At 34.0% G+C, this 72,089-nt stretch overlaps 2 protein-coding genes and 1 long non-coding RNA gene across 21 annotated transcripts; 2 read left to right on the top strand and 1 right to left on the bottom strand.

Moving 5' to 3' along the window:
* The first annotated feature begins 12,015 nt into the window (after positions 1-12,015).
* LOC147391739 (uncharacterized) lies at positions 12,016-23,972 on the top strand. 12 transcript variants are annotated; one of them, XR_015183111.1, is made up of 10 exons: positions 12,016-12,378; positions 15,506-15,577; positions 16,229-16,313; positions 19,520-19,649; positions 19,830-20,897; positions 20,987-21,187; positions 21,302-21,438; positions 21,554-21,658; positions 22,678-22,739; positions 22,929-23,003. It is a non-coding gene; the product is annotated as an uncharacterized LOC147391739 (long non-coding RNA). The 12 variants fall into 12 exon arrangements; XR_015183113.1 differs by lacking the exon at positions 22,929-23,003 and adding an exon at positions 23,682-23,972 and having other exon boundaries at positions 12,019-12,378; XR_015183112.1 differs by lacking the exon at positions 22,929-23,003 and adding an exon at positions 16,081-16,119 and having other exon boundaries at positions 12,019-12,378; positions 22,678-22,922.
* Positions 23,973-25,572: 1,600 nt separating this feature from the next.
* Positions 25,573-31,161, top strand: LOC147391740 (benzyl alcohol O-benzoyltransferase-like). Its single transcript, XM_086459488.1, has 3 exons — positions 25,573-26,118; positions 28,054-28,779; positions 30,928-31,161. Exons 1-3 carry the CDS (start codon positions 25,675-25,677, stop codon positions 31,159-31,161), a joined length of 1,404 nt encoding a protein of 467 aa, XP_086315614.1. The 5' UTR covers positions 25,573-25,674.
* Positions 31,162-57,374: 26,213 nt separating this feature from the next.
* Positions 57,375-64,596, bottom strand: LOC147391741 (uncharacterized). 8 transcript variants are annotated; one of them, XM_086460047.1, is made up of 5 exons: positions 64,271-64,596; positions 63,086-63,126; positions 61,452-61,760; positions 59,792-59,971; positions 57,376-58,338 (listed from the first exon to the last, which is right to left on the bottom strand). In XM_086460047.1, exons 3-5 carry the CDS (start codon positions 61,704-61,706, stop codon positions 57,724-57,726), a joined length of 1,050 nt encoding a protein of 349 aa, XP_086316173.1. In that variant the 5' UTR covers positions 61,707-61,760; positions 63,086-63,126; positions 64,271-64,596; the 3' UTR covers positions 57,376-57,723. The 8 variants fall into 8 exon arrangements, with proteins under 8 accessions (XP_086316175.1, XP_086316173.1, XP_086316168.1 ...); XM_086460042.1 differs by having other exon boundaries at positions 61,452-61,858; XM_086460043.1 differs by lacking the exon at positions 64,271-64,596 and adding an exon at positions 64,060-64,235 and having other exon boundaries at positions 61,452-61,858.
* Between the last annotated feature and the right edge of the window lie 7,493 nt (positions 64,597-72,089).

Consider the following 72,089-nt stretch of genomic DNA (forward strand, 5'->3'; position numbering starts at 1 on the left):
AAAATGGTTGAGTCAAAAGTACTGTAAATCTACCTAGATTTATACTAAATACTCTGAATCAACAAAAATAGTCCTTAGAGAAAATATTTTCATGCATAAGGTGAAAGTTCCGCAAAAGATGTGTCCAACCCATGAGCTTAACCAACAAAAATAAACTCCCATGTGAGCATGTGTGTGTATCTGTGTGTGTGTGCTAGAAGCTAGAGATTCCAAAAATTGAAATCTACTTTGATTTACATTAAATCCTCAAGCTCTTAAAAAATTTCAACAAGTTTGAAATTTCATTTTTAGCTTGTTTATTTCACCCACATATAAGTTAAGAAACATATCCTATTTCTTTGTGTTTGTACATACCTACTATCCTCCTAAACTTCAAAAAAATTTAAAAATTTGTTTATACTTCACACTTGGACAATTTTTGGTAATCACCAACTTCGTGGGTGAGACAAGGTGTCTAACACCTTCCTTGTCTCACAATCGATCCTCCTTATCCTTTGCCTTAAGTTGAAAATCAGATTTGAGCCACTATTTCATTAAAAATTCATATTTCAAAGCATATTTAATGGTATCCATTCAGATGTAAACTCTATGAATAGTGGTGACTCTTAAACCCAAGTATATGAAGTAGAAATTCATTGAACTAGCATATCTAAAAGATCCAAAGGTTGGAATAAAATATGTAATTCAAAAATATATTACGGATCTCAAAGATTCATCTCAACTATTGGATCTCACAAATAAATAGTCGAGATTGTGTGTGAACATATGAATTCACTTTCATGAGTCTACGGATCCCAACCTTATATATATATATATATGGGAAATGTTCAGCACCCTAAGTTTTACCACACACTTTAACAAACGTTTTTTGTCCTACATGGGTTAGAAGTTTTGGAATGGGCTGATTTTTGGTGAGGATGATTTCTATGATTAGAAGATCATCCTCCCCAAAAATCAGCCCATTCCAAAATGTTTAACCCCAAGTTGAAAAATGGTGGACCGTCCATTTTTTGTAAATCATTTTTGATGGGGTTAGAAGTTTTGGAATGAGCTGATTTTTTGTGAGGATGATCTCCTCACCATAAAGATCATCCTCACCAAAAATCAGCCCATGCCGAAACTTCTAACCCATGTAGGACAAAACGCGTTTGTTAAAGTGTGTGGTAAAACTTAGGGTGCCGAACGGGACCCTATATATATATATATATATATATATATATATATACCTTTAAGAAATTTCATTGGGAGTCTCCACTATGTTAAATGATGAACAATACTCCTTGACCATTACTATCAAGCTCTCCAAACCATAACAGAAAGAACAAATTATTTTTCTGAACAAAGTTGGTGGTCCTATGTTTTATCCAATATCTTTTCTCATAAAATTTTAAATTTAAATAATTTAAAAAGAAATTCAAATAGAAGCTTCAATGGATATGTGAATCATACGCATCATGACATCATAAATTTCTTGCGACTTTTGAACTCTAAAGAGAGAAGCTCTTTGTTTCTAGGGAGAGAAAATTTGTAAGGTCATTTGGGGTGGTTCATTTCTCTAAACCAAGATCAAAGAACTACACAGCCCTTAGGGGATTGGCCCCAGGAAAGGGTTTTGGGAAAGTTTAGGAAGATCATCCACTTCCTTGCTTTTTTTTTTTCGTTTAGACTCTCTAGAGTTCTTTAACGGCGGCTTCTTCCTCAAGCCTTTCTTGGAAGAATCTTTTCAAGAAAGACTATGATTCTTCTTCTTATCGAAGCTGTTTCCCAGATTTGAGAAATGAAACTGTTGTTTCAATCTCAAAAACAATTGTGGAACAAGAAAGTATTTGTTGTAATTTTTCTCTGGTAGTGTAGACACCCCATTTTTGCATCTGCCTAATTCGACAATTCGTCACTCGGTTACCGTGAATTCCTAATGATGATCGTAAAGAACTCGAAGGCTTATGAGTACTATCCCCGATTCCCTCTATTTTCAATCTTTTCATCTCCCCTACTCGTTACGACTCGACATAGAAATTTACGCACGCCTAGGATCGCTACACCTTACATTCGATTTAGCAAGCACGTACGCATAGGTTCGCTACACAGTTCGATAACCTAAAGACTTAGCTATGCTAAGAAAACATGACTTTGAAACTTAGAAATAATCACGTCGAAATTGAAAGAAACCTAACGCTAAAATTCATAAAAATTCGCAAAAAAATTGACAAAATGACTAAAATACCCCTCATAAATTTCGGACCTCTGAAAGACCTCGAAAGTACCTCCATTGCACTCAGAACATGATTTCGAGTCTAACGGGACCCAAATCAACGAAAACAGAGAAATTTAAGAAAAATCATAAAAATGACCGAAATGCCCCTCAACCTCCAAATTCAACTTAGAAATCCCGATCCTAAGGAAAATGTAATAAAAACCAAAACCCAATTAAAAATCCAATCTATTAAAAAATAAAACTCAAATTAAAAATTAAACAATTCAAATTAAAATCAAATGGGAATCAAACTGAAAATTTAATAAAAAGTAAATCCAAGATTAAAAACTTAAACTCAAGTTAAAAATCAAAATTCAATGAAAATTAAAAATTAAAAATGACTCAACCGATTAAAATTTCATCGAAATTAAATTAAAAATCAAAAGTCAAAATTAACTAATCAAAATCAAATTAAAAATTCAAAAACCAACCAACTAATAAATCGAAACCTAACTAAATTAACAAATACCAAATCCAACTCAATCGAGCGATGAAACGAAATCAAAAATCAAATGGTCAATTAACAATTAAACTCAAATTAAAAATTAAAATCAAATTAAATTTTTAGCCAAACTCAAAATAAAAACTAATCAATTAATAAAACTTAAAATTAAAAATTAATCAACAAACAAAAAAATCAAAACAAAAATTAATCAAATCGATAAAATAAAAATTAAACAACCAACCGTAACTCGACAACTCAAGACTATAGTCGTACGAGTAACGTGGGATCACCCCACCATCATTCTCTAAAAAGGAAATAAATAAATAAATAAAAGAGGAAACACGTTAAAAAAATAAATAAATAAATAATTAGAAGATTATATATATATATATATATATATGGGTCCCGTTCAGCACCCTAAGCTTTACCAAACATTTTAACAAACGTGTTTTGTCTTACATGGGTTAGAAGTTTTGGAATGGGCTGATTTTTGGTGAGGATGATCTCTATGGTGAGGAGATCATCCTCACCAAAAATCAGCTCATTCCAAAACTTTAACCCCATCAAAAATGAATTACAAAAAATGGACGGTCCACGATTTTTCAACGTGTAAACATGGGGCTAAACATTTCAGAATGGGCTGATTTTTGGGGAGGATGATCTTCTAATCATAGAGATCATCCTCACCAAAAATCAGCCTATTCCAAAACTTCTAACCCATGTAGGACAAAAAATGTTTGTTAAAGTGTGTGGTAAAACTTAGGGTGCTGAACATTTCCCTATATATATATAGGGAAATGTTCAGCACCCTAAGTTTTACCACACACTTTAACAAACATTTTTTGTCCTACATGGGTTAGAAGTTTTGGAATGGCTGATTTTTGGTGAGGATGATCTCTATGATTAGAAGATCATCTTCCCCAAAAATCAGCCCATTCCGAAATGTTTAGCCCCATGTTTACAAGTTGAAAAATCGTGGACCGTCCATTTTTTGTAATTCATTTTTGATGGGGTTAGAAGTTTTGGAATGAGCTGATTTTTGGTGAGGATGATCTCCTCACCATAGAGATCATCCTCACCAAAAATCAGCCCATTCCAAAACTTCTAACCCATGCAGGACAAAACGCGTTTGTTAAAGTGTGTGGTAAAACTTAGGGTGCCGAACGGGACCCTATATATATATAGAGAAGGACGTCTTCTCTATGGGGGTCTTCTTCTTCGGTCCTCTTCTCTTTGGCGATCATCTTCTCCGTGGGCTGAACGGCGGGACACCTGTAACTCATCTTCGTCACCTCTCTCTCACGTTCTACAAACCTCCCTACTCTCTTCTTCTTCACCTATCCACTGCAACCCAGCCTTTACTGCAAAAAACGTGGCTGCTGCAGCCACTTCTTTCAGCCCTCTTCTCTCAGACCATCTTCTTCTCCAATGTTCTTTGGTCTCCCTCTCTGCCTGCAACTGCTCTCCCCAGCCCTCATTCACGTTCTACCCTTCAACAGCCCATTCGTCTTCATTTTCTTTGGCTAAACCTACCACATAACCCACTGCTACAGTACTCATAACGCCCAGCCCCTGTTCTACTCGTGGCTGCCATACCAGCGCCCCTGGCCATTCATCCTGTGCTCTACAGCCCTCATAACTCTCAGCCCTCCTCTCTTTCTATTGGTAGCTGTACCAACACCCAGCCATTAATCTTAGACTCCATAGCAGCCCCCATATCACCTCTTTCTCACGTCCTACTTGCTCCAACACCGCCCCATCAACACCCTTTGCTGCCTCCTTTTTTATTCACCATCAAACCTGCAACATAACATTGCAATTGCGATCCCAAAACGCTCCAGACTTGCTGCCCAACCATTAATTCTGCACCCACATTTTGCCCAGCCTTACGTGCTATTGCTTCAACGTCGCTCTTCGGCTCACTGCTACAGCACTTACGAGAACACATCTCTCTCTGCCTGCGCTCTTTCTCAGCATCCATCCCAACAACTCTCTCGCTGCCCTCGTCTCTCCTCACGGCAGCGAATACTCGAAAGTCTTTGGATCGGACTTGAAGGAATCGACTCGGCATTATTTTATTCTATAGGTAAGTCGTTTTTTTTTTTTAGTTTGTTTTTATGTATTTATTTTTATTTACTTTTACACGTCGATAGGATTAGAAGGATTTTGTTACGAATTTTTTTATATATTTTTCTTATTTTTGCATAGCAATAGGATTAATAGAATATTTTTTCTTATGCATTTTTTTTATTTTTTATTTTCATTTTTATTTCTTTTTACATATTGATAGGATTAATAGGATATATTTTTTATGCATTTTATTCTATGTTTTTATTTGTTTTTGTATCTCAATAGAGTTAGGAGGATTTTTTTGTTTATTATATAATTTTTTTTATTAATTTTTTACTTTATGTCTATAGGATTAGGAGAAATTCGATCGCTTTGTGTGTTGTTTCTTTTTTGTTTTATCTTCGCATATTGATAGGATTAGAAGAATTTTTTTTAGGTATTTTCTATTTTTTTGTCTTTGCACATTGTTAGGGTTAGGAGAATATTTTACTTTTTTAGTTTTGTGCGACGTAGGTTTTTAGGTTTATTTATTTATTTATTATTTATTTGTATATTGATAAGATTAGGATTTTTTATTCTTTTTTAGGTCTTATTTTGTCTTTGCGCAGTGATAGGGTTAGGAGAGCATTTGTTCTTATCTTTGTCTTTTTTTTATTCTTTATTTATTTTTATTTTTTATTTTTTATTTTTTATTTATTTCTATTTTATGCATCTTTTTCATGAGTTTGTGACAATACGATCTTTGTGTTTAAGCATGACGGTTCCATATGATTTGTGCAATAGATTTGTGATGAATTGGTGACGAGTTTAGAATTTTTCCATGTGATCAATGTACTCCTTGAATTGATAGCTATGCATGTTATTGAATGATAGCTATTTTGACAAAATCGAAAATCATGTGTGTATGCTCGTTTGGTTATTCTAGGGATTCATGAATATGAGAATTTTCTTGTGGATTTTTCTTTCTAACTTGAAAATTTTTGTTGCGAGAATATTTGTCAGTTTCCAATTTGGTGATTTTTGGCAAATTCATAATCTTCTAATTTGGGACTCCATTGTTTATATGATTTTCCTCTTTTAGAGATTATCTGTGTGTCATTAGAATATTCATATTTGAAAATTTTCTAATATAGGATTGCATAATTTCCTATTTTGAGAGAATATATTTATAGATTTCTGATTCAGAAATTTCATATTTTAGCAATTTTCAATTTAGAAGATTTTGCACATTTTTATAATTATGAGGTTCATGTTCATGGAAATTTAGGAGTTTCAAATTTAGAAACTTACATTTTTTGAATGTTTTATTTTAGAAAATGTATCTTTTTAAATTTTTAATTTAGGAATTCAGCATATATCTCTTGAATTCTGATTTCGAAAATTTTATGTTCCTAATTTGAAAATATTATAAGTCCCCATTTGTAGGTTTCTATTTGTAATCTTCCTATTTAGAATATTCTCATGATTTTCTATGTTGGACAGTTTGAGGAATAATTGCAGGTGGAGTTTCTTAATTGATTTCAAGTCATGGAGCTAATCAGGGTTTTTTCAAATCCTTCCATATTTTGTGGAATTCAAAGAAGGACCATGTGATAATTGGGATAATTTTTAGCCATAGGATTTGGTTGAAAAGCCCAACATAAATTGATGATGATGATTGGACTGTGACCTTGACTGTATGTTGACCATAGGATGATTTTGGATCGTAGTAGAGACCGATCATATTGATTGGGCGGATTCGGTGCCTAACACCTTCCGAAACCCGTAATCTGACCCCTTACCTATATCTTTGATCCGTGGACTGATCCATATCCGTTTGGAGTTATTTATGGTTCCTAGACCTAAATTAGGTGGCGATTCCCATTTTCAAAAGCCCCCATTTATAAATCGGACCCCCCATCCACTATTTAGTGAAAATGGGTCGAGGCGATTTCAGGTAAGCTATTTACTAGGGAAACATCCTTACTTTCATGATTTAAAAATTGTGGACAAGAGGATTTGGAAAATTAAGGGAGAAGTAGATGTTTTATCCTTAGAAGATGGTTTTTTCTTGTTCAATTTTAATAATGAGAAGGATTGCAATTTCATTCTAAACTCAGCAATTTCAATTATTGGAGGATGTCCATTAATTCTTTGTAAGTGGAATGCAGATTCCAAAACAATTCGTGAAATGCTTTCTACCATTCCAGTCTAGATTAGATTACCTCAATTCTCATTATAATTCTAGTCTACCGAGATCTTTTGGCATATTGGAAGCATAGTAGGATCCCTTTGCACATGGATGAAGCTACTATAAAATGTTATTGACTGGGTTTTGCAAGGAATTGTGTTGAGATTGATCCTCAATGTAAGTTTCCTGATTCTGTTATGCTGGAAAGGGAGGATGGGAGGAAAATCAATCAGAGAATAATATATGAGTGGAAACCAAAATCGTGTTCCCATTGCTTAGCTTGATCATCTGACTGAGCAATGTAAAAACGAAAATATTAAGTCAAGGAACAAGGTTAGTACAACATGGACCAAGAAGAATGCTACAAATGATATGATCAGAAAAGAACAAATAACGGGAAGTAAATGGAAATAAGGCGATTGTTATTTCTCAAAAACTATGAGGGAAATGCTGAGGTGGCTAACTCTGACGTCACCAAGTCGTTAGAGAATATTTGGACAGTTTATTATATCAACGCCATTGACAAGTTGTTAGAACGTATTTCGTCAATTTCAAATTCCATAGTTGTTGAGAAGAGAGCGAAAACTAGTGAAGATAAGGAAACCGAAACTAGTGGAGATTTGGGAGAATCCTCAAAGACCTTAGTTGTTGTTGAATCGGCACGTCGCTTCAGAATGCTAAGGAGACCAAGATATCCAAAGATTGGGAAATAGTAGATGTGCGGTAAAGGGGGAGACTGAAGTAGTGGGTTGGAGATTGTTTTACATATTGAGCCAATGCACGTGAACAATCCATTTGATACATTGGAATCAGATCATGAAGATTCTTCATCAGATTCTCTTTCCAAAGTAGAGGAGGTTACTTGCAATAAATATTTTTTGTGTGAAGTTTTGAGTCCTATTCCCTTGACATTAGAGAAGAAGGGGAAAAAAGAAGAATGTTAATCCTCAAAAACCTACCTGTGCAACTTGTGACTCGTTCGAGAAATAACTTGATGTTGAAAAAGCCAATTAATTATGTCGGATGTTGAGTGGGATGTTAGAGGCACGAAAGATTTGACGAAATTGAGAGCAATTCATGATTTCATGGGTGATGAGAGGGTTGATTTAATGGGCTTCTGTGAAACTAAAATTGAAGAGGAAAAATCAGCGAGAATTCATTGTTTTTAAATAAGAACTAGAAATTTGTAGATAATTACAGCTCACATGATTTTGGGCGTATTTGGATTTGGTGGAATCCATTAATTACAGAGTGGATAAGATTTTTGAATCTAATCAAATAATCCATTGTAATGTGGTGCATGTCAAAGATGGGTTTGATTTCCTTTGCTCAGCAATTCATGTTAACAACTTTGAAAGTGAAAGGAAATGTCTTTGGCGGAAATTAGAAAATGTTTCTTCACAATTGGGGGGTTGGCCTTCTTTTGTTCGTTCTATGCGGTACTTCAATGATTGTATTGATAAGGTGAGGTTTTTAGATTTGAGAACCACAGATAATTGGTTTTCTTGGTGTAATAACTCCTCAGGATAGAGATGCATTCATAGTAGATTGGATGGAGCTTTGATAATTTAACTTGGCTGAATTTATTTCCGTCTATGGTGATAAATTATTTTCCTGAAGGGGTCTCTGATCATTCTCCTCTGAAGTTTTCTTTTCCAAATAATAATTTGGGAGGGCCCCATATTTGCAAAAATTTCTCCTTTTGGGGAGAGCAGGAAGGTGTAAAAGAGATAGTAAGAAATGCTTGGAATATTCAAGTTTTTGGTAACCCTATGTATAGAGTTACTTCTAAACTTAAAGCAGTGAAATATGCTCTAAGGGCTTGAAACATGGATAATTTGGGTAACTTTAGTGAGAGGAAGGTGAAAGCTAAAGATGAACTTTTCGAGATTCAAAAAGTTCTTTTCCCCTCTAATGTCAACCTGGTGGTTGAAGAGTCTAAAACCTGGTTCATCTATCAAAAAAGTTGGAGTTGTAAGAAAAATTTTATAGACAAAAATCTCGAATCCAATGGCTCAAGGAGGGAGATAGAAATACCAGATTCTCTTATAGCTTGGTGGCGTCGAATATTGCTCATAATGGAATATCAAGGGGACATTATTTCTGATGAAGTAGGTATGGGTGATTGGGCAGTTCGATTCTTCTAGGATATTTTCAAGAAACCCAGGAATACAATAAGTCAATTTAATTATCCAATTCCATTTATTAATTGACTTTCAGCACTTTGTGAAACTAAAAATTTTGACAAGAAAATTGACGGGCCAAAACCCACAAATTTTAGAAACTGAATTTCAATGGCCCAAGGCTGTTGAAATTTTTTATGTACCCCAATAGAACCATCAAATTTCTCTCATCCTCCATTAATTTGACGGTTTCAAATCATCGAAAAAAATATATTTGACAATGAAAATTTTGACGCCTTGGTCCGTCGAATTTTATGAAATTTAACAGCCTTGGGACATCAAATATAGGATTTTTCACGCTGTGCTGTAGATTAAAAAAATGTAATTTTTGATGCTCCACGTAATGAAGCTTCAGGACCTGGCGGATTTGGTGCCGAATTCTTTATTGGGTTCTAGGATATTGTGGGGGATGAGGTGTGTGAAGCAGTTTTGGACTTTTTTCATCACGAAAGAATGCTAAAACAAGTTAATGCCACCTTTCTTTTTCTTATCCCATTGGAAGAGAATTCCAAGAGATTGGAGAAATTTAGACCAAATGCTTTATCTAATTTTCTCAATAAAATCATCTCCAAAATTCTAGCAAACAAGTTATCTCAATGTCTTCCCTTCATTGTTAATATTCATCAATCGGCCTTTATTAAGGGTAGGAAGATTCAGGATAATATTATCCTAGCCCATGAAATGGTCCATAACTTCCATCTTGAGAATTCCGCACAATCTATTTGTGTCACCGTATCTGTTTTTTACTTTGGTAATGGAAGCTTTTTTTGTATTCTTTTAGAAAAAGTGGAGTCTGAAGATATTCATGTTTCAAACATCCATGGGGTTAGTGTGATTTCTCATCTCATTTTTGCTGATGATGTGTTGCTATTTTCAAATAATGTTGTCTTCTATCATCTCCATAAAAAGGGTCCTAGATGTCTTTTATAATTTATCGGGTCTTCAAGTCAATGATGAGAAGAATTTGTTGTTTTTTAGTCAAACTTATCTTAATAGGGATTATTCTTTGAGTTTATTTGGATTTAGCCAGGTTAACCTTCCAATTAGATAGTTGGGTCTTCCCCTTTTTTTCTTTCTGGTTAAATCATTCTCTTTGTCAACTCCTTATTGACCGTATCTATAAGAGGATAGAAAGTTGTAATCTCTTCTATGCAGCTAGACTAGAACTGTTAAAGTTTATTCTTTCAAATTTCAATATCTATTGGTCCGCTTCCTTTAATATCCCGGTCAATGTTTTAAAGAAAGTGGAGACTATTCTTAATAAATTTCTCTGGGATGGAATTTCTAGTACTGGTTGTAGTCATCTTGTCAATTGAAAATCTGTTCATGATCTGATAATTAATGGAGGTCTTGGCGGTCTCATTGGATGCGACAGAGATACGTGGGTGATGAGAATTTGTGGCAATGTCAAGCCCCTCAAAATAATTCTTGGGCTGAAAAGGGATGCTTAAGGCTAGAGAATATGTTCTTCAATATGCTCTGTTTTTTATTGGTAAAGGGGCCCATACATTGATGTGAACTAATCCATTAATTGAAGGCAAGATTTTAGTGTCTATTTTTGAAAATAGAATAATTTCTAATTTCAAGTCATAAGGACGCTAAAATTAGTGATTTCGTTGTTAATAATGACTAGAGTTTTTTTGGTCCTCAGACCGTGAGAACGAATGAAACTATTGAGTTAATTAGTTATCAAAAGATCCCGAAAAATCTTATGGAGGACAAATTTGGTTGCGCTTTATCATCCAATGGGAATTTTACTTCTAAATAGGCTTATGATGGTTGTTTTGGTGATCGCATATCTTATGGTTTGGCTGATATTGTATGGAGTAAGCCAACTATTCCAAGGTCCTCATTCGTTTCATGGATGATGGCTAAGAGGAAAATATCCACGATTGACAATTTACACCGAAGAGAATTTTATTTTGTTTCTCTATGCGTTCTATGCCAGAATTCTGAAGAAACTGTAGATCATGTTTTTTTCACTACAACATTTTTGGTCTACAGCGGCGGTTTATAACAGCGGATACTTTTTTCCGCCGCTGTATGTGCAACTTGTTGCAGCGGATACTATTATCCGCCTCCATAGATATATCTTGTGCAGCAGATTATTTTATCCGCTTTTATAGGAACCCGTGCTTACCGCCAACTTGTTGAGTGCATATAGCAGCGGATAACTATATCCGCCCCTACAAAATGAAAAAAAAATTAATATAAAAGTTGTATTTGAGTTCATATAGCAGCGGATAACTATATCCGCCCCTACAAAATGAAAAAAAAATTAATATGAAAGTTCTATTCAGGTTGTTCTTTTATTTACCTTTGTATAAATTGAATCTAGCAGCGGATTAATATATCCGCCACTAAAAAAGCAACCTTTTAATATATAAAATTCTATTTAATGATGAATTCTCTTTATTAAAATTTTTTTAATTGAATATAACAGCGGATTAGTAATTCCGCCACTAAAAATAAAATTTTTTAATTAAGTTTTTTTAAATTGAATATAGCATTTAAATTGAATATAGCAGCGGATTTGTATATCCGCCACTATAAAACTATTTTTTTTCCGTTTTTTTGTTTATAAAAAACTCTTTTCAGTGAATTCTTCTCTTTTTTGCAAATTGTCTTTTAATTGAATATAACAGCGGACTAATATATCCGCCACAAAAAAAATTTATTTTAAATTTTTTTAAATTTAATATAGCAGCGGATACTTATATCCGCCACTAAAAAAAAAATTTATATAAAAAATTATGTTTAGAAAGTTCTTGTCTTTATTTTTTTTTTTTTTAAATTTAAAAATAGCAGCTGATTAATAAATCTGCCAGTAAAAAGTAATTTATTTCTTTTAAAATTAATATAGCAGCGGAGTTTTTTATCCGCAGCTGTGGGTACAACATTTCCGCTCTCTCGCATCTAGTTATAGCAGCGATTTTTATATGTGCTGTAGTAGGGTGTTTAGTTGTAGCGGATAAATGTGGCCGCTGCTATAGGAGGCATATAACCAGGCTTTTTTTGTAGCGGATAGATGAGGCCGCTGCTATAGGAGCCATATACAACCATTGATCCAGATGTGTTGCAGCGGAAAATAGAGTCCGTCTGTAAAACTTTCTAAACGCGCGAAATTATTTCCCCTCTTCCCTGTTCCCTCTCATTTTCCCTCTCTTTCCTTCGTCTGTCACTCTCTCTCTCGTTCTCTCATCTGTTGGTGCTTGTGCTAGTGAGCTCTCTTCGACACGTTGGATTGCAAAATCTGGTAAGCTTTCACTCTCTCTCACATCTCCTTCTCACTCTTTGCAACCCATCGATTTCTATCCGACCCTTCAACATCCATGGAATCAACCACCCAATACGACAGAAATTTCAAACCCTAGAGTTCTATTGATTTTTTATTTCGGTTTCTTTTGGTAATTATGATTTCGATTGGTTTCAAGGTTTGATAGAATAGATCATGTTGTTCTTGATTCAAAGTTTAAGTTTAATCGAATAAATCATGTGAAATGTGTTGTATTTGAGGTTGATATAGATTTAGTTGGCCATTGTGACATTATATCTTGAAAATGTGAGGCATCCTGAAACACTGCAAATGGAAATTCTTACATACTTTGGAAGTAACCATTTGAATGAAGTTTTGTATTACCATCGCCATTATTTTCTTTTTCTTATGAAATTTCCTTGATTTATTAGTTTTTGTTACATCTTATGACATTTCCCTGATTTATTAGTTTTTGTTACCCTATTAAACTGAAAAAGATGTAGTTTATGATTTGTTCTGGAATACTTCTCAAAAAAAGTGAACTTGTTCCTTCCTTCTCATATGCTTTTCTAATATGATTTTTTTTTTTTTTTTGGTACATGTTTTCTGCATGAGTTACCTTTACTATTACATGGAAACTTGTATGGGTTCTATTGTGTTCATATGTTTGTGCTGAATGTATACTGCAATATCTTATTTTGTTCCTCTTGGATCGCAAAAGGTATTTATATAAGGATTCTAAGAAAGAAGCATGTAAATGATAAAGCATCAATCTTCTTTTTTGTTTTGGATGGAGTAAAAGGAGCCTTTATTTCCTTAATTTCCTTAATTTTATATATATACATATCAAATCTATCGCCGGTTGACGAAGATATCATTAGTCATTTTTGGTAATATTTTGAGTATCTTGGTTTTAATGCCTAGCCATATACAACAATCTTCATTTTAGTGTGATACTTAGAGATCAGAGGACATAATTACCATAAGAAAAGCAAAGATGGGTACAACACGTAGCTCCATCGTAGGATTTGGAAACAGTAGCAGATATATCTCTGATACTTAGAAATCAGAGGACAGGAAAATAGAAGTCTGTAAGGAGAAACAGAGAAGTGGGTGTATATATAGGCAATTAAGGATGAGGGAATCATCCTCATCCTTATAATTTACAAGGCTTCGAATTCACAAAGCTACACACTAACAATAAGGACCACTGATTTCAAATCTTGGTACGAGACATTGAGCTCCAATGGATTACCACATTGGCAATCCAACACCACAGTTCTCTATATTTCATGATAAAACTCAGATGAAAAAAAATATATTCAAAACAAATTATTTTTTGGACTTGATCCAAGGTGCTGAAAATGGTTATTTTGTTTTTCAAAGTCCATAGAATTTTATCCACTACATCTCTGTGGCATCGGATAATGGCTTTGGATTCTACAAGGTGAGCTCAATGACCCTTAGTAAGATTTCAAATCTTACTAAATTCGTAAGGCTGGTCTTACTCTTTTATTACTATGTGCCCCAAGGGCACACGTTAAGGTGCATTAAATACACCATGGAAATAAGCATTTGAGGGTTATTTTGTTAAGAGAATTTTTTTTAAGGCATTTTTGGTAGGAAAATAAATTTTCATGGTGTATTTAATGCACCTTAGCATGAGCCCTTAGGGCACATGTTAACGAAACCCGGTTTAAAATCTCTACAATCGTTTCATATTCACAGCTGTTCATGGCTTGTGAAACCTTGGGCATGGGCATTGAACGAGTAGGGCTGCGCTTTGAAATTCATGGCACATGCCTGAAAATCGGTTCAGGCCTCATAGTGTTTTGGGTTAACGGAGCCAATTTGCGTTTTAGTCTTAATCTCTTTTTAGTCTTATCTAGAAAACTAAAAAGAGAATAAGTGGATCAAATAATTTTATTCTCCATGAAAAATAATTTCATCCAATTTTCTCCATTTCAATAATACAACCCATATCCTGGAATTGAGCTAGAAGCCCTCTCATCCCACATTCTTTTAGCTCATGAACTAGCTGATATGCATTGCTCGCCTCTGCTTTCATTCGACGTGGTCATGTGGCCTAAGAGACAAGAACATTGCAGCATATTGAAGAAGTCTACGATTACTATCACCATTTTCGGTTACTTGAATCATTGGACCAATTGTCCTCCTCTTGTTGGGGTGCCAAGCAAATTGGATGTTTCCAGCAGTCCATGTTTGCCAATTAGAAGAGTAGTACCTAGCTGTTCTCTTAAGCCTTTCATTTGCAAATTTGTACCTAAAGTGATCGGTTATATATCGAAGATGGTTTGCATCCAAACCAAATGCTTCAGTTGCTTCAACGCAAACAAATGTGGCTGATGAGGCAGGAAGGCGGTCTATGAATGGGAGACGAAGGCACCGTGAAAGTATTTTGTCCCCTAGAAAGTAACACCTGACCCATTCATTTATCTTCTCTCAACGATATCTTAGTTTTACTCACTTTTTCAGAAGTATCAATATTCATCTTGGGTCACGTTCAATGGCTAACTTTTTGGCTAAACATTTTTCAAAACATGGGTTAGAAGTTTTGGAATGGGCTGGTTTTTGGTGAGGATGATCTCTACGGTGAGGAGATCATCATCACCAAAATCAGCTCATTCCAAAACTTCTATGGAATGTTTACAAGTTGAAAAATCGTGGACCGTCCATTTTTTGTAAACTATTTTTGATGGGGTTAGAAGTTTTGGAATGGGCTGATTTTGGTGATGATGATCTCCTCACCGTAGAGATCATCCTCACCAAAAATCAGCCCATTCCAAAACTTCTAACTCATGTTTTGAAAAATGTTTTGCCAAAAAGTTAGCCATTGAACGGGACCCATTCATCTTATGTGTGAATGAATGGGCACATGGGAATACTAATTGACATGTACTTAATAAATCACGTTGTGATTCTTATATTTATAGGCACCAGTTAGAAATTTTCATGCTTTCTAGTACATAGAAAATTTTGGAATGGTTGGTGTATCTAATATGCACATTTAAATAGTTTTACGTAATGTCAATGATTTAAATTTCTTTTGCATTAATCATGTTTTATCTTTGGATAATCAATTTATTTTTTGCTGTTTCATTTTCAGGGATCTTGATAATCAAGGACTGAAGGGTTTCTTGCCAAATGACATAGCTAAGCTACGTAATCTACAAAGCATGTATGTTCTTGATAATCATCCACTTTGAGTTCATTTGGGGATTCTTCAATAGAAATTTACATCTTTACTTTTAATAAGGATTATATTATAAGAACACTTGACTTCCCAGACTTATCAAAAAGAAAAATGAATAGCGTGTCACTTCCTCATGCATGATGCATAGTTTCATACATGCCAGGGCATTAATTCAATGTTTTAGGGTCAATGTTTTGTAACAATTTCCACTGATATTGATGACCGTGGTGTTACATTAATTCCACTGATAACAATCCCATGTCCCATGTTCATAAGTTCAGTATGTTATTTTGCATGTTAAGACAATTTAACTTTTTTTTTTTTACTTGTTAGCACACATATGTGTAAATGACTAGCAATTAAAAAAAAAGCACTAAGAATTTTTTTTACTTTCTACTAAATTTATTAGTTGGTTATCTGTTTCTAGAGAGCTCTGTTACCAGATCAGTGTTTTTTTACTTTTTCCCCCTTCTCCCTTATTTTGATAGTTGTGACTTGTGAGTGTAAAGGTGGAGTTTTGATCCGAGGTATGTACTATTATCACACATAGACTATCACCTGAATAAGGTGTCACCTTCCCCAGATCAGTGTTTTTAAAAGTGGTTACATTTAAAATTGATTTTGTTAACATGGCAGGGACACTAGGCGCAAAGTTGAGGATCTTGATATGTTAGAGAGAATCAGGCTTACCATCATCAACAACCTTCTGAAGTATCATCCAGTATGTCAAACCAATTTGGTGCTCTTATTTCTACACTTAGCTTGCTTTGCTTCATCTAATTTTCCATACGAGGGAGATTGCATATAATAGAAAATTTTCTTTTATGTCATTTAATAGTCTTTCACACTCTTGCTTTGCTTCATCTAATTTTCCATACGAGGGAGATTGCATATAACTTACTGTATTCCTTGATGGTTGTTTCTACTACAGCTGTTAAAGTTCTTATCACTAGTGCCATTAGTAGATTTTCGTTTATTGCAAAAATGTTCTATAAGTAGAAATTGGTAGAATATAACCAACGACATATTCATGAAAATAAGGTTGGCTAATGAACCTTTGGCTACCTATTTTCTTATGGCAGAATATGTTAGGATTCTTTATTTCGTATGGTCTTTCGTTAAATATGTCCCTTGTGTCCTCTATTCAAAACCAATGCACGTTAGCCAACTACATCATTTCTGTCGAAAGGCTAAACCAATACATGCACATTACTCCTGAAGCCCTAGAAGTCATAGTAAAAAAACGTCCAGCAGCCAATTGGCCTGCTGTTGGCAGAGTGGAGATTCATGATTTGAAGGTATGTATGTGTGTATGTGTGGACGAATTTCACTTCCTATATCAATTTGTCACTTGGGACTGTTAGTTATGACAATGGAGATTAAGCCTTAAAGGTATGTCATGCAAGATATTGGGGAAAAGGTCGAGGTATGACACATACCTAGATCAGTCTAGACGATATCCCATGGTCTGAGTTAAGTAGAGTTGAGACATATTGAACATGGTTGACTTAGGAGTAGTCAAGAGCCAGTCCTCCATATATAAGATTGATAGACACATCTAGTGTCGATCTATTATTGACAAGCCCTAAACACAAACTCTAGCCACCATCAAATGCATTTTTAGAGAAGTTGATAAAAGTTTCTGCCATAACCCATCTTTGTGGTTGGATGATTGACTTAGCCTAACAGCTGCTTTTTTGGTTGGAGACTCCATAGAATGCCAAGCAGTAGCAGTAGCAGCAGCAGCAGCATGGGCCTTAAGATTAGGGTTGAAGGACACTTACCCTAATCATTTATTTTGCTTATCATCATTCATTCACCATGCAGGGTTATGATTTAATGGCCTGTCCTAGACACAGAGTTCAACTGTGTTGATGAGGTCATGGCCTCTTTGGCTTATAATCTATCATATTGAAATAATATCTTAGTGGGATTGCTCCTTGGGCATTTCAGTGCCCTTTTTTTTATTATTCTAGACCAGCAAACTTACTTTCTTAATGAGATCAGTAACTCAGTGTAGTGAGAATTGAACCCAAATCTATAATCATTACAAATATATTTTACCATTTGTCATTTACAAAAGTTTTACAAAATTATGAAGCCATTGTGAGTGCAGCGGAAGGAAAAAAATGAAAAGACAATAAACGAAGAAATATAGGAATAACTAGGTAAGAAAGTCTCTCGTTGAGACTATGGAAGTAAGGAATTGCAATAGGACTTAACAAAAAACACCTTATCCCTTGTACCATCCCAAAGAATGGGTACACTAATGGTATTTGACTGTTAAGGCCAATTATCAATAGGATTTTTCAATCATTAAACTGTCTTCTCAAATCAAAATCCCAAATTAGCTCCTCCCCTACGTGACATAAAACTACAAAGGATAATGCTGAAGTAACTTAAAAATGCACATCGATTGTACATTCTGATGTGGTGGAATTCTCATGGCTGTTGATATGGGAGGTCAATTGCTAAATTCATTACCTCTGTTGTTTTCATGTGCTTGCTGCGGCATATTTCCTTTTTGAACAATTCTTTTTAGTTTCATTGTATATTATTAGCGGTAATACATCTTAGAGATTTAACAAGCCTATAGAAAATTCTGGTTTTGTGAGGTTAATTTTCTTTGGGAGGCTTGTAAGTTGTCATCGAGAATGCTTAGCTAGAAAATTTGCAGAATCAGAATTATTCGCCAATATGTGACTTGATATGGGGATTATGCCACATGGCAGTGGAAAGCATATAGATGCCAGGGTGTTGAGAAAAATATGAAAGATCTGTAGCTAATTCTTATTGAAAACTGAATCCCATCTAAACACCGAGCCTTCAAAGATCAAGTTTTTGCACTCTTTGTAAACCAAGGATGGACCAATGAAGAAAGCATTTGTTAGTGAAATCTTTATTGCTCATTGTTGATGGAAATGGAGTGACTAATTTGATACTTAAATCATATGGGTGATATGTCAGTTCTATTTTTTTATTTTTTATTTCTCTCTATATCAAAGTAGCGTAGGTTGGTCCCCTCTCTTTTCATGTCAAAGATAGTGCAATCACAACCCATTTTCAAAATACTGTATCAATAGAAATCGAGGTAATCCTTCTTCAAATCACACTAGTTTGCAATTAATAATATACCCATATTAATTGTGTTAACTGTAATTCTTTTCATATCACTTGTTCAACACAACATGCTATACCATGCTTAAGCACTGGAGAAATTGTTTGGGAGAGAGAAAACTGGCCATCTTCATATTGTACTTAAGCTCATTTGTCAAAGTATTTTCTGTCTTGGTTGAGTATCCTCTTGTACTGGAACCCCTAAAAAGCATATGGTTAGCTTATCAAGCATTGTAAGTTGTCTAGTTTAATGTACTGGCACATATTTGTGCATCGGGTCTATTGAGATTTTTCTAATGTATCATTTAGTCTTGGGCAAGATCTCTTTCCGTCAGCTCACCAAGATGTGGAACGTGGCCCAAGGTTTTAAAACTCAGCGAGCTTAAACTATACAGGCTTACGTTGCATGCTTATGTTGAGATTTGTATGGATTTAAGTTTCAGACATGAGAATTTGAGTCATATTAGTTCATTGGCCACATGTCTCATTGCCTCATATTTTTTTAATTATACATGATTTAGCTTCCAATATCTCGTTTCCTGTTTTCCAACTCATTGAATTGCCTCCACCAGATGTTCGATACCTTGTTAAACTAATCAATCATTCATTAACTGTAATAGAGAGGAGTTGACGTTTACCTGAGAAATATTTGTTCACCCTAGGGGGGATTAAATACCGATGAACTTTTAACCTTTCTTGTAGATTGCATTTAATATTAAATATTTTCCTTGTTTAACCAGTTAGTCCTGTTAATTATAAAACATTTGTTCTGATATTTTGTTCTATGCGAAATTGTCAATTGATTGGCAGGTTCTTATGGATCAACTCTACGCTACAAGAGTGTGGAGCGATTGAAACCTATTGGAAAACATTTCCTTCTTGGTGGAAGTGGAGAAATAAGTGATTTTCAGGAGATTTTGCGTTATCTTGACTAACTTATGTAAGTATTCATTCATTTAAAAAGAACCTATAATTCAGGAGAAAATAAACTAAATCCATGAATAGGTTTTTGCATATGATTTATACTTTGATTGTAAGTAGTTCAAAGCTTTGATAATAAAACTCTCCTCTTTTCCCTTTTCCTATGCTCTTAGTTTTCAGTATGATCCTGTATTTGCAGGCTTTTACTGTACCCAATGATTGATGATTTTGGGCATTTGCAGCATATATGATAATATGTGGGATGATGGCAACTCTTTGGGTCCTAAAGAAGTTCACAACTATTTAAATCGGGTGATGTACAATAGGCATAACAAATCTAATCCTCTTTGGAACTCACTTGTTCTCGGTGGAGTGAAAAATGGACAGAAGTATCTTGGCATGGTAATATCATATACTATACAAATTGATTCCTTCTAAAATGTTTGTTTGATTCAAAAGGTATAATGTTTATGGTGAATCTTTTAGAAGAGATGAGTCCATGATTGAAAGGTAAGGAACATCATTTCCATGTTTAAGACATACATGCAAATGCTTGAAAATGTGAACTTGGAGATGAGGAATATTTTGTTGGTTGCACTCTTTAAGCAAAAAAAATTACACTTAAGTGTCATTCTTGAGGACATTCTGGATGGGATTCAGATGCACTCAAGCCTTTCAATATATGGCATATGGGCCTACTGCTTAGAATTTGGCTATTGTTGCATTCATGCACGATAGATATCAAGGTAGTGTAAGGGTTGCTTCATTCATTAAAAGAATTCAGTTTCTTTTGTGGAAGAGGTGAAGCAGTTAGTTGATTAAAGCTATGTAGGTTCTATCTAGGCTTTTATGGTGTTTGATGATTCAAGCAATTGAAAGGTTCATCATTTCTTATAGTGGGTCAAGGCTGTCTGCCTCCTTGGAGGTGACTTATGTTGGCTGTCTTTTGTTCTGCAACTAATTCCTATGAATCTGAAGTTTGATGACATGCTGCCTTCTCTTCTATGTGTTCCTTGGTTCCTAACTATATTTTTTTTTTTTTGTGACAATGCCTTAGTTGCCTCTGTCATAATCTTCATTAGTTAGTCTAGATATATTACAATGAAAATGAGTTCTTATCTACTCGAGTTTCTTCTTCTCCTTTTTCATTTATTTTTAATTGTTTTGAGATTCCATGTCAACCACGGAGGCATCTGCTTCAAAGTGGTTGGAGTGTTTTCGTTAGCTCTAAAAGGCTTGTTGCAGGGGATGCATTTATTTTTCTCAGGTTGGTTTTTTTTTTTCTCTAGTCTTTAGTTTACTTAGGTTCAAATTCTCATTCATCTCTGCTTATGGGCTAATTTATGGCTTTCAAAGGTGAAAATGGGGGACTTCGTGTTGGGGTATGACGTGCTATGAGACAGTAGAGTAATGTTCCATCTTCAGTCATATCTAGTCACAACATGCACCTCGGAGTACTTGCAATAGCAGGAGAAATCTATTCAAGCTTGTCAACAACAACGTTCTAGAGATATTCAGAGCAAACTTCTGGGTGGTTCAACTAGGAGTTGTACCAAGGTTTTTCCTCTTCACTTGTAGTGTAAATCTTGGTTGGTGTGCGATGGGTAGGTACTGTTTCAATACTAGCAATTTAAGCTCGCTCTTACTCTTACGTATGTGTGTTGATTTCAGGTTCACAAGCAAGGAATTGCTCTTGGGAGGTCTGTGGACCTTACTAATGGTGAATTAAAAGCCCCCAGCAAAAGTTGACTGGTTATATATATTGATATCGAGGGAGATATGATGCTTGTTGGAGATGATCCCTGGCAGTAAGTAATTGTTTCTTTTGCTTATAATATTGATATAATTTGTCATTTTTGAATGCGTATTTTACTCCAATTGGGGTGCCAACTTTCCGAAAAGGGTGTAATTGTGCATCTGTAGGGTCTAGTATGCTTCCAGCAATTGCCGCATCAGTGAGCCCATTTTCATTTGGAATTCAGGTTGCTCAATTTTTACGATTCAAGTCTCGTGTTCTCGAATTGAAAGGTAAAGGAATGTTGTTAAATTTTTTTTTTATAAATTTTTTGAGTTATGGCTTCATATACATCTGTTTGCGGTTTCCAATTTTTGAGATCCTTTGTATTTGCAACCAAACATGAGCCCAAGCATAGAACAAGAGAAATTAATAATGATTTGGATTATATTTGTTTGTTTCGAAATGTTTTGGCTAAAACCTTACAAAATATTTACTCCAAAGCATTCCATTCTTCAAGAATGACCGAAACATTGCTTAGAGACGAGATTTTAAACCTTGAAGAAACTCAAGAAAATCAATTTTATAGAACAATGGCCCTTCGAAGAAAAGATTTCCTCATAGAATGTTTGCTTTTCCTGAAAAAATAAAAATAAAGATGCAATCATACACCTTCATCACCATCTTTGAATGGTTGAGAGGTCCCTGTCACCACCTTCACCCATCACTAGATTGTTCTCCACGACCATCGATTTTCAATACAAATTCCTATTTCTCCACTGCTTTTATTGGTCTTTCCTTGGACTTTCCTCTTAGTGCTTGTCATGTTATCATGCTATTCAATTGTTTCTTAGGATGGCTACAATGATTCTAGAAAATACAGTTGACTCTTATTTTTATTTATTTTTGGTCATTTCTATGATTAATCTGAACTTGATCTGTTTTTTTTTTCCCTTTAATAAATGGATGTTGATTTCTCCAATTTTGATGGTGTTTCTACAATGGGTTTCGTTTATTTTGATGAATTGAATGAATTGTGGCGTTACTTCGGTTTCGTATTTTGTTTTGAATATATGCCAAGCAGGACTTGTTGAACCATACATTTGATGCTGAGTTGTTGGGCCATAATTGATTCTGGTTTTTGATAATTAAACCAAATATTCTTAAAACAACTCTAGTTCATGCAAGTTATACTAGATTCAGATGAGTCCTATCTACTTCATTGGTGTTATCATTTCTTCAATAGAAACCTGATCAAATTTGTGTATCTACTCCCCTTTCAAACAACTTATTGTTGAAGCATGGTACATAGGTGGCCTTTACCAAATTGGCATGTTTCCTCATTGGGGTGTTTGGTCAAAATGGAATGGAAAGGTTAGTTCAGATTTCATATTTTTTCTGATCTTTTGCTTTCAGTTACTTCCTTTGAACTCATTGGGGTGTTTGGTCAGAATGGAATGGGAAGATTAGTCTTTGATTGAAGTCTTAGCTGTTATGTTTTCTTTGCAAGTAGCAGAATTGTTAGGTGAAGTTTTGTGGTCTAATTGGGTGTTTTTATTGCAGATTATATTACTTACTAGTTCTATTGTTAAAGGAGAAAAAACAGATATTTGTTTATTGTAGGACAAAAAATAATTATTATTTTTTTTTAATTTAAAAATGACCTATTGCAGCGGATCTTAAAATCCGCCGCTATATGATGTATATTTTTATTAATTAAAAATGTACCTACTACAGCGGATTCTAAAATCTGCCGCTATATGCTGTATTTTTTTTAATTAAAAATTTAACTATTGCAGCGGATCTTTAAATCCGCCGCTATATGTTGTATATTTTTATTAATTAAAAATTTACTTATTGCAGCGGATATATAAATCCGCCTTTATATGTTCCATATTCTATTATTTTTAAATTTATCTATTGCAGCGGATATGAGAAACCGCCGCTATATGTTGAATATTCTATTAATTTGAAAAATTGATCTATTGCAGCGGATATGTATATCCGCCGCTAAAGATAATACATTTAACAGCGGATACTCTTTTCCGCTGCTACACTTAGCGACGGAGGCAACAGCGCCGGATCTTGTTTCCGCTGCTCATCGCCGCAATATCTTGTACCGGCGGAAATATTATAATATAGCGGCGGAAAAATCCGCCGCTGTAGGCCAAAAATGTTGTAGTGTTTTTTTCGAATCTCAGCATAGCAGTTGGCTTTGGGGAAGATGTTTAAAAAGTTTTGGAATTAGAAGAGTTCAAGTTGGAACCTTTAAAGATGAAGTGCAACTGATTACAAGTGTCATGTTTCCATGTGCAGTTGTGGCAAAGATGTTTTGGCTTTCCTTAAATGCTTTAATCTTTGGAAAGAACATAATAAATGCATATTTGAAGAACTTTTCATGCCAAGAAAAAGAGTTCTAAACCAAGTGGAAGAAGCTTTGAGGATTATGTTTGAAGACTACGAGGTTATGACTTCCAAGAAGGAGGATGGGCTGAAATTCTTCAACGCATGGAATACTCTTTGTATTTTTAAGGAACCACAAGTTAAATAGTTGTTTTGGCGATGTATGAAGGAGTTACAAAAATTAATACTGATGGTTCTTACACTTGAGCTGGTGGAGGATATGGTTTTGTTGGCAGGAATTCGGATGGTTGTTTGAGATTTGACTCTCGGTCCGTCAAATTTTATGAAATTCGACGATCTTGAGCCGTCAAATATAGGGCTTTTTCACATTGTGACGTGCCTTGCACATGCTACCTTAACTAGTATAAAAAAAAAAGAGTCATGTTGGGGTGACACAAAGGGAGACAGGGGTGACACAACGACGTGGTGTAGTGCACATTACCGTAGATGCTTTTCCACAAGATATGAGTAAAAAGTATCTACGGTTATGTGCACGCCACCACATCGTTTGTGTCCCGTTTATGTCATTCTGGCATTTTCCTAAAAAAAAAAAACTGAAAAGTGAACTGGAAATGTTTTATGCCAAAGTATCTTTAGATTCAAATTATTGTTCGGTAAACATTTGATAAGCACTTCCTACTTTTGCAAAAAGTGAAGAAAACAATTTCAATTTTAGATTAGGGATTAGAATTACGCCCAACAATCATGTTCAAAAAATCTCATCCCCCATTGTACCAACTAAAAAGTTAACTGGGTTTATAATTAGAATCGAGATAATATAACTTACCCATGTGGCATACTCAATCGACACCCCTAACGTGACATGTTTGGGAACCATAGATCTGCCCTCCTAAGGATATCGAACTGCGCTTCCCCATGAAGGCAAACAAATCTTGGCGGATCTATATTCCGAGGAGGGCAGATCTACGATTCTCGAACATGTCCTGTCAGGGGTGTCAATTAGGTACAGCATGTGGGTAAGTCAGATTATCACAACTCGTATAATTATTGGGTCTTTAACGTGTGCCCTTAGGGCACAGGTTAACAAGTCCACATTTAAAGAGCTTGCTGGAGTAACTTTGAAATGTACATTGTGGGGAACATTTCTAACATAGATGTTTTTCATCAAGATGCAAATGAGATCTCGATGAAATCATCTATGGTTCTAGGTTCTGACACACATCCACGTCAGAAATGTCCCCCACCAACCATGTACATTTTAAATTATTATCCATAGTTAAATCATTAAAAGGTAAGGGTGGTGTTCAGAGGCCCTAAAGATAGTCAAACATTGTGCCAAACATTTTTTTAATGTATGGGTTAGACGTTTCAGAATGGGCTGATTTTTTTGTAAGGATGATCTCTATGATGAGGAGGTCATCCTCACCAAAAATCAGCCCATTCTGAAACTTCTAACCCTATCAAAAGTGATTTATAAAAATTGGATGATCCACGATTCTTCAACTTGTAACCTAGGGTTAGAGATTTCGGAATGAGCTGATTTGTTGTGAGGATTATCTCTTCACTACAGAGATCATCCTAACAAAAAATAGCCCATTCTGAAATTTCTAACCATTATTTTCAAAAATGTTTGGCACAATGTTTGGCTCTCTTTAGGGTCTTGGAACGCTTCCCAAAAGGTAAATGCTTTTTATTATCGCATTTTTAAAATTTACTTCAACGAGGGAAAGAGAAACGTGGGTAACTGGTTCTGAAACCTAACTAGTGCAAGAACTTAAGATCTCATTATAAACATGGGGTGGACTGGATACCAAACTTTTTCACACACTCTGGCAAGTTTACAAGTAATGAATTGTTCAAAGCATCAAGATTGCATATCTCCCTCTTTCTTCTCCTATTATTTTCCAGCCCAAAAATATTGATCATTGATCAATCAGTTTGAGGCATGGCATCAACGACCCCTCTAGTATTTACAGTTAGAAGGCGTGAACCTGAATTAATTGCTCCTGCTAAGCACACACCCCATGAATTCAAATACCTTTCGGATATTGATGACCAAGAGGGTCTTCGGTTTCAATTCCCAATTATACAATTCTATCGAAGCAGTGTGTCGATGAAAGGGAGAGACCCTGTTGAGGTCATTAGAGACGCGATTGCTAGAACACTTGTTTTCTACTACCCGTTTGCGGGTAGGCTTAGGGAAGGGCAAGGGCAGAAGCTTATAGTTGAGTGCACAGGCGAAGGTGTAATGTTCATCGAGGCTGATGCAGATATTACACTGGAGGAGTTTGGTGACAGACTTCATCCACCTTTTCCATGCTTTGATGACCTCCTTTACGACTTTCCAGGGTCCATAGCTATACTTAACTGTCCTCTCTTGTTGATTCAGGTGATGATAAATTACAGCTGCCTTATACATACCACCATCTATAGCACTAGTTATAATATTACAGTTCTTCTAGCAAAATATGTCAACCTTATAGACTTGCAAGAGTGTGAGAAATATGTCAATTAGATCATCTTAGAGGTCAATTATATCCAGCTCAGCTGAACATCATCAGGTGCACTCAAAAGGAGAAAAAATAAAGGCTAATTTTCTCAATTGCCACGATCACGAACGCTTATTCATTGTTCTCAACTATTCTGAAGCAAATCTCCCACTTTTACACCAGAAATAGAATTTTTTTTTTTTTTTTTTTATTCTGCTTTTCAATTTATTTCTAAGACTCCAAACACAAAATAGAATCACATATTTGTCTTCTGTTGGTGCTTTGTCTTCTGTTGGAGGTAGCTTTGTATTTGCATAAAGAGTCTTACATCAAAGAACGATTTTGGTAGGGTAACACTTTTCTCTATTTCATAAAATTTATCCTAAGTGCAGTTTCATCTTTGTGTCACTATAAATGCATAACCAACTTGTTTTAGAGTTTATAAGAGAGGTATTTTCAAAAGAAAGTGAGAATGAGAGATTATAATTAACTTTGGTTTTTCAAGGATATATTATAGTGGAAGGATATCATGATTACCCGTGGACGAAAGCAAGCGTTCCGAACCATGTAAATTTTGTATCAATTGCATTTTCTAATTTGATTTACAAATTCTTTTATTTCTTAGTCTTTGTTCACTCCTATTTCCTACACATTTTGATTACTTCATTATATTTAATTAAGTATACCCACAATAACAGATAAAACTTAATGAGGATAATTTTGGTAATTTGGGGATGCCTTCACTACATGGGAGCTAATGTGCTTCCTGCAAGATATGTGAGGAAAAAGTCTCGAGCCAATGTTTTTTCATTTTGGGACCGCCATATGAAGGGGACACCAGCTTTATCTCACATTACTGGGATACTGGGTGTTGATAATATATTAATATGTACGTGGTTCGAAATATACCCTCACCCAGTACGACTGACAAACCAACCAAAATCACATGGAAGTCGAGCATTACTTTACTGCATTTGTACTTTCAAAACGAAGGATGATAGCTGTATCCTTTGCCCAACACAACATTAGGGCTCCCTTATCTTGAAGGATCACTACCCTTGAGATATCTTTAATGAGTCGTGATAATCTGACTATGTACCCTCACATGGCATACTCAATCTGCAGTCCTCGGGATACATGATTCCCTTGAGATATACATTTCTATGTGGAAGTGCAGCCGTGTATCCTGATCGAGGAGCACAAATCTACGGTTCCGAACTTATCACGTCAGGATAGCTGATTGAGTTTGCCATGTTGGATGATTAGATTATCACGATTCATCATTAATATTTTAATGAGATCTTTAGTATTATAACGAGGGGTAGAAGTGGCTGGACACCAAAATTTGAGTGGCCATAATTTCCCCCACTTTTATCTTTAAATTTAATATAATTAATCAAAGTCATTTTGGTTAAAATCCAAGATAATTGCAATCCCACTGACCTATAATTACATCATTATTTTTCAAAATTATAAAAATAGAGTCGTGCTGAGGTGACAAAGGGGGACACGTAGGTGACACAATGACAAGGTGGCGTGCAGATAACCGTAGATGCTTTACAGCGAGATACCAATAAAAAGCATCTAATGTTATGTGCGTGACACCACGAAATTTGTGTCAGTCCAGCATTAATGATAAAAAATATATTATTTTACTATGTAATCATCAAAAACTCTTTTAATTAATATTTTAAATTATAAATAAGCCCTTCTAATGCATGTGCGTTTGCACATGTCACCTTCTAGTTGCATAAAAGGATGACATGAAAAAATTATAACCTATTATTCACCGTGATAATTTGAACACTAATTCCTACTGATTTAAATGTGCACAGGTGACCCGACTGTTGTGTGGTGGATTCATTTTTTGCCTCCGGGTAAACCACACCATGAGCGATGCTTCTGGGCTGGTTCAATTCATGATCGCACTGGGTGAAATGTCCCGTGGCGCACATGCCCCATTAGTGCAACCTGTGTGGCAACGAGAACTTTTAAATGCTAGAGACCCACCCAGAGTGACATGTGTACATCACGAATATGAAGAAGTCATTGAAACCACAGGCACATTGATCCCACCAGATGACTTGGTTCACCGATCATTCTTCTTTGGCCCACAAGAAATAGCGTCTCTACGGAAGCACCTACCACTTCATCACCACAAAAAAATTTCTACCTTCGAGATAATCACCGCATGTGTGTGGCGATGCCGCACGATCGCCCTCTGCCTCGATCCTAAAGAAGAACTTCATCTCCTCTACATCGTGGATGCACGTGACAAGTACAAGCCACCGTTGCCATCTGGATTCTTAGGCAATGCATTGGCATTGGCAGTGGCATTGTCGACAGCAGAAAAGCTGAGTAAGAATTTGTTTAGCTACGCATTGGAGTTAGTGAAGAAAGCAAAGACCAATGTGACAGAAGAGTACATGAGATCATTGGCAGACCTAATGGTGATAAAGGGTCGGCCCCACTTTGCTATGGTGGGGACCTATCTTGTATCAGATGTGACACGGGCGGGGTTCAGTGAGGTGGATTTTGGGTGGGGGAAAGCAGTGTATGGAGTATTGTAAAATTCATAGTTTTATTTTCATTTAATATCTCATTCATTTATTGTTGAGAATAAGTTTTGAACTCAAGACCTTTTGAGTGTTTTATTGTAAAAAGTAGTACTTTCCTTTTTTGGTGAAACATAAAAGAACTCTTTTCTTTTTCCTTTTTTGTTTTACTTTACTTTATTGGTTTTGAAAGTTGTAAAAACTTAACTTCTTTCTTTAGTCCCACATCGGGTAAATACAAGGAAAATTCTCAACTTTTTTATGATCCCTCTCTCTTTAATGCTTGAGTGTGAGAGAGTTAGAGACTGGGCCTCGCGCGCACATGGGGGCCCAAGGCACTGTGGGACTGCAGCCCATTGAGTTTGGGGCCAACCTGTCGAAAACCCTTAGTGCGCATACGATGCGCGCGCAGGGGGGGGTGCAAATTTCAGGATTTAAGCCTCGCGTGATAGGCCCGTTTTTGCTAAACTTTTATTTAATCTCAATCATTCTGATCTCTCTAACGAAATATTTTCTGATCTCTCCTCTTCTCTGATTTCAACTCTTGCTGCTTGTGAAAAGTTCGATCTAATCGAGTTCGCCGTAGATCTGCTATTTCCGAGTGCACGGTTAGCAGACAGTGACTGTTGAATCTTGGAAACCAAACGCCAGAACCGACTGCACTAAGGATTGAATCCTAAGGAGGCGAAATTGGTTTTAAGGACAGCGGCTTCTCCATGCCTCAGTCACCGATAAATTCTTCCAATTTCATCGAATTGTTTACATTATAATATTGCTTATTAATTATTGTTTCAATAAATCAGATTCATAAGAATATCCAACAATCTTAAAACCAAATTTTTATATCTATATCCTGTTTCTGTTTCTGTTTCTGAACTTTAAAACATGGATTTTAGACCCGAACATGTGAAACCTGACTTGTTGAAACCAGAACCTTTTAATGGAAAATTTTATCGAAGATGGAGCCAAAAGATGCTCTTCTTCCTTGAAGCCCTTAATGTTTTGTTCGTACTTAAAGTAGAAAAACCTACAGATACAGACCCTAATCTGCAAAATTGGATCAAAGCAGATGGAATTTGTAGGAATTATATTTTATCTTGTCTTGTAAACACTTTGTATGATATTTATTGTGTGTATGGTACTTCTATAGAATTATGGGGGGCATTAGAGAAGAAATACGTAACAGAAAATGCAGGTGTCAAAAAATATGTAGTTAAAACATTCTTAGAATTTTTAATTGTCGATGGAAAGTCAATTATAGATCAAGTAAATGAATTTCAAAACATTATTCACGAGTTGACGTATGAAGGCATTAAATTGCCAGAACAGTTTGTGGTGTCATCTCTAATTGAGAAACTTCCCGAAAGTTGGAATGAATACAAGACTAATTTGAGGCAGAAAAAGAAAGATAAATCTCTTGAAGACCTCATTGTCCACATTAACATAGAAGAACCTAGTAGACTAAGAGAGAAAAATGGTAAGGTTAAACAATTTGTTACCAAAGCCAATCTCATAGAAGGAGATTCTCAGCCATATAGGTTTAAACCTAAGAAAGTGTTTAAAAAAGAGGGATCAAGGACTAAGAATAGTGTTGGCTTTAAGAAGTCAAAAGGTAGTTGCTTTGTATGTGGTAAACCTGGACATCATGCAGTTGAGTGCAGATTTAGGAAAACTAAAGAAAAATCAAAAGGGAATCATGTGAATCTAACTGAAATTAATAATGACACTATTATTGCAGTTCTCTCCGAAGTCAGTCTTGTGGAAAATCCTAAAGAGTGGGCAGTTGACACTGGTGCTACGAGGCATGTATGTGGAAACAGGGAGATGTTTACTTCCTACAATTCTGTGGGAGATGAAGTGGTCTATTTAGGAGACTCAAGAACATCTCAAGTTGCTGGAAAAGGCAAAGTGATCCTTAAGTTGACTTCTAGGAAGGTGCTAGTACTCACAGATGTTCTTCATGTTCCTGCCATTAGAAGAAATCTTGTATCTGGGTCTCTTTTGAATAAAGCTGGGATTAAACTTGTATTTGAGTCGAATAAATTAGTATTGACTAAAAATGGGGTATTTCTAGGAAAAGGATATTGTAATGGGGGGTTGTTTGTACTTAATATTATGAATGAAATTGCATCGTCTTCTGCTTATCTTGTTGAGTCAATTTCTTTATGGCATGGAGGGCCAGCAATGGAGAATGTAGGGAACATTGCTGGGCTGATAACCATATACACACAATCAAGAAACAGCAAAGGTGAGGATGGAATAGTGGTTCCAATTAACTTGCCAAGGCCCACCATGCAAAGGTTCATGGTGGAGCTAGAGAGAATGATTGGAGAACCTGATGAAGACACAGATGGTAACACCTCCAAATTCATTGTGTCACCACTATAAAGTCTGAATTCTAGTCAGTAACATCAATAGTAACAATAGCTCCATTAAACCAAAGGTTGAAATGTTTGATATTTTTAATGGATTCTCAATCGATTGTATCCCTAGAAAATCATTATTTATCCCTGAATAACAAAAAATGATTTCTACGAAATCGTACCAAAAAAGTTAAGTTTCACCATTCAATTTTAATCTTAAATTTGGGAGTTTGGTAACCATCCATATCAACACATATGATCAAGTCAAAAAGGTTTTCTTTCTTAATTCTTTTCTTTTGAACCTGAGTTTTTCCATGAAATTTAGAAGTTTGTGCTGTTGGATTGCCAGTTTTTATATTCATGTGGGCTCAAAGAACCTTTGTAAGATTTGAGATCCTACTAAATCAGTCATGATAGCATGATTCATAAAGAAAGGTTTGCTCAAGTAATAAACTTGATAAAGTATAGGAGTTTTTTAAATAAAATAGGAAGAGATAGGACTGCTCCACAAATCTCTCAATAGGAAATTTAGAATATGAATAGTATAAGTCCTCTTAAGAGAAGTTTTCTTCTAATTAGTAATGGTAGGGGATCTAGCGACCTGATTCAATACAAGTTGATATGTAATAAATATATTTTTTGCTAAGTATATTTAACATATTAATATATTAATATATTAATATGAATAATTTTAATCAATTATCTATATAATAAAGGATTGGGATCTGTTGACTCCTAAGCATGACTCATGAAAAAAAACTAATGATCTCAACCCTTTAAACACAAAATCCAATGGTTGAGATTTATGAGTATCTTGATAACACAAATCTCAGAGAAATTCATCCCGATGATAAATCTCAACCATTAGATTTTGCATTTAAAGGATTGGGATCATATGTTTTTTTCTTGAGTCATTATTTGGAGTCAAGGGATCCTTACCCTATACTAAAACACAATGAAAAAAAAATAAAAAATTGTATTAAAATTATCTTTTATTTCTTTATGATGTTAAGAGATTTCACTAAAAGTTATTTAGGACCTCAAATTTACAGAAACTTAATAAAAGTATGATTTATCAATGGCATTACGATAAACATGAATCTTGGGGTGTCTATGAAAGTACCTTTAATATATTTTTTTTAACCTTGAAAGTTTCAACGTGTGTAGGGATGGTCGTGTTGGAGTAACATTGAAAATGCCCCCCACGATGTACAATTTAATGTTACTTCAGCATTATCCAAAAGTTAAATTCATGTACTTTATACAATAATTTTTATTTGATATTACTTACCACAATTAGGGTTCTAATATCAACCCTAGTTAAAGGAATAGTTAGAGATGAAAATAAATTTATTATTTATGATATATTTTAATTATATTGTCTTAAAACCATTTACAAATTACAACAAGCAAATATCACACATACTAGCGGATAGGGCTTGGGCAAATATTGTTAGGCTCTAGTCTGGCCCAAAATTTTCTGGTTGAAAATTTTTCAGTCCAAGTATACCCTACCTTTGTGGGCTTATGATAAAGGCCCTAACCCTTCTTTTTGGGCCAGTCCAAGCCGAGTTTAGCAGACCAACAGGCCAATCAACCCCCTGAAGAATGAAGAACTCTATTGGATATGTTGGTCACATTCTCCAATTTACTTCGGGCTAATGTTTTAAAACTTGGGCCAGTAGTTGACCCAGTTGAAGTTGGGCTGGTCAAACTGATCCAACCAGTGGTTTCAACAGGTTCGACCAAAAAGTGAAAAATATCAAATACTGATTAGAATGTTAAGGTTTATGTCTGAATCACCCTAAAGTTTAAGGTTTAGTAAGTTCGATTTGAACCAACCTCTTCACTCACTAAGTTAAGTCAATTGGGTAATTGATCCAACTAGCTCAATTCGATGTACGGGTAGTCTGATTTCTCCACAATGGGGATTTTATAGTCAGCTCCACCCAGGAAAGCTTGTGTGTCTGATTAGACCTGGTTCAACCGATCTTTTTGAATTTTAAAACACTGTTTTTGCCTTCAAGAGCTTGATTGAGGACTTTTGGAATTGAATTCTAAGTTCCAATAATTCAAATTAGTTGTATTTTGAGAGACATGAACTGTTTATGCAGATCGATTTTGTTATACCATGGAACCATCCACAAAATGCCGTACGATGTAATATTTGGGCTCACTCAGTTATGTACATATTCCAACCACCTACACAATTAAGATTATCATCATTATTTGCAATTCCTACTAATTATGTGGACCCTAAAAATATCTCAATCAAACAGCCAAAAGTAACATATGCAAAAGGCTTAAACCACTAATCATGATTATTCAAGTATTATTGCCAATGAAGGAAAGAAAGCCCAATCAACTCCTCACTTTTCTTATGCATGAGTGCAAAGATGGGTATGAAATGAGCCTTCTAGTCTATCAAAACTAATGTATGGCTCCATATATTATAGTACTTCCATGTCCTTTACCACTGATGTGTCTTTTACTCAAATAAAATTTTGAATTTATCAATTATTGTTGAGTAATTGTTTTGTATTTTGATTTTGGGATTTTCTATTTTTATAGTTACTAAAAAGGAATTATGGAATATTTTCCTATGGGTTTTTTTTTTTTCTATTTTGAGTTTATATATATGTTTGTATATATTTTGGGAGATAAAAATGTTTTAGTAATTAATCTCTAAGGTTGTAAAAATTACTAAGGGATTTTCTTCTTTTAAGATTAAAAAGAAACATAGGAAGGGTGTACAAAGGTTTCAGGGCTTGGGTTTGGATTAAAACTTGGGTGTTTTTCTTATATTATTATCCTTTGATTTCTTAGTGACAAAGATTGATTTTGATGCATGGCCGTAGGCACATTACCAAACCACGTACATACTTATGTTTCGTGTGTTTCTTTTGTTCTTTTTACTACTTCGTTATTTTAACAAATTGATATCAAAGTCAACAGCTTCATATAGATGGCAATGAAGAATTCGAACACAAAATTCAAAGTCGAGAGATTTGATGGAAATGGCAATTTCAATTTGTAACAAAGAATGGTGACGGACATCATATTTCAACAAGGCCTGGCTAGGGTGTTGAAAGAAAAGTTCAACAAATTAGAGAATATGACAGATACAAATTGGGAAGATATCAAGGTAAGAACGGTTAACACTATTCGACTTTATCTTTTAGATAACGTTTTATTTAACATTATGGAGGAGGAATCGACACCAGAATCTTGGGAGAAGTAGAAAAATCTCTACATGGGTAAGAGTTTGTCCAACTAGTTATTTCTAAAAAAGCAATTGTATATCTGGAAGATGACAAAGGGTGCGAATCTCCTAGAGCACATAAATGTGTTCAATCAGATCTTAGATTAACTACACAAATTCGCTGTTAAGTTATAGGAATAAGACAATGCCATTATGTTTTTAACCTCACTTTCGGATTCCTGCGTCAATTTGATGACTACGACTGTCTACGAGAAAGATACAGTGAAGCATGAAGATGTCAAAACAGCAATCCTATCAAACAATATTAGGAGAGGCCCCAATCATGAAGGTAATTCTCAAGGGTTGATCGTTCGCAAAGGGAAACAAAAAGGAAGGATTTCGAATAGAGAATCTAAAAATAGTACCAGTAGATTCAAAACGAAAGGCAATATCTAGTGCACTAGAAGAAACATAATCACATCAAAAAATATTGTCTGCCTCGTATGGAAAAGAAACAAAAAAAAATGAGGATAGTTCTGGAAACGCAATTGTTGCAATAGAAAGTGATGATGACTAAAGAGATGTTCTCACATTATCCAAATATATACACACTTTTTCTAATGATGAGTGAATATTAAATTCAAGTTGTTTTATCCATATATACTTCAAAAAAGAATATCTTAATACGTTCTAAAAAAGGAAGAAAAGTTAGGTTTCATTGGGTGATGTATATGTTTGTGATGTCACGAGAGTTGGTACAGTAAAAAATCAAAATGTTTGATGGAGTGATACATATTTTGAGTGATGTGAAATTTATCCCAAATATGTGGAAGAATCAAATAACACTTGGCTCATTGGATTCCATAGGTTGTAGGTATTCAGTTGGAAGTGGAATTATGAAAATCACAAGTGGTTGTATGATCCTATTAAAGGAAGAAAATTGTAGTGAATTGTATCGTCTGGTAGGAAATACAATGATGCATGATATTTCCAAAACCTCAACAAAAGGTTTGAAAAAGGGTATACAAAGTAGTAGACGTTTACGAAGAGTATCTCCCGCATATGGGACAAAGACATATTTGTGTTTCCAAGTTATTGATGATTATGATATGGTTCCTACAGTTTGAGAAAATAAGTTGAGGTCCCTCTTTGGAGTTGACTAGGCAGTCTGCTCGGGGCATCTACACATATACATTCACCGTGTGATCGAGTAGGAGTGCACTAAAATGATTTGATAGTGTGTGCAACTAGTGGTTTAAAAGGCCAATGATTGTTAGCGGTGTTAACACACGGGAGTCGGGTTGATTCAGGTTTGAGGTGGAATTGCATCCCAGGCATAATTGATGCATAATTCAATTTTTTTCTCCAAGGTGACAAAATACAAATCAAGGTGGAGATTGTTGAGTAATTGTCTTTTAGTCTAAATATGGGGGTTTTTAGTAACTCCTAGTTTATAAACAAAGATCTCTAATGTTGTAAAAATTACAAGGGATTTTCTTCTAGTAGGATTTGAAAGAGAAATAGAGAAGGGTGTACAAAGATTTCAAGATTTGGGTTTAAATTAAAACCTTAGATGTTTTTCTTGTATTGCTCTTTTTTTATTTCTTAGTGAAAAAGATTGGTTTGATCCGTAGACTCACACTACTGAATCACGTAAATCCTTGTGATTCATGTGTTTCTTTCGTTCTATTTACTAAATTCATTATTTTAACAATTCTCACATCGTATAATCTATTTGTTGAGCATTTCCTTCCATGTATTACTATATTATTCAGACTAAGTGAGTGCCTTTTGTGACGTTCATAAATTAGAATTATTATCAGCTATTCAACGTCAAACTTTACGAATTTTCTATTACTTATAATCACCTTGTGTTCAAAAAATTTAAATAAAAATTTTGAAAAAATAAATAAGTAGATATATATATAAAAATCATTGTCTTTATTCTAAAATGACAGAAAAGTCATGAAAATCAGATACTAAACGTAAAATAAGCTAATAAACCTCTTATGGTCAACATGATCCTTACACAATTTTGATGGCCACTCTTTTTGTCATGAGGTCTGCAATTATTAACTTAGTGCTTAAATGCTCAATAGTCTTTCGATTATCATGAACATTCTTTAACAAATACTTTATTCTTATATGTTTATTTCAATTTTCACTTTTATTGTTTTTAAAGAATAGTGTAATCAAATTATCATAATAGATTCTTAAGCCCTGTTCTTTTGAGCTTTAGAAGCTAGTTTTTTTTTTTTTTTTTTATAACTTTTTTTGCTTTTTAGTAAAAAAAAATAAGAAAAATGATGTCCATTTGGGCTTGTTTGGCTCCTACGAATTTCAATTGAAGTTCAAAAGTAGCTCCTAAAAAAATCGTCCAAGATGGACTTCTTCAAATAGCTTTTGTGGGAAACCAAAAATGTAAAATAGTTTAAGTATAGTTACCAAAATACCCTTCATCTTTAATCAAATTTCCAACCAAACTTAACCTTAAAATATGAAATGAGATTACTAAAATACACTTCATATTTACCAAAATACCATTCATCTTTACCAATTACCAAATACCATTTATATTTACCAAACTACTATTTATCTTTAATCAAATTTTCAACCAAACTTAATATTAAGACACAAAAAGGAATTACAAAAATACCTTTCATCTTTAATTACATTTTCTACCAAACTTAACCTTAAAAATAAAAAAAATTACCAAAATACCCTTTATCTTCCAAAATACCTTTCATTTTTATATGCTTCTGTAACGAACAACCTTCTGTTGGATGTGACTTTTCAGGCTATGGACTTCTACTTCTTTCAAAAACCAGGTTCTAGAGCTGGAGCTGGCTTCTATAAAGAATAAACCCTTAATGTTCTAAGTATGTAAGTCAAAACTCTCAAGTCTTTTGATGAAATTTACAGAACTTATTGCATGTGTAGTAGCTTCTTGCATGCTACGAACTCTATTTAAAGATATAGCAATTCTGCCAAACATTAAAATGTACCCTGATGTTGACATCCTAGAGTCGAATACTTGGTATGCATGTTCATATTTCAGTGATTTTTGAAAAAAAAAATAATAATAAAAAAAAAAACAAATTATCTTTTCATTTCGACTTTTTGCACCACCTCCTCCTACCGAACAAAAATCCAAAACTCACTTTCTTATTCTTCCTTCCTTCATCCCTCTTCCTCTTATTTTTCCTCATCTTCTTCTTCATATTCATCTCCTTCTAAATCTTGTGACGGACTGAATCAATGGGGATGAAATTTTTTTCTTCAAATTATCTTATTTCTCTTACTTTTTTACATTTAATCATCAAAGAAAATGAAAAACCACTATTCAAATCTTAAAATGACAAATTTAAATTGAAAAACTCGAAGATTTTTTATTTGGCAATTTCAATCCAAACTTGTTTTAGCAAATTTGGTAGGTAGGTAGGTATCTACCGAATATTACTAAATAGATTCGATAGATACCTATCAAACAAAATTTTCTAACAAACATTACACAATCAATTCGGTAGGTATCTATTGAACATAAGTTTCTCATGTGAATAACTTCAACTCGATTACAAGTGTTTGAGATAAGAAAAATAAGTAATATCAAAACTTAAAATCCTTATTAAAATCTTTTTAGATAATAATATAAAATAAAATAAAAATGAGAGAAAGAAGAAGAAGAAAAAAAAAATGCTTCGATACGTTTAGATAGGTGAAATAAGTAATTTAAGTTAAAGCATATGTGATAGGTATGTGTGGATAGTTGTTTAAAAATTATGATGGATATCACAAGAAAGTTGGTGAAATGAGCCATTTCGATTTTTACAAATAACCACCCCAATGTTTACTCGTAAGCTTGTTGCAAATTGACATTAAATAGAAACTTAATAGGAATTTAAAATCTCAATTTTGGTTCATTTCTTTCTATGACCGAATAGGAATTTAAAACCTCAACTTCGGTTCATTTCTTTCTATGACCGAATAGAGTATCTAAAAAGAAAGGAGATATTACATAAGGTTCTTCAAATTTCAATACAAACCAGAAATTCAAACTTAAATGGGTCATCATTTAAGATGAAGTCTAACTTATACTGTTAATGTAAGTAAAGAAAATGAAATTCTACCATCACCTAGTTATTTTTATACCTTCTAATCCCATGATTTTTCTATTCCAATTGAGCTTAATTTAGAACTTTAACCAAAGAAATATGATGGATCAGGATCTTGGTACCTGATCCAACCAACCCATTAATCGGCCTAATTAATTCTTCCAGAAAATTTTCTACTCCCAGAAGACTTCAGCATGAATTTAGCTTCCACAAGAAAGCAAATACACTTTAGACTTTCGAGGTTTCACTGGCCACACAAACTCGTTCAAGACCAAGACGTATAACCCAAATTAACTCGGTATAAGAATTGAACGAGACCAACTCACAAAGTCATTTTCGACCGAGATTTAAGACTCGCATTCAATTTTTTAATTTGTCTCATGAGACATCTCAAACATATCAGAAAACTCATCCGAGCTGAGTTGGTATCAGGCCTGGGCTAGACTAGATGCGAAACCAAGTTCAAAAACCATGCACACAACAGTCTCAATTGAATGCGACTCCAAGCAATCACATATTTTCTAAAAAACATTCAATAATTTTACTATTAAAAAATATTCAAATACATTCCATCATAATGTAGTTTTTAAATTATAGACACAACTTGGTCTCTTTCAGTCAGGAAACTATGTTCAAATAGAAAAGAAAAAGTGGGTAGTATACTATAGTACACCCTTGAAGGTTGAAGAGGTGTATAAAAAATCCAAGCAATCCTGGACCAGCTCTTAGCTCCTCCTAGTTATGGTTCTTCAATTAAGATTCATTGTCGATTCCGCAATCTTCAGTTAGATTTGCGAGAATTGATAGACAAGCAGTACGAGGGCAGATTAGTTTCAACATATTTGCAACACCACCTCTCAAAGCATTTCTTCACACCTGCAGGTCAGGAGTCTTGACACCCCAAGTCAGCAATGGGAAAGAAGATATGCTCTTATATACTATAACAAGAGGGAGACACAACGAAGAACCTTACCTTAGTCCCAATCCTTTTTCTATCAAAAACAAACTCATGAATCAATAATAAGATCGTCCATGGAAAGCTAAAGGGGTGAAGGCAGTCCAAAAGGACATGTATCAAGAGCGGATCACCCCTCAATATATGGTGCACTGGAACAAGACTCCATAGAAAAAACCCAACGAGTATGGCTATGACGAAGATTAAAAATTAAAATTAAAATCTAGCAAACAATAATGACTTCAAGGTGGTATGCTAACCAAAATCTCTTTTAGTGGATCTATTAGCACACCCTTTCACATAGTTCAATGGGTAATCAAAAATTGAAAAGCCAATCTTTTACATCTACCACTTTTGGCCCCTTTGAGGGATGGCTTAATTTTATGGAAACAAGGACAAGAGTACATTTTCTTTTGAAACCTTACAAACAACACATAAGTTTAAAGTCATGAGAAAATGGCATCAACATCCTGTCAAGTGCCTACCCTCTATTTTTGGCATGAAGAGGTCTCAACTTCACTATTCAGAGAGCTGAATAGAAAGTTCCCATGTTTGTCTTGACAACAGATTGGACCCAATTTAGGTTGTCGAAAAGCTAAAATTCCAACCCCGTGCCAGCTTTTGGCATTCCTAGATATGGGTTATCTTTTCTCATTTTCATCGTGAATAACATTTCAATGTAGATAAACCTTCTAACATTGCGCCATCTCTTACACTTCATTAAGGCTTGGGATCACGTCCAGTGTTAGAATTAAACCTGAGAAGGCGTTTAGTCTTCCGTGGTCTTTTTAAATTTGTCTTCTCTTTCTTAATAAAATGATAAGAAATGCATATAAAAAGTCGTCCATGATCCAACATTATGATATTTCTATCTTTGCAAATAGAAAAGATCTACCATGTAATACTTGTGGGATCAGCCAAAAATACTTATAGAAGCCACTAATCAGAATCTAACAGTAGATAAAATAAAATCAGAATCCTAAAACTTCCCAACGATGGGAGTTGATCGAAATCATCATCCACAAGATCTCAGCTGCTCCTTCCAGCATCTATAAGCTAGTCTAGATTGCAGGCTTCCAAGAAGTATCAAATTTAACTTCCTACAACAACGATACAACATTCATAATGTTTTCTTTGGAAAAAGGTATAAAACAGAGAACAATAAAACTAACAATGCAGAACAAAAATAGAATTAAAGGTACTCGAAAAGAAGAATAATTGGACCTAATAGATTCCCTAGAAAAGGCAAACATCAACCAAAAGATGCAAGATCAGGCCTTTAAGATCTTGAGTCCACAATCTTTCTCTTCATATCCACAGACACATATAAAGTAAAAAGGGATCAATTTATAACAAGTATTAGTTAGCGACAAGAGAAGCATAAGATCCAAATGAATTTAGTTGAAGCTTCAAACAATTAAACCTGAATAAGATCATGAATCACTAAGGAATCAAAAATTCAAACCAAGAAGCTCAATAAAATGATCTGATACAACACATGGAAACAGATATTATAATCTCCAAATACAAAACCTTATATCGATGAATCAAGAATTTATTTTCCGATTTCAGCACCAACAAGGAATCAATCCACTGTGAGCCCTAACACTTACCAACCGAAAGCAGATTGAGCTTTAAAGCTATAAAACTTAATAAACTTCCGTAAGATCGCAAAGAAAACACAGATCAAGATCTACAAGGCACTGATGCCTACTTAAGCTAATATGAAACAGAGTTATCAAAATGAAGCATGAAATTCATCTCAAGAAGAGGAATTTGAAGGAAAAAAATACGAACTTTCATCGACAAAATCATTAAAACCTAACGTATCATTCAAATCACAGAGAAAGTGAGAATCAAAGTAAGAAACCAAAGAAAAATACAGAACTTCACCGAGAAATAGTTGCAAACATTTGAATCCAATCCAAGATCTGACACCAAAAACGCTAGATCCGTAGCCCTTCACTGCCGTCCCCGATTCAGTTGATGCAAGGCGGGATTCGATTCGTCTGTAAATCGATAAAAGGATTTAGAAAAAGAAGAACAAACAGATCGAAGCTTTCCCGACCTGCACCAAGCGAATTAGAGGCAGCAGTAAGAGAATCCTTCCATTAAATCTATCTGAGTCTTCGAATCAAGAGAGATCAATCGAGAGAGAGAGAGACTCCAAAACGAAAACCCTATCCTTCCCCGTCCATAAACAGATATTCGAGAGAGACCACGTTTGGACTCTCGAGAACTGTATTTATAGCCCCTTATGACGCATCAGATTATGACACGTGTCTTTCTCTCTTTTGCTCATTTTTTTTTTTATCTAAAGTAGGTTAAAAGTGGACGTGCCTCCCTATTTTCGAGTATCAGTGCCAAATGTCAAATTTAGACATTTATTTGTTTTAAAATTACGAAAAAACCCTTTCCTTTTATAACAAATTCACTGGGTTTGATGATGAATGTCGGTTTGTGCAGGATGAAAATGGAAATAAAGCTGAGATATCTTTACGGTGGTCAGGTTTTAAATAACGGCAATGCCTTTAGTAAACAAAAAATAGATTATATGTAAGTGTATGAACCAGTGTTTTTGAAAACCGGAATGGGTGGTCCGACCAGATTTTATAATTAAATCGGTTCGATATGTGAGCCATTGGTTTTTTTTTTTTTTTCTGAAATTTTCTTTTTTAATTATGTATTCTTATAATAAAAATATAGAAAGACTGATGTAAGAAAATTAAGTGTACATTTTTAAGTTCTTCAATAAATTTGGCAAGGCAATGACATCCTTGGGGTCAGAGTTGGAGTCGTGTTGGAGTCAAGATTGTTTCACATATCGCACATCCTATCATGAATAGTGTGTAAGAACTATAGATGCTTTTGACTTGTATCTCGATAAAAAGTATTTATATTTTCTGCACAATTTCACTTTAGGATGTGCGATACGAAGTATAATCTTGAGGTCACTTCAAGGAAATGATACCGTTCATCAATGGCAGATCGATGTCCATGACATCATTTATATCATGAACGAGATAGATGAGTAGGGTTTATCATACTGGTCTAAGAAGTAGATTTCTATTAGTGTAAATTGGTCACCTCAATTGATTGTTTGAAGCCTAGATTTTGAAAAACAATTTATTGTTAAAAATTAGCATAATCAATTAGTGTAGATTAATTTTGGCATTTTTTTTCATATATCTATATTATCACTCTTTCATAAAATAAAAACTATTCATATATAAATATGTATTTGTGGTGGCCTTTTCTCCCAAGTAGGCTCGTAGCACCTTGAATTGTAGTTTTAATGGTAGACTCTTCCTTTTTTGCATAACTAGGGTATCGTTATTGGACATGCCAAGTTAGTACTCCAATGGAAGATAGTAATATGTTAAGACCTAATCCCCACTGGTCAAAAGTCTTTTTTCTAATGGGTCCCCCTTCTTTTAGAGGTATCTCCCTTTCCTTCATTGTTTCTTGTCACACAACCCATTTCCTTAAATTAAGGAGATTTTGAGTTATCCTCCCCCTAATTCTCATAAATTTGGAGATATTCTTCTATAGATCTAGGAATTAATTAATAGGAAGGTTCCTCGAAGGTTGCTCAATTAGGAGTGAACTTGATGGACGGAGTCGAACAATGCTATATTTTTCATAATTTTTTTTCTTTTTTCTCTGCTCGATCAAGGAAGAAAACGTAAGATCAAACTCTACTCAATCTTTAAGGTTGAGCAAAATTTCTACTTAGTATTGCTCATTCCCATGTCCAAATAGATATGCTTAGAACTACTAAGTAGTATTGCTTAGAATCTCTTCCTACTCAATATATTAATAGAAATAACAAGTGTTAAGTCGAGATTAAATATGATTTATGTCGTATACAATACTTATTTGATTCATTAGAACATAATTGAATGTTATTGACTTGTCTAAGTCATTTTGAAGTGGTGATCAAGATAATCTGAAAAAACTAGATTTAAAATCATGATCCATGTTGGGTCATCGAGACTCTTACGCAAAACCTGGCAACGATTACAAGACTTTGGACCTTAGGTTGACCTTTACGACTGTAAATAACTAGTTCCGGTTCAGTCTTGGATGAGCCTTAATCCAATCCTTAAAAAACAGTTTGTATTATATAAAAATATAAACTCATGCACCTTAAAAAAACCCTATTTAAAGTCATTTGATACTACTTTTCATTAAATTAAGAGGTCTAATCTTCACCTTAACAAGTAGGCCCAATTTAGTGGGCCAAAAATGGCAGCCTTAAAGCAACTCCAACGCATGACTTATCCCACGACCCATCTCCTCTCAATTGCCATTTTGGGTTGTGAAATCGAAAATAGGGGTCTCCAAGGCACAACTCATCCCACTACCCATTTAGGCTCATAGGATTTTCACGACCCAAAATAGATAACTTCACACAACTTCTCCATTTCTTGGAGGAACAAGTTTTAGATAGTTGGTTAGGGTAGCTCCATGATCGTTGCCTGTAGGGGTAGGTTTTAGACCATTGGCCTCTCCTTGTTCTTCTTTAACACCCTAGAAACTACCTTTCAACTTCCATTTGTGTGCAAATCGAGTTTCGAACCTCCATTAATGGCATCTTAGGTATCTCTCTCTCTTCGGTTTAACGGTTTCTGATCTCAAGAACTTTCATTTATGATTTAAAGGTTTAGGGTTTCAAGTGTCCATTGACAACAAAGAGACGAGGGTTTCTCAACCCTTCATCTCATGGTGGGTGCTATTGGCACACCAATTTTATTTATTACCCCCTCAATTAAAAAATAATAACTATGGCTAATCCTTTTGGGTAACACGGTTGGAGTGTATACCTCATGAATATCTAAAGTAAATATTCATAAGTCCACTCCTATGGAGTTGCTCTTACTGGCCTCAACTTTTATTTCTCTTTTCACACCAAATTTTACTGGAAACACCCCAAGATGTGATTTAATTCTTAGTTGGTGTCACATAAATTTTGTTGCTTTAAAAAATATTGGTGTTGCCATGGAAACTCTCTTAAAAAAAAAAAAATTCAAATAGTTGAGAAAACTCAGTATGTGGTGTACTTTTCTTCTATGGAGAGACCAAAGAATTCCTGCCACGTATTATATTTAAAAGAAACCACGTTTTCTAACTTGCTTTGAATTCCAATTGGTCAAGAAGGCAGTTTCCCATATTGTCTAGAAAATAATTAAACAACATAAAGATGATGTGATGACATTGTCTTGTGTTGTAGAGGACATCATTAGGCATCCTCGAAGATTTAAGTCTTTGTATTACGTGTGAACCACCAACCTCTCTAGTGGTAGCACCACCATATATATTCATATTCTAAGTCTCCCCAAGACCAATAAGTGGAGGAGATTTAACCTTTCTTTACTACAACTTTTTAAAAGCCAAATGTGGGTTTCCTTTTTTGGGTTAAACAAGAGTATTTCTCTTACCCTAATAAGACAGATTAATACTTGTTTAAGGTGGTTGATGCTGAAGTGAGTGACTGATTTTTCTTTTGTTTATTTTTATATATTATTAGTTTATGAATTGTGTATTATAAAGGTGAAACATTAATTTGGTAAAGTCAGACATTTTGATACCGAGATGTGGATTCAAAAGCTCACCCTAACCCACTTGTCTGCAATTAAAATCATTAAAATATTTTAGGAAAATAAAAAACAGTCAGCATCAAGTCCTATATGAAGATTCACAGCTAATTGTCCCACAGAGCTTTCAGACTTTGTACCATTCAAATAGAAATTTTTATTTTTTATTAGACAAGTAAGATTATTAGCAGTTACAAGGTAATTAGTACATAGGTGGCTCTATTTGCAAACGTCAATATGTCTCATTTTTACCCACCTTAAGACAAAATGTCTTATTACACGCACCTAATTCTTTTTTTTATTTTTATCTAGTTCTCATTGCACCTACCCAATAATCTATCGAATCCATTTCTTCTCTCTCTCTCACTATCATTTCTTCTTCTTTTCATTTAAAAATTCAATAAGGGGTATTTGTTTTTCTTACCCTAACACCTCCAATCGAGTCGAAGTCATTCAGATGAGAAAATTAAGTTCAGTAGGTATCTACCAAATTTGTTTGATAATATTTAGTAGGTACCTATGAAATTTATAAAAATGTGTTAATTCTAAACCTATCAAATAAAATCTGTCAAAAAATCTTTAATTCAAAATCATCGTTTTAAAGATTTTAATAGTGATTTTTTTCATTTTTCTTAATGATTAAATGTCAAAAAAAAATAAATAAATAAATAAATATAAAACCTAATCTCCATTGATTCAAGCTCCCACAAAAACTCATAAGGGGATGAATATGATGAGAGAGAGAAAAGAAGAAGTTGATTTTTTTTTTTTTTTTTTGTTCGATAGATTGTAATGGGTGCAATGAGTAAATACAAAGTGGGAAAATTGTATTGTTTTTATACATTTTTCACTTCAAATAGGAACAATGAGTTTCATTTGTGCAAATAGAACCACCCTTAGTAAATGCAAACAAGTTTTAAACCCAAATCGAGGTATCAAACTAGGGATGTCAATGGGTATCAATTTAATCATAATTGAATTAAACTAGAATTGATTTGACAATTTTGAGGTTCTTTTTATTGGGAATCGATTAGAGTCAGAGTTCTTGGAATTGAATTGAATTGATTGAGATCCAAAAATGAAAGGAACCAAGCATCTATATTTTTAAAAGCATTTTTTTTTTTTTTGACGGTTTCAATCCTACTGGTTCAATCAATTTGAGAATATAAACTAATAGAAATTGAAACTGAAAAAAATTAACGATTCTGATTATGATTCCTTTAGGAACCGAATCAAAACCAACCCACGATACCCCTAATCAACATTCACTAACTTTAATCAAAATAGCAAACCTTTACAACTAGCAAGTGTTGGATCGCCATCATGATCGTAATAATTAGGCATTACATTGCCTCAAAAACCTAGCCTAATGAAAGTGATTTTTATGTTCCATTAACCAATCAAAGAACTTTTCCGTTAACATCTCCAAAAAAGTTGTACAATGAATTTAAAGATGTATCAAGATGATTAAGCTAGGAAAATGACTCAAAGTTAAAAAGCACTAAAGCGTTAGATTTTTCTTATAAGAAATAGGGAGCACTCAGTAGTGAAAGTGGATGATTCCAAAGAGGAATGTAAAAGAATATAAAAAGAGAAAAATTGCAAAGAGAGAGGGAGAGAGGCTTGTGTCATGGGAAATTAATTTTATTTATGTAAATTACTTTTTTAGTTATAAAATATATTAATCTTCATATTTTTTTAAATAATGAGTTATAAAAATAATTATCAAAGGTCGCTAACATCCCTTGAAATCAATTATGGGGCCGCTAATAGATTATCAATCTTTAAATTCATTAAGAGAATAGATACCAAACAGCTCCCTATAATATAAAAAGTAGAAACAGCTCCAACAAAGACGAAGCAACTACAAACTTGAAATTATACATTTCTCAATTCTATTACCCATACTAGCAAAGAATTGAGGAGAATATCGTATAGAATCTAAAATGGTAAAAGATAATACATGTCTTTGAAGATACTTGAATGAAAGTCATGATTAGTTTAGTCAATCCAAATTTTGTGACACATATTTGACTTTATTGACGATCTTGTACATTTGGTAATGTGGGACAAGATCCTTTGTCTCCACGAGATGTTTCTTATGAATAATAATGTCAAGTTCTTCTTTGAACTTCTTATTCAACATTGGTGGAGGGTCTACAACTCCACCACAACACCCAATATTGTCGTTATTGTGCGTAATTTCAATATTATTTATAAAAGATCTTACAAACCACATTCAGAAGGCATATTTATTGTTAGACACCAACCTCTTAGGACTATTCTTTCCTTGACAAGGTATGGCATGCTTGGCCATTGTTCTTGTTCAATTTCTTTTTGTGAATCGAGGTATCTGATTCTCTTAGAACACTTGACTAATCCTCCAAAGATACGGTGTTCTCTCCCTGGCACACAACAGGTAATTTTTAGAATAAATTCTCAAGAGTGGCCTTAAGGGAGGATTCGAACTCAAGACCTCCATGAGCATGTATTGTTCCTTTTATGTTATTTTGTACATCATCTTGGCATCAATGGAATTAGAAGTGGTCTCCTAACAATAGATAAGACTTCTTATTAAGAAGACAAATTTCAATTTTTGGACTCAAATATTGTAGTCGACACCGAATCATTCTTTCTTGTCCTTCCAATCAGATCGGATCTCAGCAATTAGATTTCACTAATACCTAGAGGCGACATATGTCCCAATCAAATAAATGCTCTTTTCCTACTCTACAGACATAAGCGTGACTCTTTCACTCTAATAAATGTGACGTTTTCCTAACCCTTACTAGTATATTTGTTTGGCTCATGCAATCCAACAAATGAGCCATATGGTATAAGCGAAAATAATGCATCATTTATGTGATCCCTAAGCATCCTACCTATAAATAAATATTTTTTTTTATAAGAGTAATTGGAGCAATTTAAACTTTTTTTATGATCTAATTTGAATCAGCTAAGAGTCAAACAAAAATATATTACATTTAATGGGAAATTTACAAAAAAATAATTTTTATATATTAAAATAGATAATAATATTTATTTTTATTCTCCACAATTTTTTTTTTCCAACTAGAAAAATAAGTAATTAGAAGTCAATAATCAATGGATGAAGGTGGATTTTAAGTCCAGGTCCATTATGTGAAAACTAAAAATTCTAACAAGTCTTAAAAATTGGATTTTGAATGTTCTATGACTGTTAAAATTTTTTATGTTCTCCAATTCAACAACTTAAAATCATAAAAAATAAAAATTGACAATGAAAATTTTGACATCTTGATCCGTGAAATATATATATAAAGAAAAAAAATTTACATTGTAATCATGATTACAACACTCACAAACTTTAACCAATTTAGCAACCTAACATCTTTCACAAAAATATATAACAAAATAACCCAATCGAATCTTTGATCTAATTTGGTGCATTTTTTAAGTTGAGGAGTTGAATTGTCCGAGTTAGTTTCATCTAGTTTGGGGACTGAGTACCTTGGAACCGGTCGAGTTGTCGACGAGTTAAAAAACAAGTGGTGATTGGATCACAAGTGGGCTATAACATTAATCCAATGGTCAAGGCTTTCAGCTGCCAATGTCTTGACTTTTAAACAGGTAAAATAGGTGGGCCTGGGTTGGTCTCCTTATACCACTACAGTTACTGCAACTCATTCACAAGTGATAGAAAAGATAATTGTACCACGTGACATGGAGCCAAAACAGTACAACATCACTATGATTGCACCATGTGTCTCATGAAACAAATGACCTTGAAAATCCAAAGTCTTGTTCTCCTTTTTCTTCGTGTTTTCAGGAAAGGTAGGAAAGGTAGCATATTCCTTAAGTAACATATGATGTCATTCCACGTGTCAACATCTTATAAGCTATATTTGAAAAATCATTGATTAATGGAAGATTCCAGAGTGATATTGAGCTTAGTATCACTGCATGTTATAGTTGCACAGAAAGGAAGATTTAAATCCACACAAACCTGAGCCAGTCACGTGTGAACCTGTACACCAAATTCGGTCACGTGAAACTTTAAAGCTCACCGACCCATTGTGTGATCCACGACAAAGCAACGCTTCCAAGAAGTCAATCTAATTGGTGATTTCTAGATTTTGAATTTCAAATGATTTGCTTTAGAGTTCGTCCATATTCGTTCGTGTACAAGATGACACACAATTGCCAACATCATCATCATCATCATCATCATCTTCTTCTTCTTCTTCTTCTTCATTCACAATATATGTAGAAGTAAATAAAAATTTACCTCCTCAGAATTATGTTGGCATTGCTAGTAAACAAGATGAGACGCGATGCCAAGATTGAGAATACCAAAGCGTGAGAAGGATGACTCAGACAAGACACATAAATGTTTTAATAAATCCATCGGATTGAAAAATGATTTAGTCGAAACATCACGTGTCAATTCTCCTGAGTCTAAAGAGGACTCAATAAGATTATGTTTGGTAATACTTCTAAAGTCTGAAGTCTAAAGTCTGAAAACATCTGATATATGAAAATTAGAAATCAGACTTTAGAAGTTTCATCAAACTTCCCCCCATCGTTGATTCAAAATTTCTGAATTTTGATTTTGAAATCTGAAATCTAAAACAAAATAAATGGAAAAAAAAATTTTGAAGTCTGAATTTTAAAGGTGGATCACCTTTATTCAAACTTCAAAAGTATTATCAAACACACACTAAAAGTGACACAAATCAAGATAAAAGCACTCGATTGAAAGCAATTGATTAGTGAACCTTTTGTTAAGGGAATATTATAGAGATAGAAAGTGAATCAGATTGAATCCCAATTGAAAATTTCTAGAGATCATAGGATTTTAATCTCAATTTATAAAATTATTTATCACACACCAATTAAAGATTAAAATACAATCTTCAAACATTATGAAGGTTTGGCTCAAATTATAATCTCAATATCACAAAACATTCATTCAAATAATTTCAAATTTAGGCTCATATAAAATCTTAAATACAAAAAAATTAAAAATCTAACAAAGAGAGAGAGAGAGAGAAAAAGCTTTTATTGGCATCCAAACTTTTACTTATTCTCGACCATCCAAGTAGTTTCTTTATTTTAAATTTGGGGTATAATAAGTAAAATTTGGAGTGCCAATAATAGCTCTTTTTAAGTAGGACACAAAAATATTTGCAAGATTCTCATGATGAAAGTTACCAATTGAAGATGGACTATTTGGGTTTATAAATAACGCGTTCAGCATATGGATAAATGATTTTTTTTTACTCATTCTCTAACCAATTTCTTTTTGGTTATCTTGCTAACTTGAGCATCAGAGAATCTTGATATGAAAAAATCTTTCAAATTTGAGATTTGGTGCAGGAATCAAGAGTTAGAATTTCATTGAGATTCAAGTTTAGGGGTGGGGTAAATATTTTTTACTAGAAATAGTGAATTAGGGAGTTTGAATGATTTGGCTAGTTAGAGGTGCCATAGCATCACATTGACTAGTGAGCCAAATTGTAAATTTATTAGTTGGAGTTTGTATTATTTATCATGCTGAAAACACAAATTTTAAACTCAAATCATCATTTGCAAACAAATGAGGAGTGTAGAAGTGGGAAATTGGCAGCGATCAAAAGCAAGAAGTTGTTTAGATCAACTTGTTCTGCTTTCAACATTTTTGGGAATGATAAAACTTTAAAGTCATGCTACTTTTATTTCTTGATACTTTATTCATTTTTATTTAAACTATGTTTGGATTGAGAGAAGTGGGGAGAAGAGAAACCCATTGTGAAAAGGGAAACTCAATTTCTCTCCACCATACTTAGATTGACCGGAGAGAAATTGAGAAAATGTCTTAAAAGATATCAAGAGGCAGAGTTGAAATTATAAAATATTTTAAAAGAAAATTTGTTTTTTTTTTCTTTTCTCTCCCTCCCTCTTAACAATCCAAATAAAAGAAATGAAGATAAACTTATTTATTTTCTCTTCTCTTCTCTCCATTTCTCTTAATCCAAACACAACGTTAATGTTGATTTAGTTACTCTCTTGAAGTACTTTTAATATATTATATTGATGATCAAAAAGTCAAAAACGTATGATATGACTAACATCGCTAAAGAAGTTATTTTTCAAAACAAATAAAATAATAATAATAATCTCTCACCAAATGCAAGCAGAAATCCCCCAAAGCAAACATAAATAAATGAATTGTGATCATTAAGTTAAATAAAATAGGTTATAAAAATCATGATTTAAACTTTAAAATAGGGACCACTTGTCAAGGGATGGACAGCCATGTTCAATGATAGAATGCTTTGAGATAAAGGGGGGTTGGGCAGATGGACATTATTAGATGAAATTCATGACAAATTTGTACTGCATATGTGACATTTCTTCAAAATCAATATTCATGTGAAGTTTGAAATCCCAATTGTTACCTCTGATCCATCCTTATCTCTTAGCAATGTTGGAAAGGTACAGTAGTCCTGTCTTCTTCTCAAGCTGATTTTTGTGGCCACTATAAAATCTTCAACATTGTAAGATTTTTAATTACTAACTTTTATTTATTTTGTTGTTTGGTGGGGTTAGTGGTTAGCATAAGAAGGGGTTCAAGAGCTTTGAACCTAAGACTTTGAGAACATCAACCTCTTGTGCATGATTTGGTAAAATTTCTTTTCTTTTACATTATGTACCTATAAAGAATAGGTGATTTAATGGCCTTAATTTTGAAGATTTTAATGGCATTAATTCTTCATATTCATATTGTTTCAGATGGTGACCACAATACTATTTATAGATGATAGACTGTTCAAATAGATCTTGTAAAAGTGGTTTTTGTGATTCACCTCGAGATCTATAATTTCTGTCAAGATCATACTAATTATAAATCATTAAAATAATGAAAAATACAAAAGAGAGAAATAACACAAAATGATTTTTTATGCGATTCAACAAACGTGCTTATGTCCACGACTTTGAGGAATTGTTCCATTATGTTCTAAATCTCCTTGTTACATAAATATTCCCCTTACAAGATAACCCAAACCCCCCTCTCTCTTCCTCCCTAAACAATGGCCTTAGCACTTTTTAAATAGAAAAAATTTAAATCCTAATTAGATTATAATTGTCACATTTATTCTCGTACAATTTATTAATTATCTAACAGGAGAGAGAATCCCTTCAAATTAGGGATTCTTCTCTAATTAAATACAATTTCACCCCAAATGTTGACACGTGTTTGTCTCCAGATGCATGTCGATTAGTGAGAATTAACAGTCCAGGTGAGAGTGAATTTTTTCCTCACAGGTCCCATTATGAACTTCTGAGGGTTACCCAAGTTGCCCATTGGTATAAGAAAATTTTGCACCTCATAACTTGAACTTCGTGTCCATTTAAATAGAATCAAAAGAAAAAATAAGATAAGATTCAACCACCAAATTTTAATTTTTTATGATAAGAATTTAATGATTATTATGATGATCTACTTAAAAATGAAACCCAACTTTAACTATTAAAAGACATCTACAATTCAGGTAAATATTAGTTGATAGAAGGTTCAATTTTGCTTGGATTAAATTTCTATCAATTTTACTAACCTGTAATTGGGAAAAGTAACTAAAACACACACATTGCCAAAATTACCATAGCAATCATGTTATAAAAATATTTTTACCAAAAAGGTCAAACACACATTTTTGAAGTACAGATCTATTGAATAGTCATTTTGAGGAATTTACCTATATATATGCCTTTGAGTTGCATGACCTATTAGTCTAGAATCAAATGAAGGTTATAAGAGTGATTATGCAGTAAAAATAAATAATTTCAAAAATGGGTAAATCACCATTTTGATAAATATTTTAAAACTATGATTGATCCAATAATTTTGACAAAATATTCGACCACTTTAGTAAACCACCGAAGATTAATTAGTGTCACGTGCATTCGATCTAACAATGTAGGATGATCTTTTTATAAATTGATGAGATGGTGAATCATGTCCACCTTCTTTTAGAAAATAATTAAAACCATATTCCCCCCTAAGATTGATTCTCCTTGTGTGGGCCATAGAAAAAGACACAAAAGACTTTGTTCTTAGTGTAGAAATATTATTAAAAAATAAATAAAAGAAGCACTACTGACTAATAAGGCAGTAATAAATACTTACTTTACACATATAATAGTAATTTAAAATAACCCAATTGCCCAATTTGCGGTAATTAAATAACTAATAATCAAAATTTTGTCAAAAGAATTGATTCCATGGAGAAAAAAATGGTAAGTTGTGTGAAAAGGACTTTTGATTCCAACATAATAGAGGCCTTGATATTGAAAGATGAGAGTAAAAGTTGGAATAAAAAGATGGACCATGAATTGACCACTTTAATTCCGGGCCTAGCATCTATTTGTCTTTATTCTAAAGGAATATCAGAAAGAAAAAAGGACAACATAAGTAAAAGTAAAACTACATAGAAATGTTTATTTATGGTTAAAAAAGATAAGATAGCTTCTATTGGAAACTCAATTTTACTTATTACACCTCAATCTCTTAAATTAAATTATCACACTTCAATAATTTATTAAAACACACCATTCAAACATGGGTGAATCGCCATTTCATGCGTTGAATATGATGAAATTATGAATCCATTATATTGTTCATTTTAATTTTCAAAACATGTTTTTTAGTGAATTCGTCAACTTTAGAATCGACGAATTCGTTGATAAAAAATCAGGAAATTTGTCATATTAATGATCTCGTTGGTAATTTATCAATGAATGTGTTGATTATAAAAGTGACGAATTGCACTGGAAAAACATGTTTTGGAAATTAAAATGAATAGTGTACCAGAATTGAAATTTTATCATAAGTTGCGCATGTTTTGGGAAATATCTCTTTAAACATTACAAAGGTTTGTTCAAATTATTTGACAATTTCAAGAGTTGTTCGTAATTATGAATTTATGATTAGGCTCATATAAGATCTTAAACCCAAAAGAATGAAATCTGGAAAGAAAAAAAAAAAACAAACAAATGAGAGGGAGTTTCTATTCGCACTCCAACTTTTACTTATTCTCAATCATTTACTTATTTTTTCTATTTTTAATTGGGGTGGAATAAGTAAATGTTAAGATGTCAGTAGCAACTTTCAAAGATAATGAGAATTTTTATAATGCCCCCTTCGAAATTAGTGATATTAGATTTATTTCCTCCAAAATACAAGATTAGATTTTCTCTCTTTGATTAAAAATCAACATCCCTTTTTGTTGATGAAATTTCAATTAATTTAGAGAACAAGTATTGACACTCCCAACTTTTACTTATTACACCCCAATTAAAGATTAAAACACACTCTTCAAATATTACAAAGGTTGAGCTCAAATTATAATCTAAACATTGCAAAACATTTTTTTTTCTTATCGTGCGTATCCCCACCTTTTGGATGAGACTAATCCCACAGTCACAAACACCGCCTCCTCGGAACATTGCAAAACATTATAACACTTACTGAATAATTGTTTACGATTATGATTAGGCTCATATAAAATCCTAACCCCCCCCCCCCCCCCTACCCCAAAAAAAAAAATTAATAATAATAATTTATATCGGCACCCCAATTTTTACTTATTCTAAGCTATACACTTATTTTCTTTATTTTTTACTCTATTAATTTAAAATTTGAATAGAATCAAATTTTACCATTAATTCATCAAGAAAAGAGTGACAATGACTCAAGGGGGTAAAATTTAATGTTCAATCACCTAAAATAGGTGGTTGAGTATTAATTTGTTGGGTGAAGACCCCACTGTCCAGTGTCCACAATTTGAAAGCCAATTTCAATAATTTTTGGGAGGTTTTAAAAAAAATAAAATTGTCCGACGTTCCAATAAATTGTAGAAAAAATTCTTAAGATCAATACCCTGTGAAAAACAACCCAAAGAAATAAATTTCCTCGGAAAATGTACGTCGATGCTTGATTGTAAATAAAATATCAAAAAGAAGAGTTCATTCTTAGATTTAGGATAGTTATAACATTAGGATTTTCCACCCTGACAAAAAACAATCATTTTCTTTACCAACAAGATTGGAAAAATAATTTCTTAAGAAATTATTTTTTGCAAAAGTGTGCAATCAAACACTTGCAAATTATATTCTCTTGATTTTCCTCGGCAATCATAAAGGCTCAAGTCACAAAGGGCCTGTTTGGATACCAGGAGCAGAACTACTCTTCCAAAGAACAGAAGCTGAAGTACTCTATGGAGGAGTTGGAAAAGTAATTCTGTGCAGAAATGGCGTTTGGCAATCAACTCTATGAAGTACTGGCAGAAGTACTTTTGTGCTGGAAGTCTGTTTGGGAACCATACTGACTTCTCATGACTTCTAGAAAAAAGACCAGAATACCCTTATATTATACCAGTACTGTTTTTTATCTTTTAGTGTCATAATATGCCTTCAAACTATACTGTTTTGACATTTTAACTATAAATATTAATATAATATAATATAATATAATATAATATAATAAATATTAATATAATATAATAATATTTTAAATATTAAATATTAATATAATATGTTTAAATCCATTATACTTAAAATTTTAAAAAAAAAATTGACTGACTGTTTTTGACATAATATGACATAATATTTATAAAAAAAAAATGACAGACTGTCTTTTAGTGTCATAATATGCCTTCAAACTATATTATTTTTGACATTTTAACTATAAATATTAATATAATATAATATAATAAATATTAATATAATATAATATAATATTTTAAATATTAAATATTAATATAATGTGTTTAAATATAAATATTAATATAATATAATATAATATTTTAAATATTAAATATTAATATAATGTGTTTAAATCCATTATACTCAAAATAAAATAAAAATAATTTAATATTAATAAATGTTTCTTTTGTTTGATTTAAGGGCAAATGAATTAGAAATATTTTCATAGAAAATTAATAAAATTAGGGGTATTTTGGTAAAACGAACCGTTAGATTTTGACTCCCCGCAAGAAGAGTTTTGAGAAATAGGTTTTCTTGACTTCTTCATAAAGAGTAATTTCTTGCCACTGCGCGGAGTAACTCTTCGAGGGAGTAGTTCATACAAACGCATCCAAACGACTTCTAACTCCCCGCAAGAGTCAAAAGTAGCCAAGGAGTCCTATCCAAACGCCTACAAAACATTTTCTTGAGAAATTGGATTTCTAAGGAAAAAATTCAGTCACCATTCACACACAAAGAAGAGTGCACAATTAGGACTTACGAGTAATGTTTTAAAAACCGGATCAATAATCAAACCAAAAATTTGTTCAAATGGTCCAACCAGAGTTTGACCAAGATTCAGTCCAGTCAGACCGATCTGTATTTATTAACTAAAGAAATAGAGAATAAAATAAAAAACCAAGACTCTTTCACAAATCAATGAAAGAATACAAAAGGACTAGTCTACTGTGGACAGCAGACAGATCCGTATCTGGGCATTGCCCAGTCCATAGACCATGGTTTTGTCCAAGGACTAGTCTTGGGGTACGTGCAACGCCCACACATCACACCTATCAAGTAAGTGAGCATGCACGTTCGCTAGTGGCCCCTGAGGAATTAATGTTCATTTTGGATATCGATACGAAATTGCCATTGAGCCAACATCTTAGGGTTAGTTTTCAACTTCCTTTCTTGAAAAAGGACATAATAAAAATGGAAAATTACTTGAAAGACCTTAGTGGAGGGATTTCTTTCTAATTAGTCCTAAGATTTTGGGTGGTTGCTTGATAGCCCATCTAGTAAATTTTCTATTTCTTAATGGTCCCTCAATCTTATCACAAGTTATAATGTTTTTGAACTACCCCAACTACCCATTTTTTTTCATTTTCTTCATATATTAAGATTTTATAATGGTGATTCCAATCACTTTTTATGAATTTTTTTTTTTATTTATCGTGGATGACGAATGAAAATGATATACTTCTAATTTTGAACAATTAGATGTATTTTTTTTTAGTGATATAACAAAAAATGAAGAATGAAACTAAGATTCAAAAATATTTATAATGTAACTCACCACTTTTTATTGTTGAGTTCACCAATTTTTATTTATTGTCGAACTCACTCATTTTTATTTATTGTTGAGTTTGACAATTTAAAAAATAAAATGTCTAACTCAACAATAAAAAATAATGAGTTTAACGCTGGTAAAACCCACTCATTTTTTGTTTTCAAGTTTTTCCAACTAAAATACATGAAAAATTGACTACAATCTTGACCTAACAACTTGGGTAAATTATTTCAAACCAAAAGAGCCGTTCTTGATCAATTTTCATCCAAAAACGAAGCACAAAAAATTGAAAAAACCCTAACTTTCTACATACATCGATGATTCATACAGTTAAACCATTGAGAAAACCGAATATTCAAAAAAAATAAAAAAAATGTCAGGGCCACAGTCCAGCCTGATCTTTAAAACACTGCTTATGAGTACTGTGCGGAGACAAAAATAAATGTACCCAGGGAAATAGACAAAAATGTGGTACCAGTTTCTTGCCAAACCAAAAATTAACAGAAGAGTGTTGAAATGTGTGGGCACTCTACAGAGCTTCAACAGGAGTCTCATTCCCACTAACAAAGGAGCAGGAGCCCTTACATTCCGAGGATCCATCACCGGAACGAAACCTTAGAACAAAAACTTCTATCTAAGGTCAAAAATCTATAGTACATGACAAGTTCACTGTGACACAGAGAGACCAAGCCAGCCAACCATTGTGTTCACGAGGCTTTGAGAAAGTGGTGACAGCAGATGGGCAACTCTTGGCAGGGTTGGGTAAGTAAGTGTCCCAAGGATGAACCAATTGAAACTCAATAGAGCAACCGCATCAGATGCTCGCCTATTCTTTATAGTCGAAAAGAACTGAACCACACTCTTCAAAGACATGCCAACTACACTGAAGAGTGCAATCACAAGTGGCATACAAGGATCTTCAGCTTCCCATATAATCATCCCTACTAGAAGAGACAGAATTGCACTGAAAAGGCTTTGCAAGAGTGCAACGCCCCTGCGTTGGTCAACTGCCTCGTCTATCACTAGACTTCCAAATGGGTAGTCATGTACACTTCCTTTTGATCCAATTTTCTTGAAAGATTTACCTTTGTTCTTGCCCTCCCATGCATCTTTGTCCATAAGGTCTTGGATGATAACACCACTACTTTTATAGCACGATTTCAATGATGAGACGTCAAAAATATCTCGGCAGCCACTAGTGTCATCTTGGACTTTGAGATTCCAAAGGTTTTTTCCTTGAATCTCTTTCAGCCGAAGGTTTTCATCTTCGAGATCCTGCAGCTGTACAAACATGCACTATTGAAAGAATGTTTCATGAAAAGAAGTGAGAAAACATCAATGGTTTCTGAATACTGGGGAGAAAATTGAAAACATGTCTGGACTACTTCAATGCTATCTAAAAAAAAATACACAATACTCATCAAGATTTTCCTTTTTTTTAAATGGGTAAGCAGGACTTGAACCCACGACCTCAAAGTTACTTTGAAATGTGTCAAACCAACTGTGCTATGGGTCTAAGCCCAACTCGTCAAGATTATCAATGAGGCGAAAATAACAAGAATACAAAATAGAAAAATGTGCACCATGAATGGTTCTCTTTTCCAACTACAATGACATGGGGAGTTCTACCACGTTTCAAATATAGTCTTCTTGTGGACAGCATTGCTAAAGTAAACCCTTTAAAGTGGATAAGTTAACAAATACAAAAGACTGGTCTTAAGATGTGTTTCTTGGGCGAATCGGGTGGAAGAATCAATCAGACATTTTTTGTCCTGAATTGTAATCTCAGGAGAGAAGTTTGGATGTAGAGTTTGAGTCTTTGAAATTACATTGGATATTAATATGAATCCTAACATAGAGAGGAAGGGGGCAGAACAGATTTATTGCTAAGAAATACCTCAAAGCAACCATTTTTGATATCTTGCATCTATTCTCTATAAGGATGGAGAGATTGAGGAGAATGTTATCCATACATAGTTTGAAATAGATAGTTCAAGTCGAGGTGTGCTTCAAGAGCGCTATGCAACTAACATATCCCAAGCAAATTAAAAAAAAGGAAATTTCATAGGACAGTAGGAAGACATGTTATGCTTTATGGAACTAGATGTTGGGGCAGTTAAGAAATGTGTCTATACGCTGAGGATAGCAGAAATAAGGGTATGAATGACGAATGGAAATATTAAGAAAGATAAAATTAGAAATGAAGAAATTTGTGAAAATGTAAGATAGTCCCAATAGGTGACAAACTTGTGGAATTTGATTGAGATGGTTTAATCAGGTACAATGAAGAATGATAACTACCCCAATTAGAAAGAACATGCAATTGAAGGTTATGAAAGAGCGAAAGGAAAACAAGGTATGTCAACTGAGGAGGTGAGAGCAAATATAAGCTAAAAAAATGGCTTTGAACAGAATTAAATGGAGTAACAAGATTCAATCAGCCAACCACAAATTTTAAAATGAATGCGCCCCACCCACACAGCCACACCTCCATTTCTTGAATTTTTTTTCTGGCTGCACCCTTTTCTAATAAAATCACTCACATATTTGAAATACAATGATCCATTACACTCATACAATAGAATCAAATACAATTTCCATACATAAATAAACATCTGCATCTCATGTAAAAATGAGTACAAATATGTGTTAAAAAAGTAATATGAATTCAAATATAAGAAGCAACAAAATATGAAAGTAGAATCACTAAAGTACTGAAAGATAAAAATTTTACCTCAGCCTCTAGTAGTTCAATTTTGCCAATAGCTTTCTCATGCTCTTCTTCAAGCTCTTCAAATATTGATTCCATGATTTTACGGTCTTTAATAGCTGCACGCAACCGCTCTTCAAGTTCCTTTTTATCACATGCAAGATTCTCCAACTCAATTTGCATCTCATGCAGATGCATTTCTAACTGTATATGGTAAACATCATCAATGACATGTTACAAATGTTTTTCCTTATCATCATTAGCATATAGTTTTCATAGGGGAACAAATGCATGATAAACGGAACAACAGATAGCTGAAACGATGTTATGTCAGTGTGAGATTCTCTCTCATTTGGACCTTAGTTTTTTTTGTGCACTGGACTTAATGCCCTTTACATGTTAATATCTCTATTTTCCAGATCAGGAAAAAGACATTGCAGGTCTTTTATAAAAACATATCGAAGGAAAGAACGAATTTAGCAGACCTTGAATACCATCAATTTTCATTTTTAATATTTACAGCCAAATTATTTATAAAATAGCTTTTACAGATTTTGATGAAACTTCTGGTTTCTCATGACTGACATGAAGAGGCCCATTAGAGAAATCATTGGGGATTCCCAACAGCTATAAGAGAATGAGCCATAACAGTAGGAAGCATGGTGATAAACAAGTGATTATGTGCAGAAATTGTTTGAGGATGTGGAAAATTGAGCTGGATTGATGATTGCCTAAATAAATAAGGATAAGAAACAAGTCTCCCTTTAACTCCTAAAGAAATAATGCAACATGCGGTCAATAGAAGTAGTCCAATCATTAAGGAATTCTTTTTCTTAATATTTGATTTTATTGAATTTAGAGTCCAACAAGCATAAAGGAAGAAGTTGGGAAATCAAAACACAGGATCTTAAGTTTATTTTGAGATGGCCAGTGTTGCCTTTGTGGGCATCTCTGATTGTTCAACTGTGGAGAAATCTAAACAGGAGAAAAAGAACCAAAACAATAATCACATCCCTTCATACAACCCCAGATTACAAATATAATGAACACCAAATCTAGATAATCAATGAAAAAAGAAAAAAAAAAACAGTACATGACATTATTATTGTGTGGTAAATCTTCAGCCTGGTTAGTTGACCAAGTTGTCTATGACACCTGACCATTATTCCAATCTCCATCTCATCTACCAATGGGCACAAAAGACTGGATTTTCTGAAGTCACCTATACCTCCATACAACACCAGACACCAAAGGGATAGAAAATTAGAAAAGCCTCATATGTGGTTATTACTGAGGATGGTGAATTATGCACCAACCTACTTAAACTTATGGTTGACGATGCTTAATCCTTGCTAACCTGTTAAACTAAAAAAATTATATAAAAAATAAAAACCTTGAGAGCACTTCTATCTACTAGACCCACCTATAAGCACACCAGAATATTGACATTTTAGAAGTCAGTTGTACATGCTGAGAACCCATGATAACAAATATAATGAAGAATCAAATCCAAATAAAAAATAACTAAACTGAAAAGCCCAATGTGACATTAAACTGAGTGTGGCGAGTTCACTACAAAAACCAATTGCTCGATTCCCGGATAATGAAATATTAAAAGAAACCCACACACTTATTCAACAAGATCTGATAAATAGTGCAGAAAAGTGAGCAATAGGAAACTAACCATCCTCTCCCTTTGTAATGCAGTCAAGACTCGCATAGGCAGAGAAACAAAAGATACTGCCCAAATTGTCATTCTCCAGCATACATCCACTTGGAAGTGTATAACGGCTTTCATTAGTAGCAGTGAAATGTGAGTAACAAGACAAATGGTTCTAGCACCAAATATAGATATGAGTTTCAAAAGTGAGAATGGCTGTGTAATCAAGACGATAATGTCTGTCACCAACTCACAAAACAACCCGATTAAGTCTGTCATTAGCGAAAAATATTGCACAGAATAAGCAATCAAAACATTCCAGCTCTCTATTCTCTGCAAGTACAAAAGTCAACGAACAACCCGATGAAGTCTGTCATTAGCGAACAATATTGCACAGAATAAGCAATCAAAACATTCCAGCTCTCTATTCTCTGCAAGCACAAAAGTTAACAGTGAGAGATAGATAACTGTATCCACTAAGTAGATCTAGCACTGAATTTCTACTTTTTTTATTTTTATTATTTATTTCTGAGTTTGGTGAAGGGGGAAGGGGGGGTGATTAAGTGAATATTCATGGGTACACAACTCATCTAACAATATCATGTGTTATAGATAATTTCCACGTATGCCCTTGATAGATAGGAAACAACCTCCAAAATTGAGCTTAGGAAATATGTGGTTTAACCTCACCCTAGAGAATCATAAAGCCACCTCTTGATCAATTAACTAGACTTATTATAGGAAATTAAAAGTTTCCTTGTTTTCTGGATTCTCCAACAGAACTTTGTTATGTTGGAACAGTATGTGACGAATAATCAAAAGGTAATATTTTTGTCTTCCTAATTGAAACAAAAGTTTTTTTTTTCTTCTTTTTTTACTAAGTGAATAAACCTAGGGAATGAAACAGTAATATTTTCTTAGTGGCATCGAACTAGTATTACTGTTGAAGTTATGGCTCAAAATCAATTAGGCCCGGTCCAAGTGTGTATGGGTTTTTGGGTCGGTCCAAGGTAATTTTGGGTTGGGCTTGTAACTTACGTAAGTAGCCCGCTTATGGCATTTTTAAAAAGAGGGATTTTAATTTCTTCTGTAAGAAGTCTAAGTCTTTTCTAGAGAAGAGAATAGAGAAAAAGAAAAAACCTAAAGAGAAGAGGTTGAGAGGTTTGGGAAGATTAAGATCTAGAAGAAGGTGAAGCTAAGTTATAGAGGTGATTCCTCATATCGATTTGTCCCATTTTCTTCATAGTGAAATCAAACTCTAATGCTCATCCTCTATGGAAGTAACCTTCGGGTGAGCCACGTAAAATCTCATGTTGTGGGTATTGTGTTCTTACTTTTTCTTTTGTGTGATTGTTTATCTTCCTTGCATTGGCTACTATTAGTTGGGTTTATCCTTCATTATCATTATCAAACAAGGTCTTAGAAGGTGAGGCATGCAAGGTGTTTGGTGAAATACCCAATAAGTGTTTGATCAAATTACTAAGTGAGCTTCACTAAGGTGTTCACACACTCAACAATTACAATGTTTTCAAACACTAAGTCGTGAGGCAAGGCACTTCACTAGGCAGCACCTTGAGGCATAAGCCTCAAATGATGTATTTTTAAATAAATAAATAAATATTTAATGTACAAATTAAATAGTGAAAATAACAACACACCTAAAGTATTCCTGAGCTCCTACAAATTCCAGCAGTCACTCCTAAAATTATAAAAAAATAATCCCATGAATTTGATTTTAAAAAATAAAATAAACTATAGTTTAGATGGCACATTCAATTATACACTAAAGTAGATTACCACTTAATTATTATTTTTTTATGGGTTAGGCTTACATTCAATTCTAATATTCACTTAAATATTGAACTAAATTTTGTCAAATGCACTTACATTTTGTGACTCAGTTTTGGTTTAGGCTTTGTACATAACCAAGGGCATAAATGGCAAAAAGAACAGAGTAGCATAACAGGGGGTGGAGACAATGATAGCGGTCAGTTGGAGAAGCCAATGGTGCACCTCATCTCAAATTGGGGCACCATGAGCCATGGTCGCCTTGGATAGAAGTGTAGAGCTCAAATCCATTCCATTAACACTCCTCATGACATCATCATCCACCCCAAACGATAATTTTGGGTGAATATTTGAAATACCCTGTATTCTCAATCTGATGACAGAACCTGTTTCACCACGGTCTTCTCTCAGAGACTAATAGAGATACCCTAAATGTCCTCATCTTCAACCTCTAGCCAAAAAAAAAAATCTTCATTTTTCTTCCAAAACCAGTCGCCTTCAACCTCTAGAGTGAGAAAAAACACTATTGAAACAACGGGTTTTCAGCTAGAGGTTGAAGACGTGGGCATTTGGTTCATTTTAAGTTGGTCTCTCATTAAAAACCTAGGTCAAGATGTATGTCTTCAGTATAAAAACACAGGGTTACCTCAAATAACCACCAAAACCTGGAGTGGTATGCCTAAATTACCCCCCATTAATCACCAGAATCAGGCATCTATCCTAAAAGCTATTGTGCAACCACCATTTTCAATCTCAAAACCCTAAACCCTAAAAATCAAGATAGTTCATAAGAAACCATCCAACAATCATAAATCACAAAAAAAAAAAAAAAAATAGAACTTACTTCGATCAAATCTGCATCTTTAGAAGGAAAAAAAATGTACAACATAGCAAGCAAATCAAAAAAATATATATATCTAAGACCAAATACCTAAACCCTAATATCACAGATCTCATAACAAAAGTTGAAAGTTCAAACTTTATTGCGCTAGTCCTGAGAAGGACGTATGTCCTCCGAAGATTCCAAACTTGTTAAGTACTTAACGACCGCTTACCTAATGAAGACGTACGTACGATAGCGACACTAAAACTCAACATTGAAACCTGGGAAAAGACAGTAGTTCTAAGCGAAGAAGAAGGAGAAGAATAAGAGGAGTACTGTCGTCCGTGCTTAACAGATGTTTAACTTAAGAGTGGTGGAGTGAAGAAGCCGTTAGTTAAGTCCGTGAAGTAAGTAGAAGTGGTCTGTGGCGACACCTTGATTGGAATGGTGACACGTCGATGATGAACAGAAGCAGAAATGAAGATCCTTCACTTCACGTCGTATATAATATATCCTCATTGGAGAAGTAGTCGTTCTTGTTCGACCTTTAGTTTCTCTTGCCGCCAAAATAAATAAATAAATAAACCCAAATAGTCAAATTAAAGATGTTTTTTTTGGCTCTCCACATATGGAATTAAAAAAAAAAAGGAATAATTTATGGGAAACTCCAAGGGAAGAACCATTTATGAAAAAAATAAATAAATAAATAAATAAAACAGGTGATTTGCTATTTCTATTATCATACAAAATTTGATGTTCACCTACGAAAAATATGCATAAAAAAGAGTCGTGATAATCAGACCATCGCACATGGCACACTCAATCGACTCTCGTGATGTGTGAGAAAACGTGAATCTGTATGTCTCGAGACATACAAATCCACAATTTCTCGAACTTGTCACGACTGGAGAGTCGATTGAGTGTGCCTTGTTGGATAGTTAGATTATAACGACTCATGAAAATAAGAATAATGATAATTTAGTTAGTTATAGGTCGACATTACCAAATATGATAAAATCGATAATAAAATTTGTTAAATCAAATGAATATAAATCACCATAAATTTGACTTTTTTGCTTCTAAATTCTGCAGAGTATATCATATGCTTAATTGTCTGGAGAAGACATCAAACTTTTGATAGAAGGAAAAATAGCAAATTTACACCTTTCTTTTGGGCTTTGGGCTTCAACAATCCAAAGGACACTTGGATGGTAAATTAAAATATGAATGACCATATACATTGATGTAGACCACTCAAGAGTCAGTTATGCTTGGATGAAAATCTAGTCCACCGAGTTTAGTTTCATATCAAACACCCATTGCCTTGTCTCTCTCACTATAAGCTCATGGGCCTTCCACTCATTGTCAATTGTTTTTGAGTTGGAACTCCAAACTTATCATGGTATCAAAATAGGTCTTTCTTTTCTCAATGTCATTCAGTTCATATTTCTACATGCTTTAGCCCAATCCAACCCACCTATGCAAGAGTGTGTTGAATTAGTCCCACATCGGACATTCATTGTCTTGTTTCTCTCCTTATAAGCTCTCAAGCCTCTCTGCTCATTGCCAATAAGTTTTGAGTTTGACCCCCAAACTTATCACAATCTACCTAATTTTGTATGGGATTGACTTTCATCTTGTGCCACATTCATAATAATATGATTTGAATGGTTTTGGGGAGTATTCTCTACCATTATATGCTCAAACACATTTGAGCTATATTTTCCATTAGCACCTCATAAAACTAGGGGTGCGACTTGGTCCAATTCAAACCAAGAATTGATTCTGTAGACACCTCAATTTGAACGGGCCACTTCTCAAAAGGGCCCAAAAATATCGATTTTCCAAATAAATGGGCCAACGGGTCTTAAGGGCCCAAGTCGTTGAAAAGTGACATTTTGACCAAACCGAGGCCCCTAAGACCTCTCAATGGTTTAGGAGGCCACCAAAAGGACTCGACCTACCTTACGCTTTCCCAATATTCACCGCTCCGCTTCCAAAATCAAAAACACCAAATTTTCGATAAATTTCACCAACGGGCCTAAAAAGCCCGATTCGCCAACACGTGGCATTTTTGATCAAACTAATGATTACAAAAATCTAAAAAAATTAAAAAATTAAAAATGTGAGACTTGGGATGCCTATCCCTCTTCTACTACCACCGCTCCGCCTCAACCAATCCCTAAAATCCAAAATCATTTCTAAAACCCAAGCCCAACACTACAAAGCCCACAAATCATTAACCATATCCAATTCATTATCCAACCCACAACCCTAACCCATAAACCACAACCCACATCAACCAATCACTCTTTTATCATCAAAAGATGACACATGTCATCACCCCATCTCACCTCCCTCACTCAACTACCTACCCCATTAATTTACTTTAAATCTCATCTACCCACACATCAACCCATCACCTTTTCTCTCAGATCAAACACATCTACCCACACCCCTAACCTATACCTCCCCTAATCTACCCTCATCATTCCCTACAAAACCTACATCTACAACCTAAACCTACACCATCCTCTCAAGTCAAACACTCAACCTCTCCCATCAACTTATCTCAACCCTTCATTTCCAACCACTTTGACACATGGCATCATCTCCCTCACCCTCTCAAAATATCATCAACTACCTCTTTAAATCCTCAATTCTCTTAAACCAAATACCATTTAATCTCAACCACCATCTTAAACTCACCTCACCAAACACTCCACCCAAATGGGTTGGGTATGATCCAAACCATTTGGGTCAAAACTCACCCATTTAACCCCCCTTCCTTAAATACCCTCCAATCTCCTCTAAATTACACCCATTTCTCTCTCAAACTCATAACCATTCTACCCTTTTTCTTCACTTCACTCCATTATATCCCTAAAATAACTCCTCAACATCTATAAATACCCTCCTCCTCTTCCCAAAAATGGCCCCCAACTTCTCATTACAAAATTTCTCCCCAACACTCTCTCTACTAACAACCATCACCAATTCTCACCAAGATTACCACTTCTCTCTCACTAATCATCATCAAGTCTCACATAAAAAAAAAAACCACCTACTACACTCATCTCTCTCATCATCTCTTCTCTATTCCTTCAACCATACAAAAGTTGTATTTGCTTAAAATACTAAGGACTCAAGAAGACTCAAAGAAGAAGAAAGAAGATACAAGGTGGGTTCAAAGCAACCCCCCCCCTTTCTCTTCTACACCCTCTCTTCCTCCCTCTTCTATCACCCCTCTCCCCTTCATTTTATTTTTTAGGATGAATGGACCCCAAGGCTAAAGGTCTATAAGGGTCATTTCCATCAATGGAATGACCCTATGATCAAGCTGAAAATGAACCCCTATCTAGGGTACAAATGCACCCACGTGGCACATTATCTTTCACACTGTTTTTAAAATAAAAAATGACCGAGTTAGTTGAGGTTACCACTCTTTAGTGGGGAGAAAAAGGGGCCTAACAGCTTCCCTTTTCTCCAACCGAGCCGCTTACCCCGAATCTAAATGTTCGATTAGTTCCTATCCATCGAAAGTCGCTAAAACGTCAAAAATGTCATTTTTTCAAAAAATGCACATCGGGTGACCATTCACACCTACTTATAATATGAATGGTGGCGACTCCAAACCATTGTAGATGTGGTCATCGTAATGACGAAATCACGTGTCTACAGATTCAAATCGATATCTTTGGATTGGTTTGCTTTGGTCTAGAATAAGTTGCGGGTTGGTTCTAAGTTAAGAAAATAGAGAATGGATCAATTTGATTTGGTTCTCGATTCAAAATTTGTATATAACCAAATCAAATCACGGAACCCTTATAGAACAAATAAATATAAAGAGTTTTTATCGTCACACCAACTTTTGCTAATGCCATCCCAACATGTGTATTATTCCTTGGTGGTTTACATATGAATTGGGGTGGCATTAGCAAAAGTCGATGTATCAATAGAATCTCTCTAAATATATTAATATATTATGAATTATTTTAGGAGCTACAACATATATTAATTTTTTATGGATAATTTTTTTACTTTTTTTTATGGATAGATTGATATCTTATTATATGAAATTCCATGTTTATTATTTGTTCACTTTTTTTCATTAAAACTATGTTATTTTAAAGCAGGTTTATAGGATATTGGCAATCCATAGAATCGAACCAACAAATCAAACCGACCTTAGTTTGGTTTGGTTCTATGGGCATTTCGATTAGATTGTGGTTCTTATTTAGTGAAATCGACGTATGTGAGTTTGACTCTAATTTGACCCTAAACCAAACCAGGTTGCACCCCATTTAACATTTAAAAGTATTTGATAATTTTATCCTAAGAAATATACCAACAATTTTCTAGTTGTGTAATTAATAATTATCCAAAGTAATGTGCACAAAGGTCTTCACACTCATTAGCCCATATACATCAAAATAACCTAAATCAAGAATTCACAATGTGAAAAAAAAATAAAAAAAATAAAAAATAAAAAAAAAAGCTCATATTTATTGACAACCTGAGATTGTCGAAGTTCATAAAATTTGATAGATCAAGGCATTAAAATTTTCATTGTCGATTTTTTTTTTTCGAAAAATCAAGTCAAATTAATGAAAGATGGGAGAAATTTAATGGCTTTAAGCCATCAAATTTGAGGAACATAAAAATTTTCAACGGCCTTAGACTGTCGAAATTCAATTTCTAAAATTTATGGGCCATGAATGAAATGTTCATAGGATCATATATATATTGGAACGGATAAAGGGACATGAAAAAAACATATGTAAAAACAATGTAACATGAATAAATTTTCAAAATATGGGTTAGGAGTTTCAGATTGAGCTCATTTTTTGTGAGGATGATTTCTATGATGGGAAGATCATCCGGAAAAAAAAAATCAGTCCAATCTGAAACTTCTAACCCCATTAAAAGTGATTTAGAATGTGGATCGTCGATTTTTTGTTAATTTTTACTAATAATTTGTAAATCACTTTTGATGAATTTAGAAGTTTCAAATTGAGCTGATTTTTCGTGAGGATGATCTTCTCATCATAGTGACCATCCTCACAAAAAATCAGCTTAATCCAAAACCTCTAACCCATATTTTGAAAAACCATTGTTTTTATATATGTCCCATGAACCGTCCCCTGTATATATACATATTTTAACGATAGTCTTATATTTACCTATAATGGAATGTTCACAGAATCAAATTTACAATTTTTTTCTCTAAGTTATAGTCGTGGATGAGACTCCAAAAGTCTTCTCTCATATGGTGAAGTCTTTTACGAGATAATTCATAGAATAACTCCTTATGAGTGGAGAATAAGCCTTTACCAACTTGTTTGACTTTTTAATTCTGAAGGTTTTTTCTTTAACACCACCTTAGCAACAATTAATGGATTCTTAGAACAAGAACTATAATTTACCAGAAATTTCAATAGAGTCAAGAAAGTAAGAGTAAATAATATTTTTCTTATGTTTGTGCCTCACACATAACCAACTCGAAGAATTGGGAGCACCCATTTATAAATAGGAAAATTAATTAGAATATATTGGATATTATAATTTCTTTATAATACTACTTCTTATAAATAGTAGGATTGTAGCAAAAGATCGACAAAATTGACGATTAATAAAATTTGTTGAGTAAGCTTGGGTGTCCCGAAAATTCCAAATCAGTAATATTTCCTATGTTAATCCCCATTTTTTTTTTTTTATAATAGGCTCCATTTATATATATACACACACTAATTGTGGAGGTTCAGGAGAGAGCTCATCCAACAATGAAGTTGTAGCTTTTGACATCTATTTACTTTGCCAAAATGGAGTGTCAATAGGTCTCGAGCTCATCGGACTTGGGAGAGCTTGGCTGGGATGCACATAGCAAGGCCCCTACGGGTGGCCCTTGAGGAATTAATGTTCATACTGGGTATCAAACTCACGACCTACAACATTAAACACTAACTAATTAAAGTGTGTCACATGACATTTAACCCACTTTATAGGAATGGGACATCATATTGGATCCTGATCATGACTCCTTGGAAAAATGCACGGCAAGGGAAGACTTGTCTCCTTACCTTTACCCCATGCATCAAATTATAAAATGCACAACCATTAAAGGCCACAACATGCAATTTCTTGTAGTTCTCCATAAAATTTTGTTGGATTGTTAACTAGTACTCTGGTAGTCACTCCATCGGAGTTGAAAGAAGGAAGACTTGATCTTGATATTCAGTACCACATGTTTCAAAGAGTAAAATTGAGAAATTTACTTTACCATTATGATAATAATATAGGTGATTTAGACAAGTCCTCTATGTTTAGGTGAATTTTTGAGATACCCTCGTGTTTTGAAGCTGATGACATACCCTCTTGAACTCGAGGGACAAATAAAAAATGACCTAAACACCCTCGTCTTAAACCTTTCGTAAAATATCTTTGATTTTTCTCTCCAAAATCTATTATCTTTAACATCTAGAGTAAATTAAATTATGTACAATCATTTTCAACCTAAAGATTTAATCTCTTTTAGCCTTCAAACTTCAACAAAAAGATAGGAGTCGAGAGTTTTGGAGAAGTAGAAGATCACAATATCTTGGGTAGAAATAAAAATAAAAGAGATTTACCCTGCAGACCTAACTGTTGCATTTTTATTTAAAAAACTCCTGTGGAGTTTTGTCAATTCTAAGGGAACCTCACTTTATGAAGTTTGTTAACCACCAAACCTTACTTTCTCAAAAAAAAAAAAAAAAAAATTGCTCACAGAAATCTGGGATCCACCGATCACATGTACCCATGTGTATTGAATGGCATTCCTAATTTACAAAAATACCCTTGTTAGTTACAAAATTACCCTTATCTACTTGACGTGGCAAGCACCAAGGAGTCTGTGAGTAAAAAAATGACTCAGTTTGTTACCCTCCAAACCTTGGATTGGGGATTCATGTCATAAAATTCAAATTGATGCCCTTAAAATGTTACTAAACATACCTTGGATTGGATCTTAACCGCATTAATTTGTGGCATCCAAAAACATGATATGATGTGACAAGGTTATAAAAGACAAAATTATAAGAAATTTGAAGAAAAAAATCGAGAATAAAAAAAGAACTAATTTTTACCATTGGATTTTAGTTTAGAATTTGGGAGTTCAATAATCATCCATTTTCAACCCCTTCAATCAAGTTCAAAATTTTTTTTTTTTTTTTTGAATTTTGTGTGTTTTCCATGAAATTTAGAAGGATGTATTGTTGGATTGACAAGTTCATAATCCATATGGGCCAACCACCCTTTGTAAGATTAAAAATCTTACGAAGTTAGTTGTGCTAGCCTGATTCACAGAAGTAAGGCTTGTTTGATAACAGACTGGATAGTGTGCACACCTCCGTGTCGGCAATGTGTGAAGCAATGTGAATTTTAATATCACATAAACACAACTTTTTGTTAATATTGGTCGGAACGGCATAAGTAAAGTTGAACTAAATACACATGAAAATAAGCATTTTCCATAGCAAACAATGTTTTGGAGGTGTATTTACTACATCTTAACATGCGCCTTAATGTTAAAGTCGTGATAATCTGACTACCCATGTAGCACGTTCAATCGACTCTCGTAACAAGTTCGGGAATCATAGATCTGTAAGTCTCAGGATACACGATTCCTTTGGGATACAAATTTTTATGGGGAAGTCACTCTTGTATCCCAAGACGTAGAGATTTATGATTCTCAAACTTTTCACGTCAGGAGAGTCGATTGAGTGTGCCATGTGGGGTAGTTAGATTATTACTATTCTTAATGTTAACAACACCTAATCTTACGAAACACAAGGTTATATCACCCTTGTGAAATATTAATAGTTATAATAAATTAACATACTTTTAGCACACGATTTGATGCACTCTTGACGTGGATACAAAGGGTAGGGATCCAGAACTATGTGTTGTACTTAACAAAGGTCGAGTAGCACCCCATTTCATGTCACGTTGTATTTGTGAGACCGACGGACCATATAGATATGTGGTCCATCCCTTAGTGAACATACTCACAA

Source organism: Akebia trifoliata, chromosome 11, assembly GCF_017979445.1.
Source record: "Akebia trifoliata isolate Shusen 1 chromosome 11, ASM1797944v1, whole genome shotgun sequence".
Taxonomy (NCBI): domain Eukaryota; kingdom Viridiplantae; phylum Streptophyta; class Magnoliopsida; order Ranunculales; family Lardizabalaceae; genus Akebia; species Akebia trifoliata.

Coding starts and splice junctions, on each gene's coding strand:
- LOC147391740 (XM_086459488.1), top strand. CDS start 25,675: ATGGCATCAACGACCCCTCTAGTATTTACAGTTAGAAGGCGTGAACCT. Junction 26,119..28,053: donor GTCCTCTCTTGTTGATTCAG/GTGATGATAAAT, acceptor AAATGTGCACAG/GTGACCCGACTGTTGTGTGG. Junction 28,780..30,927: donor GGGGGAAAGCAGTGTATGGA/GTATTGTAAAAT, acceptor TATCTTGTTGAG/TCAATTTCTTTATGGCATGG.
- LOC147391741 (XM_086460045.1), bottom strand. CDS start 61,706: ATGACAGACTTAATCGGGTTGTTTTGTGAGTTGGTGACAGACATTATC. Junction 59,972..61,451: donor CATTACAAAGGGAGAGGATG/GTTAGTTTCCTA, acceptor TACCATATACAG/TTAGAAATGCATCTGCATGA. Junction 58,339..59,791: donor TTGAACTACTAGAGGCTGAG/GTAAAATTTTTA, acceptor ATGTTTGTACAG/CTGCAGGATCTCGAAGATGA.